The sequence below is a fragment of the Triticum aestivum genome, chromosome 3B, assembly GCF_018294505.1.
Source record: "Triticum aestivum cultivar Chinese Spring chromosome 3B, IWGSC CS RefSeq v2.1, whole genome shotgun sequence".
NCBI classification, from domain to species: Eukaryota; Viridiplantae; Streptophyta; class Magnoliopsida; order Poales; family Poaceae; genus Triticum; species Triticum aestivum.
Genome location: NC_057801.1, coordinates 402,254,388 through 402,326,476, shown reverse-complemented (window position 1 = coordinate 402,326,476; position 72,089 = coordinate 402,254,388). Strand labels below are relative to the sequence as shown.

General features: G+C 44.4%; 1 protein-coding gene and 2 long non-coding RNA genes across 3 annotated transcripts; 2 read left to right on the top strand and 1 right to left on the bottom strand.

Moving 5' to 3' along the window:
• Positions 1–21,591: 21,591 nt before the first annotated feature.
• LOC123070067 (uncharacterized) lies at positions 21,592–25,786 on the bottom strand. Its single transcript, XR_006433341.1, has 3 exons — positions 25,292–25,786; positions 22,937–22,981; positions 21,592–22,220 (listed from the first exon to the last, which is right to left on the bottom strand). It is a non-coding gene; the product is annotated as an uncharacterized lncRNA (long non-coding RNA).
• Positions 25,787–35,041: 9,255 nt separating this feature from the next.
• LOC123070066 (uncharacterized) lies at positions 35,042–38,298 on the top strand. Its single transcript, XR_006433340.1, has 8 exons — positions 35,042–35,241; positions 35,334–35,396; positions 35,475–35,553; positions 35,646–36,450; positions 36,570–36,668; positions 36,766–36,850; positions 37,235–37,684; positions 37,795–38,298. It is a non-coding gene; the product is annotated as an uncharacterized lncRNA (long non-coding RNA).
• Positions 38,299–69,755: 31,457 nt separating this feature from the next.
• On the top strand, positions 69,756–70,765 carry LOC123065428 (probable calcium-binding protein CML14). Its single transcript, XM_044488706.1, has one exon. It carries the CDS (start codon positions 69,760–69,762, stop codon positions 70,525–70,527), a length of 768 nt encoding a protein of 255 aa, XP_044344641.1. The 5' UTR covers positions 69,756–69,759; the 3' UTR covers positions 70,528–70,765.
• Positions 70,766–72,089: the final 1,324 nt, after the last annotated feature.

The following is a 72,089-nucleotide window of genomic DNA, read 5'->3' as shown; positions in this document are numbered from 1 at the left end:
GGAAACATCGATTGCGCCAGTAAGTCGATTTTGCTTACTACCCCAGAAGGGAGAAGGATGAGGTATGTATCAAGACATGAGCCGAAGAGGATGCACGTAAATTCCTTATCAGGAGTTGTGCAGGAGGAAGTACCAGTAGTGAAGGATTTTCCTTATGTATTTCTAGAAGAGTTGCCAGGCATGCCACCGGATAGAGACATTGAGTTTTTGATTGAGCTTTTGCCACGCACAGGACCAATATCCAAGAGACCATACAGGATGCTGGCAAAAGATTTGGAGGAGATTAAGAATCAGATTAAGGATTTACTGGATAAAGGTTATATTCGCCCAAGTTCTTCGCCTTGGGGATCGCCAATACTTCTAGTGGAGAAGAAGGACGGGTCATTGAGGATGGTTGTTGACTATCGAGGATTGAATGCAGTAAAAATCAAGAACAAGTACCAACTGCCAATGATCAATGACCTGTTTGACCAATTGCAAGGAGCAAAGGTATTTTCCAAGATCGATTTGCGATCATGATACCATCAGTTGAAGATTCAAGAGCAGGATATACCTAAGACGGCTTTTACCACCAGGTATGGGTTGTACGAGTATACTATTATGTCATTTGGTCTGACTAACGCACTTGCCTATTTCATGAACATGATGAACAAGGTGTTTATGGAGTTTCTGGATAAGTTCGTCGTGGTGTTCATTGATGATATTTTGGTCTACTCAAAGAATGAAGAAGAGCACAAGGAGCATTTGCATTTGGTATTGGAGAAACTCAGAGAACACCAGTTATACGCCAAGTTCGGCAAGTGTGAATTTTGGTTGAAGGAAGTTGGATTCCTCGGACATGTTACATCCAAAGAAGGAATAGCAGTAGACCCCACAAAGGTTGTCACCATGACAAATTGGGTAGCACCAACGACAGTTGGAGAGATTAGAAGTTTTCTGGGACTGGCAGGATACTACCGGAGATTCATTGAGAATTTCTCTAAGATTGTGAAGCCCATGACGGAATTGTTAAAGAAGGATACCAAGTTCATTTGGACTGAGGAATGTGAGGCCAGTTTCCAGGAGTTGAAGGAACGTCTAGTTACCTCGCCAGTGTTGATTCTGCTAGATCAGAGCAAGGATTACGAGGTGTATTGCGACGCTTCACGTTGAGGACTTGGAGCAGTACTTATGCAGGAGGGAAGAGTTGTTTCGTATGCTTCACGACAGCTTAAATCTCATGAGTTGAATTATGCCACGCATGATTTGGAGTCAGCAGCCGTAGTGCATGCGTTGAAGACTTGGAGACATTTCCTTATCGGAAATCATTGTGAGGTGTACACGGATCACAAGAGTTTGAAGTACATTTTCACGCAGAAGGAGTTGAATCTCAGGCAAAGGAGATGGTTGGAGCTCATCAAATATTATGATATGAGGTTGCAGTATCACCCCGGAAAGGCTAACGTAGTAGCCGATGCGTTGAGCCGTAAGAGCCATGTCAATACACTCATGACCGCAGGGTTGCCAAAGGAGTTAGCCGAGGATCTTTGCGAACTATGTTTAGAGATAGTTCCAAGAGGCTATGTAGCAGCATTGGAGATTCAGTCGACTTTGATGGATAAGATCAGAGAAGCCCAGAAGACCGAAAAGGAAATTGCCGAGATAAAGGAGAAGATGAGCAAAGGTAAAGCTAAAGGTTTTCGAGAGGATGAGCACGATACCTTATGGTTTGAAGACCGTGTTTATGTGCCTAATCACCCGGAGATCAGGAATTTGATTCTACAAGAGGCCCATGATTCATCGTACTCGATTCACCCAGGAAATACCAAGATGTATTTGGATTTGAAGGGCACTTTCTGGTGGACCGGAATGAAGAAGGATATTGCGGAGTATGTAGCAGTTTGTGATGTATGTCAGAGAGTAGAGGCAGAGCATCAGAAGCCAGCAGGATTGTTACAACCAATGATGATACCCGAATGGAAGTGGGATAAACTAAGCATGGATTTTATCACAAGATTGCCCAGGACTCATTCAGGCTATGACTCGATTTGGGTTGTAGTCGATCGTTTGACGAAGGTAGCTCATTTCATCCCAGTGAAGACCACTTACACCAGTGCTAAGTTGGCCAAGATATACATGACCAGGATCGTATGTCTGCATGGAGTTCCGAGGAGCACCGTATCAGATAGAGGAACCCAGTTTACCTCAAAGTTTTGGAATCAGTTGCACGAAACTTTGGGTACCAGGCTAGAGTTCAGTACAACTTTTCATCCACAGACAGATGGACAGACTGAAAGAGTCAATCAGATTTTGGAAGATACACTGAGAGCTTGTGCGCTAGATTACGGATCTAGTTGGGATGACAATTTGCCATATGCAGAGTTCTCTTACAACAACAGTTATCAATCCAGTTTGAAGATGGCCCCTTTTGAAGCCCTATACGGAAGGAGGTGCAGGACCCTGTTATCGTGGGATGAATTTGGAGACCGCCAGTTGTTTGGACCGGATTTGATTAAGGAGTCTGAATAGAAGGTGAAGTTGATTCGCGACAGGCTCAAGGTAGCCCAGTCCAGGCAGAAAAGCTATGCAGATTCAAAATGCAAGGAGACAGTCTACGAAGTCGGAGATAGAGTCTATCTTCGTGTATCACCACTTCGAGGAGATAAGCGTTTTGGAGTTAAGGGAATGTTAGCACCACGTTTTGTGGGACCATACAAAGTTTTGGAGCGTATGGGAGAAGTTGCCTACAAGTTGGAATTGCCTGAGGGATTGTCAGGAGTTCATGATGTGTTCCACGTTTCTCAGTTGAAGAAGTGCCACGCAGAGATGGCTGATATACCGCTAAGAGATACCATGTCGCTAGAGGCAATTCAGTTGGACAGCGATTTGACCTATGAGGAGAAACCAGTTAAGATTCTTGAGTATGCCAGCCGAGTCACCCGCAGCAAGGTTATCAAGTTTTGCAAAGTTCAGTGGAGCCACCACACCGAGGATGAAGCCACCTAGGAGAGAGAGGAAGATCTGCTGAAGGACCACCCTCACCTATTTTCTAGCCAACCCGAATCTCGAGGGCGAGATTCATCTTAAGGGGGGTAGGTTTGTAACATCCCAAATTTTCAATTTGGAATGTTATACAAATAGATCATTATTGCATATCATATTTATTGCATTTTGCCTCGATCCTAGAAATTTTACGCAACTCAAGGACCCATGGAGAGAGTTGGGGATTTTGAAAATTTCATATTTGAGTTTTCTCAAATTTTGGAAATAGGATCATTTGATTTTATTTATTTTATCTTCAATTATTTCAAATTATAAATTATGAGAGAGGGAATAAAATGACTTCCCCAAAATAAAGAAATATTGAGGATTTAATAAAAAAATCAAATAAAATTTATTTTGGATTTTATTGCTATTTTATTTGAATTTAGGAAAAATGCGTGTTTTTCAAAATTGCATTTAGGCTCAAATAAATGTTCATCTAAACCGGCTTGATTTTAAAAGCCAGGGAAATTTTATTTCAGGATTTTTGGAGTCCGTTTAGTATTTCTTTCGTTTGATTTTCTGCACGAAAATTATTTTAAAAAAAGTCAGAACCGACCTTGGGTGGTAACCAGCCAGGACTCCGCCTGGCTGTGGTCTTTTTATACCGCGCCCGGGCCGACCCCAGCCCAAGCCGCGCCCCGCCCCCAGCCCAAGTCGCCGTTGCCGCCAACCCTAACCCTAGCCCGCCGCCGCCCGCCGCCGCCCGCCGTCGCCGCCGGACACGCACCCCAAGGTTGACCCGAGCCACCGCCTTTTTTTAGAAAAATCGTTCGGTTTTTCCGTCGGTTTTTCGTCGGGTTTTTTTAGATCATTTTTATTAGATCATTTTTTCGGTTTAGTTTAATTAGTGAGCGTTCGCTCGTTCATTCATTTTAACAAACGCGTTTATCATTTAGATCCAGATAATGAACGTTCGTTCGTTAATCTGTTCGTCGTTTTTCTTTTTTCTCGGATTTATTCCGCGATTTTTCTGATCGCGGTATCTGATCCGATTTTCGTTTTAGTATAACTTTTCGCTCGTTTATCGGAATCAGGCGATTCAAGCACCTAGAGTTTCGTCTCGAAACCCTCTTTCCGAATAATCTACTCAAACAAGTTTTTGCTTCCGTAAAATTTGACTTAGGTCCAGATTAGTAAGCGAAGCTTGTTTCTTTTGCCATTTGAGTTTTGTTGTTTTGTTCGATTTGATTCTTTTTGCAAACCAGAGTTCTTAAGTTAAACTTTCTGGTTAGATCTCTTATTTGAGTTTTACCTATGCATTATATGAGTACTTAATGTTTGCTTGTTTGTTTGTTCGCGATAGAGTACCCGGATTGCACCGCTTGCTACTTCGAATCCGTAGGTTTCGTGGATCATCAGCAAGGCAAGTAACACTTTGATCATACTTATCTATTACCCAGTTTTATGCATTAGATCAATCCTCAAACAATTGCATGATTAGGATCTGATTAATATGTGGGTTTTGGGAAGTAGATGAGGTAGTACCTATTACCTGTTTTAATATCAAACCCTTGGGAGTTACTTCTACGTTTGCTTATTATGCCATGCTATGCTAGTAGACGTGGATTGGGTGAGTGTATCCATGACAGATGTGAGATTGTTAATTAATGGTTTATTTAAGGTGGTAACTTTAATACACATCTGGGTGGATTGAGGTACCTGGGTATTCCAGGATTGCCTGTTTGTTTTTGGACCGCCACCTAGGCTCAAAGGGATCATAAGATTATTCATGCTAGAAACTTCCGTGTGCAGCCACATGCTATTAACGGCTCTAGCATAGTTGACTAAGTCGTGCGAACTCTTGCAGTGGTAGACTAGCAGATGTAGGGGAAAGTAGGTGTACAGGTCTACCCATCGTAAGGTGCTAGTGCTTCTGAAAGACTATGTCTCGGTCATCCGTTTCTCAAACACCATGTAGTGCGAGAAAACCAACGGAGGAGATCGAGTCGTGTGGGGAAAAGTGCGCAAACCTCTGCAGAGTGTAAAAACTAATCATGATTATTCGTGTCCCCGGTTATGGACATCTTGAGTATCTAGTACTTGGATTATCCTGTGAATCTCAACATGTTATTTTAATTAATATTGTTGGGTTTGTTTAATGATGATTATTTCTAATTGGGATTGAGAATGTTGTCAACCATTCTCAATGTTTAACAACCACAATGATAGTTAAATAAATTTATTCCTTTGCAGTAGGGAAAAGCTGGCTTTATGCAAAAACTGTAACCATAGAGTTTTCCACCAGCCATATATGGATGTAGAATAGCTTTATTCTTTCATTACCCCCTATGTGTCACATTGCCAGCATATTCCATATGCTGACCCGTTTTCGGGCTGCAACGTTCATGTTGCAGACTTTTCAGACGACAAGTAAGATGCCTTAGGATCGTGGTTCTATACACAGTGATGCCGTTGGAGTTGATGGACTCACTTATCTTCCAAGCCTTCCGCTGTTATCGTTATTAGATGGCCTTAAGCCATATTTATTGTAATAAGCTCTCTTTTGAGACATTCGATGTAATAAGTATCTGATTGCTACTCTGTTATAAATCCTTTGAGTATTGTGCGTGTCAGCATTACTGATCCAGGGATGACACTGATGCACAGAGATCAGACTGTTTGAGGTCTGGTCGCTAGAATTCGGACACCGGAAGGGTTCCGGAATGTATTGGGTACATACTAGAGTACCGGAGGGGTTACCGGAACCCCCCGGGGAAAGATATGGGCCGTAGGAAGGAGGCTAACCATCCCACAAGGGCTGGCGTGCCCCCCACAAGGGACGAGGCCGAATTGGACAAGGGGTGGGGCCGGCGCCCCCCTTTCCTTCTCCTACTCCCTCTCCTTCCCCCTTCCCCCTATGGTAAAACGAAAGGGGGGGCGAATCCAACTAGGAGTCCAAGTGGGACTCCTCCCACTTGGCGCGCCTAGGGTCGGCCTCCTCTCCCTCCCTCCTTTACATATGGGGGGTGTCCCTATGAGACACACCAATTGCTCCAAGCCGTGTGCGGCGCCTCACTCCACAGTTTACGACTCCGGTCATATTCTCGCGGTGCTTAGACGAAGCCCTGCGCGGATCACATCACCATCACCGTCACCACACCGTCGTGCTGACAGAACTCATCTACTTCCTTCGACCATTTGCTGGATCAAGATCGCGAGGGACGTCATCGCGCTGAACGTGTGCAGAACTCGGAGGTGTCGTACATTCGGTACTCAATCGGTCGGAACATGAAGGCGTTCTACTACATCAACCGCGTTAAGCAAACGCTTCCGCTTTCGGTCTACCAAGGTACGTGGACACACTCTCCCCCTCTCGTTGCTATGCATCTCCTAGATAGATCTTGCGTGAGCATAGTAAATTTTTAGAAATTGCATGCTATGTTCCCAACACTGACTTCATCTCCAAGTCTCCTGGTTTGCTTCTGGTCCAAGAAAGATCATTGTGAAAGTTTTATTCCGTTTGGACTCCGTTTGGTATTCCTTTTCTGTGAAACTCAAAAATAGGCAAAAAAACAGAAACTGGCACTGGGCTTAGGTTAATAGGTTAGTCCCAAAAATAATATAAAATAGCATATTAATGCATATACAACATCCAAAACACATCCAAAATAATATAATAGCATGGAACAATCAAAAATTATAGATACGTTGGAGACATATCACGCATCACGGCATCGTCCATCGCGTTGCCGGGGAGCGCCTCGGCCTCAACGGGCCGTGGCGCCTTCTTGTTTTCCTCATCGACGAGGTTGATGGCAAAGGCGCGCTTTGGTGGGTTGGCATGCTTGGAAAAGGAGGATGTGCTACAGGTTGCGCTTGTTGCCTCCGTGCATGGCGCGCCGCCTAGGTTTATGCGCAATATCGCTGGGTGGTGGGAAACAAGTGAGCAAATGGTGGGAAACTGTGGCGTGTTCATAAAATGCCATCAATTAATGGAAACTTAGCATAGAAGGAACATCGAGTTAGCACAAGAAGTATATGATGATCAAATGAACACGGACCACACTAGGGAACCCGTCGGTGATGAATTCATCAATCGCAAATGGTTGTATACTCGCAAGTGTTTGCCCACAACACACACGGCTTATTCCATCACAAACAGCTCTGATGGATCAACTGTATGCCACGTATCGCACATTATCAGAAACTAATGCGGTAGACCTTCTTTAACATGTGTTAAAAAATAAAAAAAATAAAAAACATGGACCTCGAGGTTAATTTAATTGATGGGATGGATCATAGAGGTCATTTAATTTGACCCCTATGACCCATCCCATCAGTTATTTTAACATCAAGACAACTTCCCATCCAGTTACCCATCTGATGGCTGCTCCAGCCTGAGCACACTTAACTTGAGAGTTCTCTTAGATGAGCTATTGGTGGAACAACTAGTCCTTGCTGATATAGGATGCCTCTTCGCATCCTTATGTCATACCCGGATGACCGCCCGTCGCCCAATGGCCAATAGATGTTGTGTAGACAGAGCATATCACATACGTCTTATTAGAGGCAATCGTCTGTGTTATTATCGGTCTTCGCACACATTTCTGATTACAAACTTGTTTATCATGTATCACACACATCTTGTTATATTGAACCATTTCTGTTATCTTGGATCAACGCAAACAGTTCATCCAAGTGAACTATTTCCCCTCTATCGCACACACCTTGATATGGCTGACCGTTTCTTTTGTTCCGCCTAATCAAAAACGGTTCATCTGAGTGAACTGTATGTCATATACCGCACACACCTTCATTTGGCTGCCCGTTTCTGTTCTTCTGCCTCATCACAAACGGTTCATTGAATTGAACCGTATGCCCTGCATTGCACAGGCAACTAAAATCTAAATAGTGTTTGATGCATCCGTCATCGCAAACATTTTGCACCTTTTGTGACGATTTTTTACATTACCGTTTGTGATTATTGCATCGCACACAGTTTCGTCGAAGGGTCTCTGACCGTAGTGTCGCGTTAGCAGCCACCTGCAGTAGCGAGGGGCCAAAGAGCCCATGTAAAAAAATAAAAAGAAAAAAAGAGAAGGAAAAGAGAAGGAAAAATGAGAGAAAAAGAGAGAAGGGTCAATGTTACTATCCTTTTCCACACTTGTGCTTCAAAGTAGCATCATGTTCTTCATGATAGAGAGTCTCCTATTTTGTCACTTTCATATATTACTAGTGGGAATTCTTTCATTATAGAACTTGGCTTGTATATTCCAATGATAGGCTTCCTCAAATGCCCTAGGTCTTCGTGAGCAAGTTGGATGCACACCCACTTAGTTTTCTGTTGAGCTTTCATACATTTATAGCTCTAGTGCATCCATTGCATGGCAATCCCTACTCCTTGCATTGCCATCAGTTGATGGGCATCTCCATAGCCTGTTGATTAGCCTCGTCAATGGGAGACTTTATCCTTTTTTGTCTTCTCCACACAACCTCCACCATGGCTCAAAGTATGAACCAATTGCTTGGCTTCTCATCGGGGTTGTGCATGTTAAAAACTTTGTGTTAAGAAGATAGAGCATGACAAGATTATATGATTTTTAGGGAAACTTTCTTTAGCCATGATATTTTGAGAAGACATGATTGCTTGTTAGTATGCTTGAAATATTATTGTTTTTATGTCAATATTAAACTTTTTTTAATCTTATGGATTTGAATCATGCCACATAAATAATTATTACAAGATAAACATTTTAGGTAGCATCCCGCATAAAAATTCTGTTTTTATCATTTACCTACTCGACGACAAGCAGGAATTAAGCTTGGGGATGCTTGATACGTCTCCAACGTATCTATAATTTTTTTATTGTTCCATGCTATTATATTATCCATCTTGGATGTTTTATATGCATTATTATGTTATTTTATATCATTTTTTGGGACTAACCTATTAACCTAGTGCCAAGTGACAGTTGCTGTTTTTTCCTTGTTTTTGTCTTCTACAGAAAATTAATACCAAACCGAGTCCAAATGGAACAAAACTTTTTGAGGATTTTTCTTGGACTAGAAGACACCCAGGAACCTTCGGGAGGGGATAAGAGGGGCCACTAGTTGGCGACAAGCTCAGGAGGCGCCCTAGGCTTGTGGGGCCCCTGATGCCTCTCCAAGCCTAATATCAACTCCATAAATACCCAAATATTCCCCGTATACCATATGGCACACCAAAAAATACTTTTTTGCCACCGCAAGTTTCCGTCCTTGTGAGATCCGATCTAGAGACCTGTTCCGGTACTCTTCCGGAGGGGGGTTCGATCAAGGAGGGCCTCTACATCAACCTTGTTTCCCTTTTCGATGATGTGTGAGTAGTTTACCATAGATGTATGGGTCCATAGCTAGTAGCTAGACGGCTTCTTCTCTCTCTTTGATCTTCAATACAATATTCCCCTCGATGTTCTTGGAGATCTATTCGACGTAATCTTCTTTTGCGTTGCGTTTGTTGAGATCCAATGAATTATGGGTTTATGATCAGATTGTCTATGAATATTATTTGAACTCTTTTATGCATGATTAAGATAGCTTTGTATTTCTGATCGATCTATTGATTTGGTTTGGCCAACTAGATTGATTTTCCTTGCAATGGGAGAGGTGTTTTGTATTGGGTTCAATCTTGCAGTGCTCAATCCTAATGAAAGAAAGGGACATGACAAGTATAGTATTATTACCATTAAGGATAAAAAGGTGGGGTTTATTCATATTGATTGGATCTATCCTTGCTTAAGGCGTTACTCTGTTCTTGTTAACTTAACACACTAGATGCATGCTGGATAGCGGTCGATGTGTGGAGTAATAGTAGTAGATGCAGGCGGGAGTGAGTCTACTTCTCATGGACGTGATACCTATATTCTGATCATTGCCTTAGATATCGTCATAATTATTCACTTTTCTACCAATTGCTCAACAGTAATTTGTTCACCCACTATATGCGTTCTTTCAAGAGACAAGTTATGGCCCGCGGGTCTTTTTCTTATCATAGTATTTTCAGATCTATAAAACCAAAAACCAAATACCTTGCTGCAATTTATTTACCTTCATTTTATTTTTCACTCTTACTTATCTTCTATACCTATCTCTATCAGATTCATCCTTGCAAGTAACCGTGAAGGAATTGACAACACCTTTATCGCGTTGGGTGCAAGTGTTCGTTTGTTTGTGCAAGTGCTACGATTGGAGACGTGTGTGTTCCTCCTACTGGATTGATACCTTGGTTCTTAACTGAGGGAAATACTTATCTCTACTTTCCTGCACCACCCTTTCCCTTTCAAGGGAAATACCAACGCAAGCTCAAGAAGTAGCAGCTTTGTTGATCAAATTTGGATGCTTGCGGACGGTTACAATGCTGGACCAAGAGATCATTCCTACGTGCCCCTGCTGCACACTTTGAACAAGACTAACATTGACGACGGAATCATGGTTAGAATTGTATCTACTCTCAATATCTTCGGATAGTCCAAGTACTTATGTAGATTGCTTAAAGTGTTCAAATTGTGTTATTCCACCAGATCTTCCGCAATGTGTTGTGACTAAGGAGATGGGTGCAAATGGAGATCTGACCATTGTTCTCCATCCCAGAGTGAACATCAGTTCCACTTCATACTCGACTTTAGGACAAAGAGATGGAAGCATCGTCCTTAATGGGTGGCGCAAAGTAGTCGACGTGTACAACATGGACATAGGAGACAAGATGATCTTCGTGCTACACCATGGACGTGCAGGGACATTTTTCTTCCTCTGCTTCATTGCTATTGAACCAGATGAGGAGTAGTTTTGACTCTCTATCATGTTGCCTCAGTGATCGTCCATCTATGTATGTCATGTTTTATGCTACTATTGGTACTGATGTCATGATGATGAACATGTATGTTCTGTGAAGAAATATTCAATGGATTTCGATATGTGCATCTCAACTCTAAACACTAAAAATTTGATTCTGATATGCTATAAACTCTACCATGGTAGAATTTATAAGGTACTATGATCTGAACACAAACAAGCCATTTTGTTATCAATTTTTCTAAACCCGACCAACATTGTTGGTGACACGAAACATTTTCTGTGACACTACAAATCGTCCAGGAAAATTGACATGTCTAGTGATGCCCAAAAGTGTCGCACAATTGCAGGCCAGAATGTCGCTGATGTCTACTACACAACGTTCTCCTTGTAGACATTGTTGGGCCTCCAAGTATAGAGGTTTGTAGGACAGTAGCAAATTTCCCTCAAGTGGATGACCTAATGTAACGCCCCGGAATCCGATGCGCCAGGTGTCTTCCAGTTATTCGCCGTCGTTGCCATGTCATTTCCTTGCATGTTGCATTTTGCCACGTCATCGTCTGCATTTCATCTGCATGTTTTTCAAAACTTGCATCCGTTCGGGTTCCCCCGGTTCTCTCCGTTGTCCGTTCTGAGCCCAACCACACTCGCGCGCGCCCGTCGCCGCTCTCAGACCTTGTTTCGTGAGCGGGATAAAAAAGTTCTCGGAATGGTCCGAGATTTGCCGAGTGGCCTTGGTATATCACCGGTAGACCGCCCGTCAAATTTCGTTTCATTTGGAGGTCGTTTGATGCCCCAATGGTTAACCGAGTTAACCGAAAACCACTTCTCTTTGCAGCCCAGCACCTCTTCACAAAGCCCACCTAGCCCATCTAACTCCCCTCCATCCTCTCCGCCGTTCGATCATGATTGTGTGGGCGAAAACTGCTCCTCATTTGGACACACCTAGCTCTCTCTACCTATAAATAAACACCCCCACCCCTCAAAAAATCTCGCAGTCCAAACCCTAGCCTTCCTCTTCCTCGCGCCGCCGGACGTGTCCACTCGCGCCGGACATGTCCACCGCCCCGTAGCCATGTAGCTCCGGCCAATCCTGTGGCGCCACATCGTCGCCGCCGCCGCCCTCCACCACTCCCACGCCGCCACGTCGCCGCCGCCGCCCTTCACCACTCCCGCGCCGTCATGTCGCCGCCGCCAGTGCCTCACTTCGCCGCACCACCCGGGGCCCAGATCCGGCCCGCCCCGGGCCGAACCGGGCCGCGCCGGGCCCGTCCTCCGCCGCCGCTCGCCCGCGCTGGCTCCTGGCCGCGCCACCGCCCGCCATCGTGCCTCGCCGCCTTCGCCGCCCCTCCGCTCCCGCACCGCCGCTCGCCGCCTCGCCGGCGAGCGCCACCGCCCCGACGCCCGGCGAGATCCACGCCCCACGCCGACGCCCCTCCGTCGTCCGCCGCCGCCTCGGACCGCCTCCGGTCACCGCCCTGCCGCCCGTTGCCGTTCGCCGTGCTGCCCGAGCACCCCGCGCCTCCGGTCGCCGCCCCACCACCCGTCGCTGTTCGTCGCCGGAGTCCGGCACCCTGCCGCCTCGAGCTCCGCCGGATCCGACGAGATCCGAGAGAAGGCCGGCCGCCGCGCCAGATCCGCTCCGCTGCGCCCGATCCGCTACTCCAACCCGATCCGCGGCCCTGACCCGGTCCACTCCGCGAGGTGGTTATTTTTTCTCCATGTCCCTAGAAAATCAAATCATGTGCATATGTTTGACCTGCCATAATTTCTTGCCTTTTGCTCCTTTTGCATGCATGATATGTCAAAATGTTCATTGTGAGATGCTCTTTATTTCATTTCACTGTGCCATGCTTGTTTGAGTTCATCTTGATGCCTTAATCATTGTTGCAAGAGTGTTATATAATGTTAATCTGCTGAGACTGTTATAACTTGCTTTTTTGTCATTTTCGTTGCATTTTGTGTGTGCATCCTTTGGGCATGATGTCTACATGTTTTAGGAGAATATTCATGCCATCTTTACAGTGGTGCAATCCATGTATTTTTGTATGCCTTGTGGTGAGTGCATCAAGCTTGTGAAGTGGGCTACTTGCTGTTACTGTTTTACTAGGCTGAATATGTTATATCATGAGGCTGAATCTGTTTTATTCTACATGTTATGCTCTATCCATCCATGCCCTTGGTTGCAATTATGGCCTGCTGTAGCTTGCTGTTATCATGCTCCAAACTTGATAAATAATATTTCTGTCAGCCTGTTAACATGAAGTTCAGTTTTGCCATGTGTCTTGCTAGTGATCCCTGCACCCTATGACTATTCTCTTGCCAAGTTTAGCTCTATAAATATGCCTTATTACTGTTGGTCACCTTGTGATGCCATGTATTGCTCTGTGATGAGTTGTACAAGCTCACCAGCATGCCTACTTATCGTTGTTCCTACCATGTCTGAATCTGTCATATCATTTGCCATGTTTGCATGGATTCTACCATCTTTTATGTTGATCTTTGGAATAAGTTCAGTAAGGGAGTTTTGTTAATTGCTTTTAGTAATAGCATGCAATGCCTTTGTTTGCCATTATAAGTTCCTGTAGCATGTTATTTGATAGCTCTAAACATTGCAACCTGATGTTATTTCTGACATGTCCAGTGATTTCTGCCGTCTGTGAAACTGTTATTATTTGCAATTTTGCCATGACCTTTTGAGCATGTTCTAGTGATTTCTGGAGATATCTCAGTGTTCATGTTTTGTAATGCTTTACATGTACATCATGTCCATGCCTTTTGTTTTCATGTTGAGGTGCTGTAGTATATTGTTCTGATGCTTGCTAGATGCCTAGTTGCTATTTTCGACAGCTTGTCCTTTATACTTGTTTCATGTGTATGTGTTGAACCGTTGCTCCGTTTTGAGTGTGCTCTATATGTAACTTGCTTAATTTTGCATATAGTTTCATGTTACTTTGTTGCATCCATGTTTTGAATGTGTTTGCTTGATGTTGTATGCATTTTGCATCAATGCCATGTTTAACTTGTTTTGCTCATATCTTCTAGGTCGTTGCTCCGAATTAAATGAACTTTATATGTAACTTGACTAGAATTTCGTGTAGATCATCTTGGTGCATTTTAACTTTCTATTTAACAACTTGAACCTAAGGTTTATTCAGATCTGGACCAATTCCAAAATTTGCATATGAGGACTTACCGGATTTGTTATATGTTGTTTCCGGCCTCATTTAAACTTGCTTTGATATGTTGCTCTTGTATGCATCATCGCTTGCCATGAGTAGCATCATATAGCCTTTGTCATGCATCATACTTGGTTGAGCATCATGTCTTGTCTATGTGTTGTGTGTTTACCTTGTTGTTTGCTTCTTTCCGGATGTGCTCCTTCTTGTTAGTTCCTATTTCGTTGCGATCGTGAGGATCCGTTCGTCTACGCTTGGCTCGTCTTCGTGGCTTCATCCTCTTCATGGACGCGTTCTTCTTCCTAGCGGGATTTCAGGCAAGATGACTATTACCCTGGATCTCACTACTATCATTGCTATGCTGGTTGCTTCGTTCTATCGCTATGCCGCGCTACCTATCACTTGCTCTTCAAGCCTCCTGTTGAGGATATAACTATCGAGTGTAAACCACCCAGGAGGGGCCGGTTCACGTTCATCCATATTGAAGCCCATGAAGATAAAGAAGATGGCGCTCTACTAATAAAGCTTAGAGGCCCAGAGCCTAAAGGCAGACTAGGGCCCGTAGTTGTAAACCGCCATAGTTATCTAACTTGTATCGTAAGACAGGGAAAGGAAGAGACCGAGCCGGACACTTGTATGAGCCGGCCTCAAGACTCTGCAAACCGGCCGGGCATCAACCTGTGTATATAAAGGGATGACCCGGCGGCCAAGAGTCATCGCGGCAAGCTCTACATCGATGATGCAGGCTGGGGCCCCGAGGCCGGCTCAATCGAGTACGGGTATCGGGTCCCCTTTGGCGGAATTCATGTATTCATCGGCAAGATCGGCGAACCGGGCCCTGAGCCGGACATCTCCACCGACCTCGTCGAGACGGCTCAGCATGCAAGTCCTGCCTGGGTTCAGCCTGCCATGAAGCGTGCGTTTGTAGGGTTCATCCATGGTGCGGAATCTGAACCGGTGTCTGACGGTGAGACGGCCATCTACTCCGATGGTGAATCATCCACTGGCGAAACCGACTCGCTGTACCAGTTGCAAGATGGCCGGATTGGGGGATATTCCGATGGCGACGGTATTTCGGGCCCCTTCGAACCGCCAAACCGGGTTGCAATCTTCATGGCCGGTACGCAGCCCACCGTGCAATCTTCATCCACAGCAGCAATGATTTCCGGATCGGCAGCTGCGGCAGGAGGCCCGGCGCGTCGGCCGGCTCAAGCTCTTGCCGGTTTGCTGGACGCCTTGACGGCATTGTTGACCACAGTGGTAACCCCGGAGACTCAAGTTCAGCATAATGCGGATGTTACGAAGCTAAAGGATCAGATAGCTCAGGCCAAGGCAGACTTGACGGCTGAGGAGGCCAGGATGGATGAAGAGCGGGCCGCTTTAGATGCCCAATCACAACAGATTCAGGCGCAGAACTACCGGCTTATGTTGGATCAGAATGCGTCAAACGACATGATGAGGAGGAAGTATCGATCTCGTCTGCCGCAGATTTATGAGGGTATGAACCTCTTCAGCACGCTAGGAGCCGGACCTAGTAATCCGGTAGCAGTGAACCGGACCGAGGCACCTGGGGCGGCGCCGGATCAGCCACGGGTGGTGGACCCGCCTCGACGGACGGACAAACCGCCGCAATATGTAACAACGCCACCAGGTCACTTCTCTAGCCCTTTGGATAACATGATCGCTGCAGCATCGTGTTTGGCAGTTATTCCGATGGAGGGTGACTCACTAGCGGCGATTGAGACACGACGGGCCAGGGATCTTCTTCAAACCGCTGTTGTGCAGCAGCAGGCTTATTCCTACAGCCGGGACAGAATACATTCAACCCCTCGTCCGAGCAAGAGTTATAGCAGGCACATGGATGAACCGACCGTGTCAAGCAGTGCGCGGCGTCGTGATGCCCCTCGAGGGCCTAATCCGGCGAACGACGGTTTGAATGCTCAGGATGTGGTGAACAATGGCAGAGCACGGCACGAGGTAGAGTTAGCAGCCCAGTTGGCTGCGCAGTACCAGAATCAACCCGCTCCGGTTCAGCCAGCGGCATCAGTTGAGCGTGGTTTGGCTTTTAGCTCTTGGGGAGTACCGTGCCTCACCCCAGCTCTGCGTAATGTGCGGCTGCCCAAAGATTTCAAGGGTCCGCGTAAAGTACCTAATTATACCGCTGATCAGCCCCCTGAGGCGTGGGTTGAAAGTTATGAGATGGCAATGGAGATGTTAGATATGGATGAAGCGGCATGTGCAAAATACTTCACCATGATGTTAGAAGGAACAGCTCGTACCTGGTTGAAGAGTCTGCTTGTTAACTCGATCAGTTCATGGGATGAGTTGAAGGCCAAGTTTAATGCAAACTTAAAGGATACGTGCAAGCAACCCATGTCCATTGTGGATCTGGCGGCTTGTGTCCAAGGAGAGAATGAATCGACAACCCATTGGGTGCGCCGGGTTTCAGAAATTTTGCATTCGTCGGGCCGCATCAATCCGGACACGGCAATTGTGACCTTGGAAGGTAATTGCCGGTTTAAGTCACTGAAGATGAAGTTGGGGCGGCTTAAGCGTCACTGCAATGATATGGTAACACTCATGGCGGCTCTAGTTAAGTATGTTGATTCTGATAACACCAAGGACCCTGATTCTGACGAAGAAAAGCAGGAGAAGGGAAAGAAGAATGCCGGTTCAAAAGGACAGCATAACCAGGCGAGCCACGGGAACAATGGTAAGCGTAAAGCGGACAATTCAGATTTTGTGGCTAACACCAGTATGCAGGGCAATATGCAGCATCGTAAGGGTAAACCGCCCCAACGTGGTGGAGGCATGAATCTAGAACGCTTGTTAAACCAGCCCTGCCCGAAGCACGGGACGAAGGAGGTTCCGGCCACACACCTCTGGAAAGATTGCCACATCATGAGGGAATTCAAAAACTCTGATCTCTTCCAGTATGATCAGGGTCCATCCGGTGGTTCCGGTCTAGGATTTCATGGGCCGGGTTACGGTGGTGGCGGTTCAAACTCAGGATTTCAGAATAATCAGGGCAATCAGAACAATCAAGGTGGTAACAGTCAACAGGGTAATCAGGGGAATCAACAGCAGTCGGGTTATCAGAGCAACCCGAAGCAGTTAAACGATGGACAGTATCATGTCTTCACTACTAGATTGTGCAAGCGCGATCAGAAGCTCCATAAAAGGGCGGTAAACTCTGTTGAACCGGCGGTGCCCCGTTATCTACGCTGGTCTGAACAACCTATTGTCTGGAGCAGGGAGGATCATCCGCCCCGGGTTGACAATCCGGGCCACCTAGCTTTGGTGGTTGCACCGCAGGTTGGAGGTTATAAGTTCACCAAGGTGCTCATGGATGGAGGGAGCAGTATCAATATCTTGTATTATGAAACCTTCCGGCGTATGGGGTTGACAGATAAGAACCTTAGACCGTCAAACACCGTTTTTCACGGTGTGGTGCCTGGTAAATCGGCTTACCCAGTTGGTAAGATAGCTTTGGAGGTGGTTTTTGGAGATGATCATGATTCAAGATCCGAGACGCTGACCTTCGAAGTGGTCAAGATCAGAAGTCCGTACCATGCTTTGTTTGGACGGCCAGTTTATGCTAAATTCATGGCAAGGCCGTGTTATGTTTATCTGCAGCAAAAGATGCCGGGTCATAAAGGGACCATCACGGTTCATGGTAGTCGTAAGATTGCTCTGGAATGCGAGGAAGGTAATGCGGCATATGCTGAATCGGTTTGTGCAACTGAAGAGTTGAAGTTTTATAAGGACAATGTTGATCCGGCAGACATGACCTCTCTAAAGAAGCCCACTATGGAGCATGATCCGGCTTTGAAGTTTAAATCGGTGGATGAGACTAAATTGGTTGATTTTGTTCCTGCGATTCATCCCAGCAGTTCAATATCAGTGTCAACTTGGATCCGAAATAGGAAAGCACGCTCATCGAGTTCATCCATGGGAACCGGGACATCTTTGCATGAAAGCCTTCTGACATGCCAGGTGTACCGAGGGAACTCGCTGAGCACACTCTTAATATTGATCCGAAATTCAAACCGGTCAAACAGTTTCTTCGCCACTTTAATGAGGAGCGGCGCAAGGCCATTGGTGAAGAGGTAGCCCGCCTATTGGCAGCAGGGTTTATTTTGGAAGTGTTTCACCCATAGTGGTTGGCTAATCCGGTGCTGGTACTTAAGAAAAACGGCACTTGGCGTATGTGTGTGGATTACACAGATTTGAACAAAGCTTGCCCAGCTGATCCCTTTGCCCTCCCTCATATTGATCAAATCATTGATGCCACGGCGGGTTGTGAGCGTTTGAGCTTCTTGGATGCTTATTCTGGTTATCATCAGATCAAGATCGCGGTTAAGGACCAGGAGAAGACATCTTTCATCACTCCCTTTGGAGCCTTCTATTATGTGTCTATGCCCTTTGGGCTCAAGAGTGCCCAGGCAACTTATCAACGCTGTGTGCAGAATTGTCTTCATACTCAGATTGGACGCATATGCCTATGTGGATGATATTGTGGTCAAATCCAGGAAGGCAGAGACACTCATAACTGATTTGCAAGAAACCTTTGATAATCTGAGAGTTTATAAAGTGATGCTCAATCCGGCTAAATGTGTATTTGCTGTACCGGCTGGCAAGCTCTTGGGATTCTTGGTGTCCAACCGGGACATTGAGGCTAATCCGGAAAAGATCAAGGCTATCACATCCCTGGCTAAACCAGCATGTATCAATGATGTTCAATGTTTGGCGGGTCGCATTGCGGCTTTGAGCCAGTTTATCAGCGGGTTGGGAGAAAAGGCGATCCCTTTGTATCAGATGTTGAAGAAGACAGCCAGCTTTGTCTGGAGCGATGCTGCTGATGCGGCGTTTGAGGACTTGAAGAAGCAGTTAGCTGAACCGCCGGTTCTTGCTGCTCCAGTTGATAAGGAGCCGCTGCTGTTATATGTGGCTGCTAATGCCCGGGCTGTCAGTGTAGCTATTGTGGTGGAGCGCAAGGAGGCTGGGAAGGAGTACCCGGTTCAAAGGCCGGTTTATTATATCAGCGAAGTGCTCATTGAGTCAAAGCAAAGATATCTACATTGGCAGAAGCTGGTGTATGGAGTTTTTATGGCAAGTCGGAAGCTTAAGCAGTACTTTCAAGGTCATCCCATCAGAGTGGTCAGTTCTGCTCCTTTGGGGGATATAATCCAGAACAGGGAGGCAACTGGTCGGGTTGCTAAGTGGGCTATTGAGCTTGGACCACACGGTTTGAGGTATATGCCTCGAACATCAATCAAATCCCAGGCCCTTGTGGATTTCATCAATGATTGGACAGAGTTGCAGATACCGGAGGACAAACCGGACAGCACATACTGGACTATCCACTTTGAGGATCTAGGCAATTGGAGGGCTCGGGGGCTGGAGTTGTCCTTACTTCCCCTCGAGGTGATAAAATTCATTATGTTCTTCGCTTAATGTTCCCTTGTACTAACAATACAGCTGAGTATGAAGCCTTACTCCATGGTCTTCGAGTGGCTAAGGAAATGAACTTAAGCCGAGTACGATGCTTTGGAGACTCGGATCTGGTAGCCCAGCAAGTTTCCGGTACTTGGGATTCCAAGGATCCACTCATGGCGGCTTACCGGCGAGAGGTGGATACTGTTGCTGGTCACTTCAAGGGTTATCAAGTGGAGCACATTGATCGGCGCAAAAATGAGGCAATTGATGCTTTAAGCCGGCTGGGATCTCAGCGTAAACCGGTGCCACCCAATACCTTTCTGGATGTCTTGCACAACCCGTCGGTCCAGTTGCCTACAGAGGAGGACCTCGCTATTCCTGATCCGAAGGCACAGTTGGTGGCCGCTTTACATATCATTCTGGATTGGACGGTTCCATACTTGGCATATATGAACCGGCGTGAGTTGCCAGAAGATGAAGTTTTGGCCAGGCAGATAGTCCGGCGATCCAAGTCCATGGTTGTTTACAACAGCAAGTTACACCGTTGCAGTGTTTCTGGTGCGTTCCAACGTTGTGTTTCTCCTGAAGAAGGTCGTGAGATTCTACGAGAGATCCACGAAGGAGACTGTGGTCATCACGCCGGTTCAAAATCCTTAGTTGCTAAAGCATTTCGTCATGGCTTCTATTGGCTGACGGCTCATGCTGATGCTGAGGACTTGGTAAGACGGTGCGACAGTTGTCAGAAATTTTCACGACGAGCTCATGTTCCGGCTCAGGAGATACGGATGATTCCCATCACCTGGCCGTTTGCTACTTGGGGGCTTGACACGGTAGGGCCTTTCAAGCGATCCAAAGATAAGAAGACCCACCTGTTGGTGGCGGTTGACAAGTTTACTAAATGGGTTGAAGCGGAGCCAGTAAGCAAGTGTGACGCAGCCACGGCGGTTTAATTCATCAAAAAGGTGATCTTTCGTTTCGGTTTTCCATACAGCATCATCACAGATAATGGCATGAACCTCTCCAAAGGCGAGATGGAGGACTTTTGTCAACGAGAGCACATCCGTCTTGACGTGGCGTCTGTGGCTCACCCCCAATCTAATGGTCAAGCTGAGAGAGTCAATCAGGAAATCTTGAAGGGCATCAAGCCCCGGCTTATGATTCCTTTAAAGAGGACGTCGGGTTGTTGGGTGGAGGAATTACCATCTGTGTTATGGAGTATAAACACCACCCCAAACCGGTCTATAGGTTATACACCTTTCTTCATGGTTTACGGGGCAGAGGCAGTACTCCAAAGGTGATATTCATCATGCCTCGTCCCGGGTTGCCAATTATGTTGAAGCGGACAACGAGCAAGCACGTCAAGAAGCATTGGACCTGTTAGATGAAAAACGGGACATGGCGTTGGCTCGTTCGACGGTTTACCAGCAAGACCTGCGCGTTATCGCAGCCGCCGGGTTAGAACAAGAACCTTTCAAGAAGGTGACTTAGTGCTCCGGCTCATCCAGGATCAAACCGATATGCACAAGTTATCCCCACCTTGGGAAGGGCCCTTTATGGTCAGCAAGAATCTGCACAACGGATCATACTACCTCATCGACGTTCGCGAGCACAAGGACTCAAGGAAATCGGAGGAGGAGACCCGTCGGCCGTGGAATATCGCTCTTCTACGGCCTTACTACACCTGAGCCATAGGCTCTCACTATGTACATATTTTAACAAGGTATATATTATGATTAATATAATAAACCGGCATCCTTGCTACAAGCAGGGCCTCTGCCGTTCTTCCAATATTTATTGGTTACAAGGGGGCTTCTGCTTACAAAGCGACGTCCTGTTTTGTCCATTAAACCGGCTATCATGCCACAATACAGCTTAGGAGCTTCACACCCAAGGGGCCAAAGAGAGTATCTATCTATTTATATTAAAAAGTATTTGATGGGGTTACCAGAATAAAGATAATTAGCTTAGAAAATCTCACAATAATTAGAAATATCTGACCTTTAATTCGGTGTGCGTATACCAAGTCAATAAAGTACAACCGTTAGATCTTCATAAACCAGGTGGGACCATACCATGAGATAAGGACTTCACGTTCAGTTTCACGAACCCAGGCAAGACCACCCCATGAGGGATCAGATTTCACAATCCCAGGTTGGACGTTCAACAAAAAAACATACAATGTTAAAGAAACGCATACAAGTTGGGTCATCCCACACGAACATGATTTTTGCATCTCCCACACGTACAGATTGTACCATACCATGAGCGATGAGACAATTCCCAAAAAACTAACGCATGCAGCATGCAGATACAATATCCCCAAACAAATCCAAACTATCATCAATAATGTACAAAGATTCAATCTCTGCAAACAGAATATCTCTCTTTCCATCGTGCAAACTTGGTAAACTCAGACATCCCTAGACTACCTCCCCATGCAATGCTTCCACGGCGTCAGAGGTTCATTGTCCTCTAGGTTTTAGGGTACAATTTCTACATCATCTTCCTCCGGCGAACAACACTTTGAGGTCAACTTTTCCCAACCAGTGGCACTTCAGAATTGTCTTCCTCCAGCGGGCACAAGCAAGCTCCATCGAGCAATCAGACCATATCAAGTAAGTACAATCTGCAAAGCCTCAGAGGTTCATTGTCCTCTAGGTTTTAGGGTACAATTTCTACATTATCTTCCTCTAACGAACAACACTTCGATGTCCACTTCCAACAACCAGTGGCACTTCAGAATTGTCTTCCTCCAGCGGGCACAAGCTAGCTCCGTCGAGCAATCAGACCATACCAAGTAAGTACAATCTGTAAAAAAAATAGATGAGGCATGTTAATGGATCAATTATAGTTCAATAATGCTCAAGCAACGCTCATCTAAAAAGATTTCACATGTTACCTCAGAAGGTTGATTATGTAGAATTCTATATGTGTGGGTTCCTATCTTAATGGTGTAGCGTTCATGCTTTTTACTCATCTAGAGAAGGCTGATGTCATGAATGGTGCATCCAGTGTATTCACGTTAAGGTTGTACACTATAAATTAGAATTATACTACAACTATAACAGAAACAAGTGGGATTGCTTGCTGCGACATAGAGTAACATATATGGTACATCAGATGGTTTTCATATTATAGATCAGACCTCTTAAGGGATCAATAATACTTCAATTATACTGTTGGCAGTGCTAATCTTAAAAGATTAGACATGTTACCTCACAAGGTTTGTTATGTAGAAACAAAAGAAATTATGAAGTGTATTCTACATTAAGTAATGCAATTCTATAGGTATGGGTTCCTATCTTAATGGTTGCACGTTCATATCTTAATGGTTGCAACTTGCACGTTCATACTTTTATTCATCTACAGAAAGTTGATGCCATGGATGTTGGTTCTAGTGTATTCATGTTAAAGATAATATACTCTAGAAGACTAGATCCATACTACATCTATAACAGAAACGAATGGGGTTGCTTGCTGCAATATAGAGAAACATATATAGATAGTTTTCATATTTGACCAACCTCAAATTCGATAGTGGGTTCCTGTCGTAATGCCAGCAGCTTCATCTGAAACAAAAATTTCAGACCAGCTGTTAATAAAATTGTATTTATTAATCTACTATGATTTCATATATCTATTCCAGTCTAAAAAATCTTCAATCTTTTTTGTTGTCACACAATCACTGGAGGCAGTTGCAACAATATTTTTTGGATTTATAAAGCTTGCATGGCATAACTTACTTTACTAATCAACATTTTGTTCTTATTTTTTAGGGCCTCAAAGAATATGGCACCTACACCATTGAATGCATTGACTACACGAAACGAGACATGGACAATCAAAGTTTTAAGACTTTGGGACACAATTAACTTATTGACTAATGAACTCATTAGCACAGATTGATTTTTATGTATAAGGTGCAAGTATTACATATATAATGTCTCTTAAGTTTTCCTTTACCAAAGTTTGCTAATGTTTTCTCTCTATGTAGGGCAATGTGATCCATGCTTCCATTGGGAGCAAACTGGTCAATAAATTTAAAGCAAAAATTAAAGAGGACTCCATCTACATAGCTAAGACCTTCAAAGTCTGGAAGTATGAAAAATACCGACCATTGAAGGACAATCTTAAAATCAGTTTCTTTTGTATACAACAGTGAAGGAAGTGGATGGAGAAAAATCCAAGTTTTTAGACTACCACTTCGAATTTGCTGATAGTGATACCTTGTAGAGTAGGGTGAATATAGATAAACAGTGCTTAGGTATGAACCAATGTATCAAATAGCGGGCTATGCCAAATAGCAGCAATCCTTCACATCAGCTATAGTGGGGCTATAGTTGGCTATTTCATATTAAAGGAATCTACAAGAGTGCATGGAATATTTTAAAGCGAGCTTCACTTTTGAAAATGACAACAAACTTGAGATGGAATATTCAAATGAAATAGTTGAAGAGGTATGCACATGCACATTTTAGTATTTTAAATGGTTTATGAACTTATAAAGTCAATACGTTCTTTATAGGGCATACTGGAAAGGCAAGATACACAGGGTTCTTCAAATTCTATTACACAGAAGTCATATAATGAGGTATTGCCACTAATTAATGGTTTAGCTGTCACAAGTGTGCACATTTTTCTTTAAAATATTAAAAAATAATTTTACTTTTATCGGGCAACCACTCTTCCAAGACTACGACAAAAGATGAGAACAAGGATATGTGCAGAAAGGTAACTTCTAAATCATCTAAAAAAACAACAACAATGGAGGACAAAGAGACAGAAGTCTAGCAAAAATATGAAAAAGATGTGTCAATGTTTTCTTCCGGTAATAGCAGAAAACTAATTGTTAAAACTGAAGCTCCTGATGACAAGGTAACAAATTGAAAACATTTTCACCCTGTATATGCATTAATAGTTTTTACGGCGTATTTATTTATGACATCACAAACCACACAGGCAGAGCCAAAAACTGTTTCGCAGAAGATAAAACGAGAGACAAAATGTAAGAGATGTAAACAGGATTTGAAAAGAAAGGCTTCGTGAAATAACAAAAAGTTCTTATAGAGAAAAATCTGTTCGATAGGTATTCGTTCAAATTATTTTCCCTCTTCTGTATATATTAATACTACTATTATTTCATGATACCGCCTATGTTTTTAAGGCGGTAAGGCGATCTAAGGCGTTGGGGGGGCGCCTTATCGCCTAGGCGACGCCTAAGCGCCTAAGGCGGACGCCTAAGCGCCTAAGGCGGGCATATTTGTAAGGCGCTGGCGGGGCGCCTTATCGCCTAAGCGTCGCCTAAGCGTCCAAGGCGGGACGCCTTAAAAACAGAGAAACCGCCGACAAAAAACTGGAAAATCTATTTGACAAGGAGGTACGGAACATTTGAGCTGCAGGTTCAGATATAATTACCAAAGAGGATGATTCAGATAAAGATCGCGAACAAAACTATACACATGTCAAAAGGCCCTACCAACAAGAAACCATGAAGAGTTGTGAAAAGAAACAAATCTAGCAGTGAGGTCAAAAGTACATACTTTCTTGTATTGTTTTTAAGATAAACACAAAGTTCCATTCCGTGTTCTAATTTGGATCAGTATAAATTAATATATCGATATAGTACTAATTTTGATTGGTATGTCTGCTCATACATGCAAGTAAATTTTAAAATTTTCATGAACTTATTACTAGCTACTATGTACTACTACCTTATTCAACAGTTATAGAGCACTTACAAAAAAACATATGTTTTTCCGAGATTAGAAAGAAAAATTATGAAATGTTTACCACTAAAAGTCATTTCGTTGATTACATTATACTGAAAAAAGATAAGAAAAAGGGGATAAATTACAGAGTCGGAAAAGGAAAATAGGGACCTTCAGGTCGAACTTTGAAGAATGTTACCGCTGTGAAGGATGAGGATGATGTGCCGGGCTACCTCGAGCAGAAATTGAAACGATGTGTCTGCTTTGCGCACTTGTGAAAGAAAACGTAGCCAGCAATCTCATACTCAAGATAGATTCAAGAGGGCTGCAGGTCCGCAGGAGATGAAATCAACGACCAAAGAAACTGCACGGACGCCGCCGCCGCCCTTTACAAGCCTAGGCGACCGAAGAGGCGTAGGAGGACAAAGACAAGCCGCCGTCCATGCTGAACATGTGCCATAACCAGCTGCGGGGGTGGCTCCAGGTGAGGAAGATAAACCTCCATGAAGCGAATCAGCAAAGAAAGCTGATGGGAGATATCCAGCAGCAGTAATTTTAGAGTGAGAAGCAAGATTTAGGTAAAGAGAAAGGGGATCGGAGGAGATGGATTGGGAAAACAGGAACGGAGAAGTCAAGAAGTCTATAGAATAGGAAAGTGGAGAATAATAATGGTGGGACCAATTAAACTAATGACGTTTTGAAGGAGTAAGTACACACACCTACCTATTGTGAGTGCACGTGTCTCATATTAAGACAAAGGGCAAGACAAAATATATCAAGGTTCTTTGGTAATAAGAATAATGGATTGGTTATAGATAGCCAAAATATAAAGGGTGGCTTATATTTTAACGATATATTATTTGCTCTCCCAGAGTCCTCACTTCGTATTTTTTTAACACAGTACGCTCACCCGTGGTATTGTTGTGCACACCCAAAGAGGGGACATACGGGATAGTTTTCCTACCCTAGCCGCCGCCACGCCAGGCGACTAGGGAGGCGATTTTCTTCCTCCGATCTCAGCCGACCAGGGCGTTGGTCCCCTCTTCCTCCGGCCGCTCCGGCGGCGGGAGGGAGGGGGGACCCCGTTCCTCCGTTCTGTAGTTAGGTTTTGGATTTGTAGGTCATGGTGCGTCGTTGGGGTGATGGGAGCGGCGTCCGAACGAATAAATTTGCCTCAGCTTCACTCCCACACCGGCAGTGCCGTTGATGGCGGCGTCTCGGAGTTGATGGCATCGTGTGATTGCCGATCCTTCAGATCGGCCGTGTTAGGGTTCATGGGTGATGTTGGCGAGGCGGCGACGGCGAATTCATCAGGTGTGTCTCTCCTTCTGCTCTGTCCCCGTTGCTGTGGCGTTGTCTCCGACGTCATGGTGGAGCAGGGAGGTTTTGTCATCCAGGAGTGCGTGCAGACGGTTGTTTGCGCAAGTGACAGCTGGAAGATGGTGCATCCCGTGCTGGGTTTGTGGTTGGTGGCTGACAGTTCTGGTTTTTTCCTTCGACGACATTGTCGTGCGGGGGTGTCAGATCTAGAGTTCGATGGCGTATCCGGGAACAATGTTGCCCCGGTCTGATTCTTTCAACGGCAATGGTTTTGCTTCTGGCAAACTACTTTCGAGGTCCGTAAAGCTGCTGATCAGCGATGGAGCCGCGTCGAGCTCGGGTGAAGAGGTGATCTGTTTTCTTTTCCTTTGGTGGTCGCTTCGGTGGTGTCGGAGGAGAGGAACGGGCGCTGGTATTATGCATAGGATTATCCTATCTTTTCAGTATTGTAATGTCGGTGCTTACGTGCCATGTAACTGGATCTTTATTTTATAAATGAGACACGTATTACCATGCAAAAAAAACAAATACATATGGATATCAAGACTATAAAAAATCTAAATCAATTTCAGTAAAAGAATTTAAAAAATCTACCAATCTTGGGTACCGTTAGCAATTAACTTATGACTACATTAAAACGAAAGCAACAAGGACTACTCCCTCTGTTCCAATTTAGTTGTTGATGTGTACTAAATCAGCGATAACTATTATGTAATAAAGAAGATAATAAATTTCTATTTATAAAAAACTAAAACATGATAAAAATGTTAGCAAAAATATATAGATATAAGTTGAAGAATGTAGTCGATCTCAAGACTAGAACATACAAATATAATTACAAAAATGCACTCGGTTATAAAACTATAGTTAGTATGGAAAATGAGAATGGACAACACATATACTTATATACCAATAAAAAACCAAACATACGAAAGAAAAAAGTTCACAAAATTCTAATACTTGATAATATCATCACATTTGGTTTAAATTTTCTATGGACAAATTACATAATATTTTCTCAAAAATTAACTTCAAAATCCTAGCCCGCGCATCGAGCGGGCCACTTTGCTAGTTGTTGCTAAAAGCACAACTCAAAAATAGGCACCCATTGAGCACAGCTCACAAAGTTACTTGGGGGCTCTTTGTGTAAAGTAACAAAGAGTTTGAAAGGACCCTTGTAATTGGGTATCGACCCACGGCTTGGAAGTCTGGTGTATTCACCTAAAACCCCGGGTTAACCTGCCTTCATCAAGTAAGCCACTCATATCCAGATAATCCTGACATGACCCGTCGAACGTTTGAAAGTTACTCTCATAGAGACCCTGAACTTGTCAAAGTTAAAACGACGATTGGTTAGTTGGAGGCCCATCTTAAAAAGCTTTGTCAAATGGTTTAACTCGGCGGCCTGGCAGCCCACGAAAAGCCTCGAATTTGGGCCTGGCAGCCCTCAAAAAGCCTCGAGTACAAGTTTTATTTGGTTTTGTTTTTTGCAAGTTTTATCTTTATTTGATAAGGTTCTAAGGTAAACCGGCTTCTCTTGACCCGGCCAGGCTATATGTCTTCATCTCAACCCGGTGTTTTTTAACCCTGTGTGGCTTACAGTTATCAGCTGTTAGCACATAATCAATTATGAACCGGCATCTCTCAATCTGGTCTGGCATTGACTATAAGTCGCCAGGATGACCATCCGGTGTTTCTCAAATACCCGGTATGGCTTGTTACGCACCAGCATAATGCGGTGGGTATTTTCCAATACTCAAAGTTTGGGTTATCACCCTTACTAAACAAGATGGTGAACCAACAAAAGTGATTTAAAATCACAGGTATGATATATTTCATATTTCATTACTTTATAACCTTGGTTATGAGGATTTTGGTTCTATATTGGGTATCATCACCCGTCCGACGGTAAACCGCCAGGACACGTTTAAGTGTTTAAATGCAGAAAGCAGGATTTCATACAAAATACCAAGGCAAATAAAGCAAGCACAAAGCAATCATGCCGGATTACAGTATCAGGTGGCAGTGCACGATGGCAGAAGAGAAGTATTTCAACTAGCCTATTACAAGGCGCTTTCATGCCGAAAAGAATAATTGTGTGTTGCCTGCAACACGTAAACATCAAACCGACTGGCGGATTATGATTCAGCACCAGGCTGACATGAAGTTGAAGGATCATCTCGCGCCGGTTCAACTTCCTCCTCCTCACCCAGTGGCTGGAAGTCAAGGGTGGTCCAATCAATCCTGGTTAAGGCTTGAAAGACAGCTTCGTTGCTTATAAGGTTGGACGGTTCAATGTCAGGGGCATGGGTGTGCTTACAGATTGGAGGGGTTAAATTCTGAGCTTCCTTCATAGCTGCGTCAACCCGTTTGTCGTCTGCATCATAGCTGGACCGATAGACAAACAGATCAACCTCCTCAGCCAATTGGCTTGCCAGTGGGCGCATCTCTTTTGTCAAGACTTTGAGAGCTTCATTATCAAAGTCTAATCCATCTTCTTGTTGACCGGGATAGCCTTTTGCGATATCTGCCGGATCAAGATCAGCAATCCACGCTTTGGCCCATGTCAGTGCTGTTAAAGCGCCGACTCTTGCAGCAGATCGCTTTACCTCTTCTATTTGAGCCGGGGTCATAGACAATTTGGCCAATGTATCCTTGATCAAGATTGGTGCCGGTTTGTTGAAGGAAGATGCACAGATGACTCGTTGATCACCAGTATACAATTGTTCTATCAACGTATAGGCGACCTTCAACTTCATCTGCATATCTGAGCCTAGATGAGCAATACGGCTACCTGCAAGCGGTTTAAGAATTTGCTGTTAAACCGGCAATTTTAAAAATGTTCAAGGAAGGTGTTGACAAAAGGTATTTACCAAAGATTGCTGAAGTCATGGCATTGACTTGATGTTTCAGCCCAGTTAGCTCCTCTGCCACCGGTTTAAGCGCTGCTTCAGCATCTTCAGCCGGCTTTAAGAGAGCTGCCTTCTTTGTTTCCTAATCCGCCCGCTCACTTTTGAAGCCATCCTTCAATTGTTCCATGGCAGTCAAAGCGCCCTTCAGTTCATCTTTGGCCTTGGAGGTTTCTGCTTGCTGGGACTTAATGTTTTCTTGAAGATCAGCAATCTGGGAATCCTTGATGTTCAAGTCAGCCTACACAAGACAGATGATAAAGAGGTTAATTTTTTTCTCAAAGTCCCAAGCACATAACAAGTTATATACTTGGCACTTGGGGGCTAATGCAGATTGCTTTTTGTTATCATTCAAAGTCCCAAGGCTCAATACAAGTATTAATCTTGGCACTTGGGGGCTAATGCATAATTGATCAGAAAAAACAAAGATCAAGGAATTCAACAAGAACAAGTTTGGAACAGAAAGTCCCGGTTCATCTTGAAGAGATAAACCGGCCCTTGGGGGCTACACAGTTGAAAGTCTATTTTATTTTTAAAGTCCCGGTTCATCTTGAAGAGATAAACCGGCCCTTGGGGGCTACAATGGAGTTGATATATAGTGCAAAGAAAATTTATGAAGTGTTTGGAAGTTACCTCATAACGCTCCTTCATCAAATTAACCAAACCGGCCTCATAGTCAAGACTGGTGTATAGGCGGTTTAGGTATCCAGAATGAAGTTTCTGAGTGGGGAAATGAGCATAACTCGACACCTCAGCCTTCCACTTGCTTTACTCTTCAGCAGCAGATTCCACATTGGCACTGTGCTTTGCCAAAGCGACAGGATTACCAGGAGAAGTATGGCCAATCCCAGTAATCACAACATCATCAGTTGCTACATTTGGGCTCGCAGGTTTGTCTGATGCTTTGGCAGGACTTGGCGGATCAGCAGTCGGACTTGGAGGATTAGCTTGTGGGCTTGGTGGATTGATATAAGGGCTCGCCGGGTTAACTTCGGGCGGATCAACATCAGAGGTCTGGCCTTGCGGCACAGGGTCATCCATGGCGACATCAACATTTCCGCCAGCACCTTCTGAGGTCCTGTCCGGTTCAATCTCATCAGTAGGAGCATTTGTTTTCGCCTTCTTGCTCAATCGGGCTTTGGCACTGCAAAATGGCGCACAGAGGATTAATATGGTAAACCGACGCAAGAAGACAAAGTTAACATTATTTTACTTACCCAGGGACGGTCTTGAGGGAAGGCATTTGTGTGGTTGATGAATCGCCAGAGGACGAGTTGGAAGTGGCCTGATAATTTGAGTCAGACGAATTAAGAGGATATCGAAAGTAACCTGCCAAGGGATAAGACTTGATAGAATTACAAGAGACCTCTGCACGGCGTTTCCGGATTGGAGTATCTGGTAAACCGGAAGAAGTGACTTGCTGGCCACTATGCCGGGTTGTGCGACGAGCTTCAGGATGCTGTGGATGCAAAGGAGTGAAAGGATGTGAACGCTTCACTTTCCGGACTGCGCAACGGATTTTTCTTACTGGCACAAGATTGGAATTGGAGGAAAGGGAGATTACCTCTACATTGTCAGCACGGCTCGCTTCCGCATCATCCTGGTAAGGGTCATTGTCAATAAGATGTATGAAAAATGAGCCAAGGGAGTCAAGTTCTACCTCTAGTTCCGAATCATCAACGTCTCCGGGCGGATCAGAGGACTCAGCTGCTTTCTTCTTGGCTGGTTTCTTGATGGCTTTGCTCTTGGCACGAGCAGTCCTCGCCGGTTAGTCTTGAGTTTTTGGCGGTTTGTCCTGAGTTTTCCTCTTCCAGAAAGGATCTTTGGCCTATAAGAATAAACGAAGGAGTATCAGAACAGTGTTAAAGCGGAGGCGGATCAAAAAGGCAGAAAGACAAAAAAATTACCGCTGGCGGCTTGTTGGAGGCGTTAAAGGGACGCAGCCCAGTTTTGCTGCATTCAGCGATAGGTTCATCCAGCATCTTCTTAACAGCCTTAGTGACTTCATCATCAGTTATCTCTATCTCATGGTGCCGTTGAGGGTCCTGAATATCCCCGGTATACTCATGCATCAACCTGGTGTGGCGGCTTAAAGGCAGGATACCCCACGAAACACAGCAACGAACGAGGTCAATGCCGGTTAAGCCGTTTGCTAGGAAGGCCCGGAGCTTAGCGAGTTGAGGTGCATATGTTTGACGTTCTTTAGCTGTGAGCCGCTGAGGCAGGGGATGTCCATTGCTGAGTCGGTGAGCACGGTAACCCGGCAGAGGGTTTTCTTTAGTAGGAGTAGTGTTCTGACAATAAAACCATATTTGGTTCCAATCTTTGGGGTGGTTGTGATGTTAGGCATGAGGAAAATCAACTTCTTTCCTTTTCTGAATCGACACTCGGCCAAGTTTAGTGTTGGGGCCGTCAGAGAATTCAGTTCGGCGGTTTAAGTGGAAGAAATCCCTAAAGAGCTCAACAGACGGTTCTTCTTGAAGGTAAACTTCACAAAACACTTGGAAATTACAGATGTTGGACACAGAGTTTGGTCCAATGTCTTGAGGATGGAGTTGAAAGTTTGCAAGCACATCCCGGAAAAACTTCGATCCAGGAGGGCTAAATCCCCGGTCTAGATGCTGCATAAATACCACCACTTCTCCATCTTGAGGTTCAGGAGGGCACTCAGGGCTAGGGACTCACCAATGAATGACCTCCTTCTTGGCCAAAGCACCAGTTAGAACATACCCATTGAGTTGTGTCTCTGTGATCCGGGAAGGTACCCAGTTGCAAGAGGCGAATTGCTTGGCCATTTTGAAAGACAAGATGTAAAGGAAGTGCAAAAGCCGGTTCACGGTTTAAGGTTGATGTGCACAAACCGGTGTTAAACCGGGGGATTTAATTCAAACATATATGCACTATAAGCCGGATATTGATGCTCAAGTTAAAGTGGTGGTTTATGAGAGGGCTAATGGTACCTGGCGGGTTGTCATTTTCTAAAACTTAAACCACCTACAGATGGAAGAAGCACATCTGAAATTTTACTAAGTACTGAAGAAACAGGTTTCACAAGATGGCATTGTAATTTTGGACCTACCGCGGCCTAGTAAAGAAAAATTTTCTGAGCCCTAAAAATGGCGACGGCAGGACATTAACAGTCCAGATGGGATCTATTCAGGAACAACGAGATGCTATGACAGGACATATTAAAGCTATGGCTTCGGTCACGAGAAGAAACTATCAGGCCTAGCTAGATTCAGTAAGATGCTAGAGAAAAAGCAGATGAGCACCGATGAACGCTGATGAACACCGAAGAGCTTTGAAACCCTAATGCAGATTTGATAAGTTGAGGAAGGGAGTACTTACCAGGGCCACGTAGCGGCGGAGGAGTGTCGCAAGATTTCTAGTACGAACAGGTTGATGCAGCAGCCTGGTCGGTGCAGGTTCAAGGGTCGACAGCGGCGGCGATGCTTGAGCTCTTCGGGGTCGCGAGGAGGAAGAAGATGCGAAGAGGCAGGGGAGAAAATGGAAGGACCCCCTGGTCTTATTTATAAAGGCAAGGGGATAAGCGGCAGGCGCGAGAATCGAGGAGCCTGAAGCGGCAAAAGGGGGTGCAGCTGTCGCCTCGATTTTCGGGCATTAATTAAATGAAGGGAATCTTTATAATCTTTTTTATAAAGAGATGACATCATGACGATTTACTGCAGTTTCAGAAGATGACGTCAATGGCGGTTCACCAAAGTTTACAGGAAGAAGATATCATGGCGGTTTACGAGGATCATAAAAAGATGTTCAGGGAATTTTCTAAGTATTGAAGATTGACATGAATAGGTTCAAATCAATCTGGGGCCTAATGTTGAGGATATAACTACTGAGTGTAAACCACCCAGGAGGGGCCGGTTCACGCTCATCCATATTGAAGCCCATGAAGATAAAGAAGATGGCGCTCTACTAATACAGCTTAGAGGCCCAGAGCCTAAAGGCGGATTAGGGCCCGTAGTTGTAAACCGCCATAGTTATCTAACTTGTATCGTAAGACAGGGAAAGGAAGAGACCGAGCCGGACACTTGTATGAGCCGGCCTCGGGACTCTGCAAACCGGTCGGGCATCAACTCTGTGTATATAAAGGGACGACCCGACGGTGGTTCAGGGACAAGAAACAACAACTCGAGACTCATGCAAAGCGTATTCGTTCCCTGATTATTGAAACCCCAATAATTCCATCACAACTAGACGTAGGCTTTTACCTTCATCGAAAGGGGCCGAACTAGTATAAAACTCTCGTGTCCCTTTTTCTGGTTTAACCCCTTTAAGCTAATCTCGTTGCGATGGCTCCACGACTAAGTCCTTCTGCTAGGACATCTGACGTGTTAATTCCATGACACATCCCAAATTGCCATGTCAGCCTCTAACCTTTTCATCCTTCCTAGCAAATCATTGCTTGGGTATGTTACCGCTTTGCTCAGCCCTTCTTATAGCGTTGCTAGTTGCAGGTGAAGATGAAGTTTGTTCCATGTTGGAACATGGATATTTTGGGATATCACAATATCTCTTATTTAATTAATGTATCTATATTTAAAACAAAAAAGAGGCTAGCCAACTCGCTCCCAGGGCGCTCCCCCGGATTCATCCTTCGCTAGCCGTTCGATTTGGGTCAACGTGGTCTTTTTCTCGTTCCTGTCCATTGGATGTTCACTGCAAATTGACTTGTGCCTTTTGACCGGGTGGTAGATCTTGGGCGGTGCATGACCTATGGGCTCGTGATGGATTGGATTGGCTGGGTGCCAGTTTGTTGGGTGCGTGGGGCAGCCAAACCTGCCGCGTCGGGTGGACACACTTTGGGTCCTGGGGAAGCCGCGAAGGGTTAGCCGGCGCATGTGCAACTGGCTTTTGCACCGCACTTGTGTTGTTCTAATGACGAGTGGGCCAGTGCTGCTCCCTGTCCCGCTCATCAGCTGCCATGGCTAGGCACATCTCGTGTATTGGGTATTTTCTGATTTCCTCGGTCAACCGCTCCTGGCGGGCCGCTTCTCACGCGCTTCCCGCGTCGTGCGTCGTGGGAGTTACTATGTCCTACGTCAGCTACAGAGGGGGTGGGTTGACACATGTGCACCTGGATTGTGCGCACGCGTTTGTACTAGCGCGATGACAGGTGGGCCGCTCCTGCTCTGGTCCCGCTCGTCGGCTGCTACTCCCGTGTCTAGTGCACGTGTACACCTTTTCTGTGCGTGGTGTTGCGTCTTCTCTGCATTTGGACTTTGGAGAGAGAGGATGGACTGCTGCTTGATGCATGTGCTTGTGGGGGCCGATGCATCATGCGTGCCTCACCTCCATCGATGTCGCGGCAGTTGGAGAGAGAGAGATGGACTGGCGCCTACGACCCGCTAGTCGACGCCACAGCCACCGCCCTCCGTGAGCCCGGGTGCATGGTGGCGCTCACGGACATCCACCGCTGCCTCGACGCCTTCAGCGAGTCCTGCGACCGAGCCAAGGGCCTCGTCCAGGAGGCCGCCACTGGCCTCGGCCCCGCCACCTCCCGCGACAACGAGCTGTGCCGCGCCGTGCGCACGGTCGACAAGGAACTCCGGGCCGCCGCCGGTGGCCGGGAGGAGAACGGATGGAAGAGGAGAAGAATCGCCCTCTGACCACGCCATTGGCAGCCGAGGACAGAAGCACAATCGATCTACCTCGTCTCTTGTTGAGGTGATATTCATCCTTCTTGTTCCTCTTATTTTCTTGGTTGATGTGCTAATCATTTTAGTCATCTAGAAGATGATTGAAAAACTGTGACGAGAAATGAGAGATGGACTCGGATATTTTGCCTCGTCATGTCGCATGGTGGCCGAGATGCGGCAGCCCCATGCTCTGTTCCGGTGGGCCTCCTCTGCTCGATGGTTGCGGCTGGTTGAGGTTCGTCCTTCTCTGGTTCACATGTTCTTCGCCGCTGCTTTGGATTCGTCGTGCTAATTTCGTATGTTTGCCTTCGTTTCGTTCATTCATAGTTTGGTACGGTTTCTTGTTGTCGCTTGCGGTGAGCCTTGTGTCCGTCTCTCCATCTCATTGATGTTAGTCCACTCCTCTTATGCTTGCCTATAGAATGTTTGATGAAATGCATGAGTGCTGACGCTTGTTCTATGGTTCAGACTACTTCTCCTGTCACTGGCGCTTCTTCTTCTCGTCCGTCCTGCTGCTTACCCAATGTGCTTCTGCTTGCTGCCTTGGGTAAATAGGTCGTTCTGTTGCTTCTGTGACCGGCGAGTGTTCATTGCATGCCTGTGTGTCGTTGTGCTCTGACCTTTTTTTGTATTTCGCAGGTTGTATGATCTTTTCTGTCGCCGCATTGTTCGACTCATCAGGGTTTTCTTCTTTTCTTTCTACTACCTGTGTGCATGTTTTACTTTCAGTATCTTATGTGTCTTGCTGTCTGCCTTGGTGATCTTTTAAATATCTATATGTCGTGTTGATCGTTTAAATGTTCTGGATATGGTCAGGTGTTGTGTGTTGTTCGTTCTCGTGCTGCTTATATTTCGTGTATACGTGTGAGAAGGATGTGTACGCTTGTTTCCGTCCATGATGAATCTCTGGTAGGACGATTCCTTCCTTGGTTTCTCCTATTCCAGATTCAATTTCCCAAATTAGGATACTATTTTTTTCGATGTGTCTTTTACAACTTTCAGTTTGATATATGAGAGGGCCTGCAGAAGATGATCAAGCAATGGAGACCTAATTCGTGAACCTTGCCACACACTGGCAGGAAGGGAGAGGCGAGAGAAAGTTAGGCCAGGAACAACCATTCTTGTCTAAATAATTATCGTGTTAGATATCACATCTCCAGAGAAGTATAGGATCCATAGGCTAAATGTGCTTATATACATATGTTTTGCCATTTTAAGTAAAGGATCTGGAGGTTCCCTGTAGGCTAGAGTTGCTTATGTACGTATGTTGTGCCATTGTACATTTGAGCCCTATGGTGATGATCAATGCAAAATTGCGTCTTCCCATGGCTTTGAGTTGACAAGCATTTAAGGGGTTCTTTTACTTGCCAGGATCAGTGTGTTCTCGACTTGTTGTGTCTCTGCATTCTCTCTCAGCGGCCATGTTGGTTCCTGAGCACCATTTGTAAGAATTTGGTTAAATTTTGTGTTCACTTTCTTCACTGCTTCATATCTAAAATTTTCATGTAATTGATTCCATGTCAGTTTTGTGGAAAACTGAAAACTATGATGATTTGCTTGCAGATTCTTTAACATTGAAGAATCAGATTTGGTGCTCAGACCTGAAATTCAGAAAGAAAGAAAGAAGCATTTGCTAGGTTCAACAAACGACGACCTTCACTGGTGAGGATTTATATACCTATAACAGAACACTTCCTCAAGCTAAAGGCTTCTGTAACATGTAACATCTGAACTCTGTTTGTGCTAATAATTTTTTCAGCCATTATAAAAGGCCATGTTGCACAAGTGTTTCGGGTTTCAATTCAGGGAGGTGACACCTTGATGAAATATTTGTTCTACAATAGGTTAGTACAGACTTATTGGATCATATTTTCCAAAAGTATGTGAGTATGTCCACCACAATGAATCATAACCCTGAATTGTTATTAAAAAAACATATCTGTGAAACCTTACATTTGTTACTGTTCCTGGCATACAGTCCGTGCTTTTGTCTTTAGGAACTTTACATCATTATCTTGTTTAAGCATCTAGAATATATATCTTCAGTAACCTATTTAACAATGCTTTTCAGCTTTTTTCCATGTTGTAACATACTTCCTGTGCTGTGTGATAATCTACTGATGGCCAGTTACAGCTCCATTTCACCATGGACATTGCATATGATGTTCTTTATTCTCAGCGAAGAAAACATCTCATTTGTTTCTCATACTATTCTCTACAAAAACTAGGTGTTGCTGAAGCTGGAGTCATGATGGCGTTAGTAACCTTGGAGGTGCTTCTTATACGGCAAACCAACTGCCAGATGTTGCATATAGGAGTATTGTGGAGCTAATAATATTTGAATATGAGCTAGCCTACTATTTCAATTTGAGTTCAAAAATTACAAATGTCAGTGTTTGTTTTCAGTTATCAATCTTCTTCCCTTCTCGTTTTTTGGGTCACTTTTGATAGCTCCATTCATTCTGTACATATTAGCTGCCGCCTCAAGCCTTGGCTATTTTCTAGACTAGGCCTCAATTTGCTGGAAAATGCAGTCTTCATTTACTGAGTTATATTTTTGTCTTGCTTTCTTCCAGATCCCTCATACAGTAGTTTGGAAAAAAATCTATCCAATGGTGATGATGCATGAGGAGCAGCAAGGTCATGATCCATGAAGCCCTATGTTCTTTTCCTCACCGGTGAGTTTACCTTTTTATGGTTGGATGCCAAGTAGCCAAGCAGACACTTTTTCGTAGATTAGTTTGCTTAGTTTCATATGTTGAGTTGCGTTATCGAGTGCGGTGTGTAGGCTCTTTCTAGATTGCTCAGCAGGCGATCAACGCGACACATGTGGAGGCTATGAGAGCTATGAATGGCATCGGTCTTGTCATTCTTATGAGCAGGAGCATGGGCCACATTACTCTTCATGCCACTCTAAGCAGCCAGAGGTGTTGACTGCTGCTTGTATCCTGAGATTGATATCCACGTTGAAGGGAAGGGAGACCTGTTTGAGTTCCTGTATGAAAGGATAAAGAAGAAGGGGCATGCTGTCATGGTTGCTGAAGGCGTTGGTCAGGAGTTGATTACCCGGATTGATGACCAGAGAGCATGATGTTCCTTGATGTTAGCCTTCTTCTATAAAGTTTACATGCAATTCTCCTCCATGGTTAAGAAAAACCAATTTAAATGTTTTGTTTCTTTGATGGTTACTCATTTCTCTTACCGTTGTTGTATCAAAACAATTGTATTTTCGTTGAAGGCCACTTGGGCTCATTTTTGAGGAGAATGAGATGTGCGATAAACTACTCTGAAATGTTTGGTTCGCTTCAAACAATTTATTAGCTAACTAATTTTGGCTGCTGTTGCACATGATATAGTTGTACTCTGTTGTTGCCATCTTGCCTTTTATGTGAGGTTAAGCACACAATCAATTAAACTTTTACTAAGTTTTTACCGTGTTTATTTGCTCAAACACAGTTATTGAAAAAATGCAAATACTTTTAACAGGTACATGGTTTTAAATTGGAGCCATTTGGTGCAACGGGTCATGTTATACAAATATGTTTTTTTGGCACAACGGGTTATACAATTTTTTTCAAACTCCGATTTCATAAGATGATAGAGATATTTTCAATATAGTATGGTTTAACCCATGGGCTTTCTATTACCAGTATCAAATATGTTCTTGCAAAATGAAACTATTTTCATCGACAACATGGCTTTAGCGGGTCTCTGCGCCATTTGGCGCAACGGGTCAACTAGTACTTGGTAAAGGGTGGAAGGCTCGGCCTTATGCCTGGTGTTTTGTTCCACTCTTGCCGCCCTAATTTCCGTCATACCGGTGTTATGTTCCTTAATTTTGCATTCCTTACGCGGTTGGGTGATTTATGGGACCCCCTTGATAGTTCGCTTTGAATAAAACTCCTCCAGCAAGGCCCAACCTTGGTTTTACAATATGCTACCTAAGCCTTTTTTCCTTGGGTTTCCGGAGCCCGAGGGTCATCTTTATTTACTCCCCACCCCCCCCCCCCCCCCCCGCGGGCCAGTGCTCGTTGCGAGTGTTGGTCCAACCTGTCAGCCGCCGGTGGCCACCAGGGGCAACTCTGGGTTGGCCTACCGGAAGTTTGGACAATCCGGTGTGCCATGAGAACGAGATATGTGCAGCTCCTATCAAGATTTGTCGGCACATTCGGGCGGCTTTGCTGGTCTTGTTTTACCATTGCCGAAATGTCTTGTAACCGGGATTCCGGGTCTGATCGGGTCTTCCTAGGAGAAGGAATATCCTTCGTTGACCATGAGAGCTTGTGATGGGCTAAGTTGGGACACCCCTGCAGGGTATTATCTTTCGAAAGCCGTGCTCGCGGTTATGTGGTAGATGGGAATTTGTTAATATCCTGTTGTAGAGAACTTGACACCAGATTCGAATTAAAACGCATCAACCCTGTGTGTAGCCGTGATGGTCTCTTTTCGGCGGATATATGCTTAGTCGCTGCTGCAACCTCACCACTTATCCACTCCTTTACCCATTAAGCTTTGCTAGTCTTGATACCATGGTAATGAGATTGCTGAGTCCTCGTGGCTCACAGATTACTACAACAACAGTTGCAGGTACAGGTTATTCGATTATCATGACACGAGAGCGATGCTTGCTTGTTTTGGAGTTCTTCTTCTGCTTCTTCTTCGATCAGGGGATAGGTTCTGGGTCGGCAGCCTGGGCTAGCAGGGTGGATGTCGTTTGAGTTTCTGTTTGTGTTTCATCTGTAGTCGGGTGTTGCTCATATGTATGATGTTGTTGTATTCATGTGGCATTGTATGCCTCTTGTATGTATCCCCAACTATTATGTAATGGTACGATGTAATGATATACACCTTACAAAAGCGTCTCCAATATGCGCTTCTATCCTTGGTGGGACCTTCGAGTTCCTTTAGGATAGGGTCGCATATTGGACGTGACAAGTTGGTATTAGAGCCTAGACCGACCATAGGAGCCCCCTTGATTGATTGTGTAGTTTGGCCGCTGTCGAGTCTAGAAGAAAACTTTTCAGAGTCTAGTTATATCGGAGAGTAGGAGTTCTTTTTACTCCTCAGTCCCTTCATCGCTCTGGTGAGGAATCTTGACGTAGGTGTTTTGAATTACTTCTCGTCCCCTGATACGTCTCCAACGTATCTATAATTTTTATTGTTCCATGCTATTATATTACCCCTTTTGGATGTTTATGGGCTTTATTTTACACATTTATATCATTTTTGGGACTAACCTACTAACCGGAGGCCCATCCCGTATTTCTGTTTTTTCCCCTATTTTAGTATTTCGAAGAAAAGGAATATCAAACGGAGTCCAAACAGAATGAAACCTTCGGGAGCGTGATTTTTGGAACGAACATGATCCAGAGGACTTGGAATGCAAGTCAAGAAGCAGCCGAGGACTCCACGAGATAGGAGGGCGCCCCCCTATAGGGCGCGCCCCCCTGTCTCATGGGCCCCTCGGGCATCCACCGACGTACTTCTTCCTCCTATATAAGCCTACGTACCCCGAAAACATCCAGGGAGCAGACGAAACACAATTTACACCGCCGTAACCTTCTGTATCCGTGAGATCCCATCTTGGAGCCTTCGTCGCGTTCTGTCGGAGGGGGAATCGACCACGGAGGGCTTCTACATCAACATCCTTGCCCCTCTGATGAGTTGTGAGTAGTTTACCACAGACCTACGGGTCCATAGTTATTAGCTAGATGGCTTCTTCTCTCTTTTTGGATCTCAATACAATGTTCTCCCCCTCTCTTGTGGAGATCTATTCGATGTAAACTCTTTTTGCGGTGTGTTTGTCGAGATCCGATGAATTGTGGGTTTATGATCAAGTTTATCTATGAATAATATTTGAATCTCCTCTGAATTCTTTTATGTATGATTGAGTTATCTTTGCAAGTCTCTTCGAATTATCAGTTTGGTTTGGCCTACTAGATTGATCTTTCTTGCCATGGGAGAAGTGCTTCGCTTTGGGTTCAATCTTGCGGTGTCCTTACCCAGTGACAGAAAGGGTTGCAAGGCACGTATTGTATTGTTGCCATCGAGGATAACATGATGGGGTTTATATCATATTGCTTGAGTTTATCCCTCTACATCATATCATCTTGCTTAATGCGTTACTCTGTTCTTATGAACTTAATACTCTAGATGCAGGCAGGAGTCGGTCGATGTGTGGAGTAATAGTAGTAGATGCAGGCAGGAGTCGGTCTACTTGTTGCGGACGTGATGCCTATATATATGATCATGCCTAGATAATCTCATAATTATTCACTTTTTATCAATTGCTTGACAGTAATTTGTTCACCCAACGTAATACTTATGCTATCTCGAGAGAAGCCACTAGTGAAACCTATGGCCCCCGGGTCTATCTCTTATCATATTTGCTTCCAATCTACTTTTATTTGCATCTTTACTTTTTGCATCTATATTATAAAATACCAAAAATATATTTATCTTATAATACTATCTTTATTAGATCTCACTTTTCGCAAGTGGCCGTGAAGGGATTGACAATCCCTTTATTGTGTTGGTTGCGAGTTCTTTGTGTGTTTGTATAGGTGCGTGGGACTTTTGAGGAGCCTCCTACTGGATTGATACCTTGGTTCTCAAAAACTGAGGGAAATATTTACGCTACTATTGCTGCATCACCCTTTCCTCTTCAAGGAAAACCAACGCAAGCTCAAGACGTAGCAAGAAGGATTTCTGGCGCCGTTGCCAGGGAGGTCTTCGCTCAAGTCAAGACATACCAAGTACCCATCACAAACCCATCTCCCTCGCATTTACTTTATTTGCCATTTGCCTCTCATTTTCCTCTCCCCCACTTCACCCTTGCCGTTTTCGCCCTCTCTTTCCCAATCTTCTCCTCTCTCTTTTGCTTGCCCTTTCGTTTGCTCGTTTCGTTGGAATAGATGCTTATTTATTGCTAAACAGAGAACCTAAGATCTATGGATCCTCATCCGCTTGCTAATATTTTTAAGAGATCCAATTATGTTGAACCAATTACTAGTGAGTTTTGTGCACTAGATTATCTTTATGAAGCTTTGCTTGAAATTTGTGAATCTGAAAATTATGATGAAGAAATTTATGAAGAGATTAGCATGACTTTAGTCAATGTTAATCCCACTATTTTGGAAGAGTGTCAACTTCGCATGCATGTGGATCGTGTTGGAAATATTTTATGTGATAGTTATTTTGTTGAATTTGCTTATGATCCTACATGTAATTATTATGAGAGAGGAAAATATGGTCGTAGAAATTTTCATGTCACTAAATTACCTCTCTTCATGTTGAGATTGCTATCATCGCTTTGTTCTTCCTTGCATATTCTAGTTTTTGCTTGCCTTGATAATTTGTTTGTTTAGAAGATGCCTATGCATAGTAAGTATGCTAGACTTAAGTGTGTTTGTCACATGTTTTATGATTCTCTATTTGTGCTTCAATTCTTGTCTTTCATGTGAGAATCATTGAAATCTCAATGCCTAGCTAAAAAGGCTTTAAAGAAAAGCGCTTGTTGGGAGACAACCCAATATTTTTTCTTGCTGTTATTTAATAAATCTTACATCTACCTTCTGTTTAGATGTGCTTTTATCTTTTAATTAGTTTTTGTGTCAAGTAGAACCTATAGGATAACCTATGATGATAGTTGATTTGATTCTGCTGAAAAACAGAAACTTTGCACGCACAAATTTAGTTTTGTTAAATCACAGAAAAGTGATTTTGCGTTGATTCTTTTTGCTGATGATCAATAAAAAAAATTCACAATACTTCCTATTTTTGTAGTATTTTTAGAGTTCCAGACATTTGCATTAGTTACAGATTGCTACAGACTGTTCTGTTTTGACAGATTCCGTTTTTGTGTGTTGTTTGCTTATTTTGATGCATCTATGGCCAATAGAATAGTTTATAAACCATAGAGAAGTTGGAATACAGTAGGTTTAACACCAAAATAAATAAATAATGAGTTTATTACAGTACCTTATGTGGTGGTTTTGTTTTCTTTCACTAACGGAGCTTATAAGATTTCCTGTTGAGTTTTGTGTTGTGAAGTTTTCAAGTTTTGGGTAAAGCTTTTATGGACTATGGAATAAGGAGTGGCAAGATCCTAAGCTTGGGGATGCCCAAGGCACCCCAAGATATTCAGGAATAGCCAAAAGCCTAAGCTTGGGGATGCCCCGGGAAGGCATCCCCTCTTTCGTCTTCGTTCATTGGTAACTTTACTTGGAGCTATATTTTTATTCGCCACATGATATGTGTTTTGCTTGGAGCGTCGTGTATTATATTAGTCTTTGCTTTTTAGTTTACCACAATCATCCTTGCTGTACACACCTTTTGGGAGAAGCCTATTTGATTAGAATTTGCTAGAATACTCTATGTGCTTCACTTATATCTTTTGAGCTTGATAGTTTTTGCTCTAGTGCTTCACTTATATCTTTTAGAGCACGGTGGTGTCTTAATTTTGTAGAAATTACTAGTCTCTCATGCTTCACTTATATCTTTTTGAGAGTCTTTTAGAACAACATGGTATTTGCTATGGTTATAAAGTTGGTCCTAGAATGATGAACATCCAAGTTGGGTATAATAAAAACTATCATAGAAAAAGAATTGGATGCTATGATCAATATGATGCTTGATAATTGTTTTGACATATGGAGGTAGTGATATTAGAGTCATGCTAGTTGAGGTGATTATGAAAATACTTGTGTTAAGGGTTGTGATTCCCGTAGCATGCACGTATGGTGAACCGCTTTGTGATGAAGTTGGAGCACAATTTTATTTATTGATTGTCTTCCTTATGAGTGGCGGTCGGGGACGAGCGATGGTCTTTTCCTACCAATCTATCCCCCTAGGAGCATGCGCGCAGTGCTTTGGTTTTTGATGACTTCTAGATTTTTGCAACAAGTACATGAGTTCTTTTGACTAATGTTGAGTCCATGGATTATACGCACCTCACCCTTCCACCATTGCTAGCCTCTCTTGTGCCACGCAACTTTCGCCGGTACCATACACCCACCATTTACCTTCCTCAAAACAGCCACCATACCTACCTATTATCGCATTTCCATAGCCATTTCGAGATATATTGCCATGCAACTTTCCACCGTACCATTCATATGACACGCATTACTTTTGTCATATTGCTTTTTGCATGATCATGTAGTTGACATCATATTTGTGGCAAGGCCACTTTCATAATTTTCATACATGTCGCTCTTGATTCATTGCATATCCCGGTACACCGCCGGAGGCATTCATATAGAGTCATATCTTGTTCTAGCTTTGAGTTGTAATTCTTGAGTTGTAAATCCATAAAAGTGTGATGATCTTCATTATTAGAGCATTGTCCTAGTGAGGAAAGGATGATGAAGACTATGATTCTCCCACAAGTCGGGATGAGACTTCGGACTTTACAAAAAAAAAGATAAAGGCCAAAAAGGAAAAAAAAGGCCAAAGAAGAAAAAAAAGAAAAAAAGGGAGAAAAAAAAGAAAAAAAATAAAATGAGAGAAAAAGAGAGAAGGGACAATGCTACTATCTCTTTTTCCACACTTGTGCTTCAAAATAGCACCATGATCTTCATGATAGAGAGTCTCATATGTTGTCACTTTCATATACTAGTGGGAATTTTTCATTATAGAACTTGGCTTGTATATTCCAATGATGGGCTTCCTCAAAATTCCCTAGGTCTTCGTGAGCAAGCGAGTTGGATGCACACCCACTTAGTTTCTTTTGTTGAGCTTTCATATATTTATAGCTCTAGTGCATCTGTTGCATGGCAATCCCTACTCACTCACATTGATATCTATTAATGGGCATCTCCATAGCCCGTTGATATGCCTAGTTGATGTGAGACTATATTCTCCTTTTTTTCTTCTCCACAACCACCATTCTACTCCACATATAGTGCTATGTCCATGGCTCATGCTCATGTATTGCGTGAAAGTTGAAAGAGTTTGAGATTATTAAAGTATGAAACAATTGCTTGGCTTGTCATCAGGGGTATGCATGATTAAATACTTTGTGTGATGAAGATAGAGCAACAGCCAGACTATATGATTTTGTAGGAATAACTTTCTTTGGCCATGTTATTTTGAGAAGACATGATTACTTTGATTAGTATGCTTGAAGTATCACCATTTTCATGTTAATATGAACTTTTATTTTGTATCATTTGATCTGAACATTCATGCCAGAATAAAGAAAATTACATTGAGAATTATGCTAGGTAGCATTCCACAATAAAAATTTCTTTTTTATAATTTACGTACTCGAGGACGAGCAGGAATTAGGCTTGGGGATGCTTGATACGTCTCCAACGTATCTATAATTTTTGATTGTTCCATGCTATTATATTGCCCCTTTTGGATGTTTATGGGCTTTATTTTACACATTTATATCATTTTTGGGACTAAACCTACTAACCGGAGGCCCAGCCCGTATTGCTGTTTTTTTGCCTATTTCAGTATTTCGAAGAAAAGGAATATCAAACGGAGTCCAAACGGAATGAAACCTTCGGGAGCGTGATTTTTGGAATGAACGTGATCCAGAGGACTTGGAGTGCAATCAAGAAGCAGCTGAGGACTCCATGAGATAGGAGGGCGCCCCCCTATAGAGCGCGCCCCCTGTCTCGTGGGCCCCTCGGGCATCCACCGACGTACTTCTTCCTTCTATATAAACCTACGTACCCCAAAAACATCCAGGGAGCAGAAGAAACACAATTTCCACCGCCATAACCTTCTGTATCCGTGAGATCCCATCTTGGAGCCTTCACCGGTGTTCTGCCGGAGGGGGAATCCACCATGGAGGGCTTCTACATCAACATCCTTGCCCCTCTGATGAGTTGTGAGTAGTTTACCACAGACCTACGGGTCCATAGTTATTAGCTAGATGGCTTCTTCTCTCTTTTTGGATCTCAATACAATGTTCTCCCCCTCTCTTGTGGAGATCTATTCGATGTAAACTCTTTTTGCGGTGTGTTTGTCGAGATCCGATGAATTGTGGGTTTATGATCAAGTTTATCTATGAATAATATTTGAATCTCCTCTAAATTCTTTTATGTATGATTGAGTTATCTTTGCAAGTCTCTTCGAATTATCAGTTTGGTTTGGCCTACTAGATTGATCTTTCTTGCCATGGGAGAAGTGCTTAGCTTTGGGTTCAATCTTGCGGTGTCCTTACCCAGTGACAGAAAGGGTTGCAAGGCACGTATTGTATTGTTGCCATCGAGGATAACAAGATGGGGTTTATATCATATTGCTTGAGTTTATCCCTCTACATCATGTCATCTTGCTTAATGTGTTACACTATTCTTATGAGCTTAATACTCTAGATGCAGGTAGGAGTCGATCGATGTGTGGAGTAATAGTAGTAGATGCAGGCAGGAGTCGGTCTACTTGTTGCGGACGTGATGCCTATATACATGATCATTCCTAGATAATATCATAATTATTCGCTTTTCTATCAATTGCTCGATAGTAATTTGTTGACCCGCCGTAATACTTATGCTATCTTGAGAGAAGCCACTAGTGAAACCTATGCCCCCCGGATCTATCTCTTATCATATTTGCTTCCAATCTACTTTTATTTGCATCTTTACTTTTTGCATCTATATTATAAAATACCAAAAATATATTTATCTTATCATACTATCTTTATTAGATCTCACTTTCGCAAGTGGCCGTGAAGGGATTGACAACCCCTTTATTGCGTTGGTTGTGAGTTCTTTGTGTGTTTGTGTAGGTGTGTGGGACTTTTGAGTAGCCTCCTACTAGATTGATACCTTGGTTCTCAAAAACTGAGGGAAATATTTACGCTACTATTGCTGCATCACCCTTTCCTCTTCAAGGAAAACCAACGCAAGCTCAAGACGTAGCATCCCCTTCAAATTTTCTTTAGGATCACGCGATTAGTTTTTTTTTGTTGGTTCTTAGCTCTTTTCATCCGGTGCATTTTCTCGTCAAGTCGATTCGACCTCCTTGTTTTCGCAAGATCAATCCTTAGTTGTTTTCTTTTCCCACCCGCCCACCCCTTTTCTTCTCGGAGTCGGAGTCCGTAATCGAGTATTGATCCTACTCGTGCGAAGCTTTTGGTTTCTTTCAACCGGTGTTTTCTCTTCAAGATATTCGTCGGTTCCCGCTTCCAAGTTACCTTTGTTTTTGCCGCCCTCCCACCCTTTTTCTTCCCGGAGTCCAAGTCTCTTTCGACCATCAATTTCATTCGTGCGGAGCCTCTTTAGTCTTTCGTCAATTGCTTCAACTGGTGAATTCTCGTTTTGTTCGACATTCTCTATCTCTTCTCTGGTGGACTCAATTCGTGTTTTTCGGGTTGATCATATTCTTTTCATTGGATCAAGTGTTCTCCTTGCTCGTTTGCCTCTCACCATTCAATCCTTCCGGAGTGCTCAAGACATCTTAGGAGATTCGTCTGTGTTCCAATTAATTCGAGGTTGTCACCTCATTCAAATATTTCAAGTGTTCTGGTGCATCATCTATCTCTTCAACAATCCTTTTTCGACGGTGTTTTTCTTTTAATGGGCCCTAACCCACAGGTCTTTTCCCAGGATCTTACCTGACTCTTCTAATTCTCCCATAGTTATTTTCAATTTTTTTTCAAGTGTGACGTAAGAATGAATTCCATCAGTCAGATGCCATCTCCAAGATCGCTTTCAAATTCTTTTCATCTTTGGTTCAACCCTTACTCTTTTCATTCTCCCGGAGTATCTCAGTAATTTTGTTGGTGTTTTCCGTCGTCATTTGAAGAACGAAGAAGAGTTTTTCCTCTAAATCACGTCTGTTCTCTCGAAGATTCGCGGTTCTAGCTTCATGTTATCCTCTCGAATTATTCCATTTGTCAGATATTCCTTTTCTTACCCATCCGAAGTATGTCAGAAGTTGTTTTCCCGTTTCTTTTCACCAGAGGCCATCATTCCAGAAGAATTCTTTGTCCTCACATTTCAGCTACCGTTATCCAATTATCTTGGTGCTTCGTTCAAGTGTTCTTTATCAGCTCATGATATCTTTGTTCTTTTGCATCTCCCCTCTAGCATATTGGTTCTTCTAATTCTTCCTGGTGATTCATTTTCTTTCATCAGTCATTTTCGAATTCTTACGGTGGTTCATTCAAGATTCTTTTCCTTGATTATCATTTTAATCCTTTCATTCTTTCGAATCCTAACGGTGGTTCATTGAAGACCTTCCTATATGTGGCGGCATATACTCCTCAATCCTTTTCATGGGGAATAAGTTGCATGCCAAATCCGGTTGACATCAATTAAATTTGATGAGGATAAGCATAACGTAATTCTAACTCTTAGTTCATCATCGTCAAGTAATCCCTTTTCTTCGGAGTTTGTTCTCGATGAATAAATTCTAGTTCCAAGTGTTTTCATCTTTTCTTTTCCGGAGTTCAAATTTCCTCGACCATTTCGTTGGAACCTCCATCTAAATCATCGCAAGGCTTGAATCTTTATTCTTTCATCCTTCATTTCTATATCATCATCCTTTTGTCACCGGAGTTCTTCATGGTGGTTCTTCATGATTTAATTCATTCTTCAAGAGTTCATCAAGATTTTGTTGGAGGAGTTCAAGTATCTTTTCTTCTCGCGTCTCAAAGTGCAATTAATTCTCCGTATTCTTCTTAAGTGGAGTTTTGCATTTTCTTCGTTACGCTCAGCTATTCAGACATTTGGTTGTGGTATAATTTCACCTCAAGTTTTGAGATGTTTTTGATAAGTCCACAACAAGCTTATTCTTTTGTTGTTGATTTTCTCAACAACTCCGTTCAATCCTTCCTTCTAAGTTATTTTCATTCCATTCTTTCAGTTCTTCCGGAGGCACTGCGTTGTTCATCTCATCAAGTGCCATCTCATCTTGTGAAGTTATGTTCTATTCCTTCCATTTTCAGCTGGAGTGCTGCCCAAATTCTTCCATTCTTATTCCTTTCCTATCTTGTTCTAACTGGAGTGGTTTCAGAATCTATCTTTTTCTTGAGCTTTTCATTCTCTTCATATTCACCGTTCATCTTTTCTACCCGAATGCTCTCGACTTTGTTCATCTTTTCTCTTGCGTTCTTACTTCACCTCTTCCTCTTTATCTTCCATCTTGTTCCTAAGATCTCGGGACGAGATCTCTTGTTAGTGGAGGAGAGTTGATACACCCCGGAATCCGATGAGCCAGGTGTCTAACAGTTATTCGTCGTCGTTGCCATGTCATTTGCCCGCGTGTTGTATTTTGCCACGTCATCATCTGCATTTCATCTACATGTTTTTTAAAACTTGCATCCGTTCGGGTTCCCCTGGTTCTCTCCGTTGTTTGTTCTGTGCCCAACAACACTCGCGCGCGCCCGTCGCCCCTCTCAGACCTTGTTTCATGAGTGGGATAAAAACGTTCTCAGAATGGGCCGAGATTTGCCGAGTAGCCTTGGTATATCAACGGTAGACCGCCCGTCAAATTTCGTTCCATTTGAAGGTCGTTTGATGCCCCAATGGTTAACCGAGTTAACCGAAAACCCCTTCTCTTTGCAGCCCAACACCTCTTCACAAAGCCCACCTAGCCCATCTAACTCCCCTCCATGCTCTCCGCCGTTCGATCACAATCATGTGGGCGAAAACCGCTCCTCATTTGGACACTCCTAGCTCCCTCTACCTATAAATAAACACCTCCCCTCCCCCGAAAAATCTCGCAGTCCAAACCCTAGCCTTCCTCTTCCTCGCGCCGCCGAACGTGTCCACTCGCGCTGGACATGTCCACCGTCCCGCAACCACGTCGCTCCGGCCAATCCTGTGGCGCCACATCGTCGTCGCCGCCGCCCTCCACCACTCCCGCACCGCCACGTCGCCGCCGCCAGCGCCCCACTTCGCCGCGCCACCCGGGGCCCAGATCTGGCCAGCCCCGGGCCGAACCGGGCTGCGCCGGGCCCGTCCTCCGCCGCCGCTCGCCCGCTCTGGCTCCCGGCCGCGCCGCCGCCCGCCGCCGTGCCTCGCCGCCTTCGCCGCCCCTCCGCTCCCACGCCGCCACTGGCCGCCTCGCCGGCGAGCGCCGCCGCCCTGACGCCCCGTGAGATCCGCGCCCCGCGCTGGCGCCCCTCCGCCATCCGCCGCTGCCTCCATGCGCCTCCGGTCACCGCCCCGCCGCCCGTCGCCGTTCGCCACGCCGCCCGAGCGCCCCGCGCCTCCGGTCGCTGCCCCGCCGCCCGTCACCGTTCGTCGCCGGAGTCCGACACCCCGCCGTCTCGAGCTCCGCCGGATCCGGCGAGATCCAAGAGAAGGCCGACCGCCGCGCCCGATCCGCTACTCCAACCCGATCCGCGGCCCCAACCCGATCCACTCCGCGAGGTGGTTATTTTTTCTCTGTCCCTGGAAAATCACATCATGTGCATATGTTTGCCCTGCCATATTTTCTTGCTCGTTGCTCCGTTTTTGCGTGCATGATATGTCGAACTGTTCATTTTGAGACGATCTTCATTTCATTCCACTGTGCCATGCTTGTTTGAGTTCATCTTGATGCCTTAATCATCGTTGCAAGAGTGCTATATGATGTTAACCTGCTAAGACTGTTATAACTTGCTGTTTGGTCATTTTCGTTGCGTTTTGTGTGTGCATCCTTTGGGCATGATGTCTACATGTTTTAGGAGCATATTCATGCCATCTTTACAGGGGTGCAATCCATGTATTTTTGTGTGCCTTGTGGTGAGTGCATAAAGCTTGTGAAGTGGGCTACTTGTTGTTACCGTTTTACTAGGCTGAATCTGTTATATCATGATAATATTTAAATCTGCATCTACAAGTAATTCTATGCATAATCTGGAGATGTTCACTAAGGATGTTTTATTCTACATGTTATGCTCTATCCATCCATGACCTTTGTTGCAATTATGGCCTGATTTAGCTTGTTGTTATCATGCTCCGAACTTGCTAAATAATGTTTGTCAGCCTATTAACATGAAGTTCAGTTTTGCCATGTGTCTTGCTAGTGATCCATGCACCCTATGACTATGCTCTTGCCAAGTTTAGCTCCATAAATGTGCCTTCTTACTGTTGGTCACATTGCTATGCCATGTATTGCTGTTTGGTGAGTTGTACAAGCTCACCAACATGCCTACTTATCATTGTTCCTGCCATGTCTGAATCTGTCATATCATTTGCCATGTTTGCATGGATGCTACCATCTTTTCTGTCGATCTTTGGAATAACTTCAGTAAGGGTGTTTTGTTAATTGCTTTTACTAATAGCATTCCATGCCTTTTTTTTGCCATTATAAGTTCCTGTAGCATGTTATTTGATAGCTCTAAACATTGCAACCTGATGTTATTTCTGCCATGTCCAGTGATTTCTGCCAAGTCTGTGAATCTGTTATTATTTGCAATTTTGCCATGACATTTTGAGCATGTTCTAGTGATTTCTGGAGATAGCTCAGTGTTCATGTTTTGTAATGCTTTATCTGTACAGCATGTCCATGCCTTTTGTTTTCATGTTGATGTGCTGTAGTATATTATTTTGGTGCTTTCTAGATGCCTAGTTACTGTTTTGGGCATCTTGTCCTTTATACTTGTTTCATGTGTATGTGTTGAACCGTTGCTCCGTTTTGAGTGTGCTCTATATGAAACTTGCTTAATTTGGCATATAGTTTCATGTTACCTTGTTGCATCCATGTTTTTAATGTGTTTGCTTGATGTTTGTATGCATTTTGCATCAATGTCATGTTTAACTTGTTTTGCTCATATCTTCTAGGCCGTAGCTTCGAATTAAATGAACTTTATATGTAACTTGACTAGAATTTTGTGTAGATCATCTTGGTGCATTTTAACTTGCTGTTTAACAATTTGAACCTAAGGTTTACTCAGATCTGGACCAATTTCGAAATTGCATATGAGGAGTTACCGGATTTGTTATATGTTGTTTCCGGCCTCATTTAAACTTGCTTTGATATGTTGCTCTTGTATGCATCATCTCTTGCCATGAGTAGCATCATATAGCCTTTGTCATGCATCATACTTGGTTGAGCATCATGTCTTGTCTATGTGTTGTGTGTTTACCTTGTTGTTTGCTTCTTTCTGGATGTGCTCCTTCTCGTTAGTTCCTGTTTTGTTGCGATTGTGAGGATCCGTTCGTCTACGCTTGGTTCGTCTTCGTGGCTTCATCCTCTTCATGGTCTCGTTCTTATTCCTACCGGGATTTCAGGCAAGATGACCGTTACCCTGGATCTCACTACTATCATTGATATGCTAGTTGCTTCGTTCTATCGCTATGCCTGCTACCTATCACTTGCTCTTCAGGCCTCCCAAATTGCATGGCAGCCTCTAACCTTTTCATCCTTCCTAGAAACCATTGCTTGGCTATCTTACCGCTTTGCTCTGCCCTTCTTATAGCATTGCTAGTTGCAGGTGAAGATAAAGTTTGTTCCATGTTGGAACATGAATATTTCGGGATATCACAATATATCTTATTTAATTAATGCATCTATATACTTGGTAAAGGGTGGAAGGCTCGGCCTTATGCCTGGTGTTTTGTTCCACTCTTGTCTCCCTAGTTTCCGTCATACCGGTGTTATGTTCCTTGATTTTGCGTTCCTTACGCGGTTGGGTGATTTATGGGACCCCCTTGACAGTTCGCTTTGAATAAAACTCCTCCAGCAAGGCCCAACCTTGGTTTTACCATTTGCCACCTAAGCCTTTTTCCCTTGGGTTTCCGGAGCCCAAGGGTCATCTTTATTTACCCCCCCCCCCCGGGCCAGTGCTCGTCGTGACTATTGGTCCAACCTGTCAGCCGTCGGTGGCCACCAGGGGCAACTCTGGGCTGGCCTACCGGAAGTTTGGACAATCCGGTGTGCCCTAAGAACGAGATATGTGCAGCTCCTATCAGGATTTGTCGGCACATTCGGGCGGCTTTGCTGGTCTTGTTTTACCATTGTCGAAATGTCTTGTAACCGGGATTCCGAGTCTGATCGGGTCTTCCTGGGAGAAGGAATGTCCTTCGTTGACCGTGAGAGCTTGTGATGGGCTAAGTTGGGACACCCCTGCAGGGTATTATCTTTTGAAAGCCATGCCCGCAGTTATGTGATAGATGGGAATTTGTTAATATCCGGTTGTAGAGAACTTGACACCAGATTCGAATTAAAACGCATCAACCATGTGTGTAGCTGTGATGGTCTCTTTTCGGTAGAGTCAGGGAAGTGAACACGGTTTGGGTTATGTCTGAACGTAAGTAGTTTCAGGATCACTTCTTGATCATTGCTAGCTTCACGACCGTTCCGCTGCTTCTCTTCTCGCTCTTATTTGCGTATGTTAGCCACCATATATGCTTAGTCGCTGCTGCAACCTCACCACTTATCCACTCCTTTACCCATTAAGCTTTGCTAGTCTTGATACCCATGGTAATGGGATTGCTGAGTCCTCGTGGCTCACAGATTACTACAACAACAGTTGCAGGTACAGGTTATGCGATGATCATGACACGAGAGCGATGCTTGTTTGTTTTGGAGTTCTTCTTCTACTTCTTCTTTGATCAGGGGATAGGTTCCGGGTCGGCAGCCTGGGCTAGCAGGGTGGATGTGGTTTGAGTTTCTGTTTGTGTTTCATCCGTAGTCGGGTGTTGCTCATATGTATGATGTTGTTGTATTAATGTGGCATTGTATGCCTCTTGTATGTATCCCCAACTATTATGTAATGGTACGATGTAATGATATCCACCTTGCAAAAGCGTCTCCAATATGTGCTTCTATCCTTGGTGGGATCTTCGAGTTCCTTTAGGATAGGGTCGCATATTGGGCGTGACACCTAAGGTGTATCAATCTGTGGGAGGTGTAGGATGAAGATGGTCTCTCTCAAACAACCCTGCAACCAAATAACAAAGAGTCTCTTGTGTCCCCAACAAACCCAATACAATGGAAAATTGTATAGGTGCACTAGTTCGGCGAAGAGATGGTGATTCAAGTGCAATATGGATGGTAGATATGAGTATTTGTAATCTGAAAATATATAAACAGCAAGGTAACAAGTGGTAAAAGTGAGCGTAAACGGTATTGCAATGCTAGGAAACAAGGCCTAAGGTTCATACTTTCACTAGTGCAAGTTCTCTCAACAATAATAACATAATTGGATCATATAACTATCCCTCAACATGCAACAAAGAGTCACTACAAAGTCACTAATAGAAGAGAACAAACGAAGAGATTATTGTAGGGTATGAAACCACTTCAAAGTTATCCTTTCTGATCGATCTATTCAAGAGTCCGTAGTAAAATAACATGAAGCTATTATTTCTGTTTGATCTATCATAGAGTTCGTACTAGAATAACACCTTAAGACACAAATCAACCAAAACCCTAATGTCACCTAGATACTCCAGTGTCACCTCAAGTATCCGTGGGCATGATTATATGATATGCATCACACAATCTCAGATTCGTCTATTCAACCAACACAGAGTACTTCAAAGAGTGCCCCAAAGTTTCTACCGAAGAGTCGAGACGAAAACGTGTGCCGACCCCTATGCATAAGTTCACAAGGTCACTGAACCCGCAAGTTTATCACCAAAACGTACATCAAGTAGATCATGTGAATATCCCATTGTCACCATAGATAAGTGCATGCAAGACATACATCAAGTGTTCTCAAATCCTTAAAGACTCAATCCAATAAGATAACTTCAAAGGGAAAACTCAATCCATTACAAGAGAGTAGAGGGGGAGAAACATCATAAGATCCAACTATAATAGCAAAGCTCGCGGTACATCAAGATCGTGCCAAATCAAGAACACGAGAGAGAGAGAGAGAGAGATTAAACACGTAGCTACTAGTACATACCCTCAGCCCCGAGGGTGAACTACTCCCTCCTTGTCATGGAGGGTGCCAGGATGATGAAGATGGCCACAGGTGAGGGGTCCCCCCTCCGGCAGGGTGCCGGAACAGGGTCTTGATTGGTTTTTGGTGGCTACAGAGGCTTGCGGCGGCGGAACTCCCGATCTATTGTGCCCTCGGATGTGTTTGGGGTATATGGATATATATATATAGGCGAAAGAAGTCGGTCAGGGGAGCAATGAGGGGCCCACGAGGGTGGGGGGCGCGCCCTGGACCCTCGTGGCTTCCTCGAAGCTTCCCTCACGTCTACTCCAAGTCTCCTGGATTGCGTCTATTCCAAAAGTAACTCTCCCGAAGATTTCATTCCGTTTGGACTCTGTTTGGTATTCCTTTTCTTCGAAACACTGAAATAGGCAAGAAAACAGCAATTTGGGCTAGGCCTCCGGTTAATAGGTTAGTCCCAAAAATAATATAGAAGTGTATAATAAAGCCCATTAAACATCCAAAACAGGTAATATAATAGCATGGAACAATCAAAAATTATAGATACGTAGGAGACGTATCAGTCGCCGGAGTTAGCTAGGGTGCTGCCCCGTGAGGAAAACACGTCGTGACAATGGACCATCAGGGGAAATGATTTTAGGCGATGATTCCTATTTCGTCACCAGGGTTTTGGTTACTAAATAGATGAAATTTTGTTTTGTCTCCCCAAGAAGCCACTAGGGCAACCATATTCTCCTCACACCCTCGCAAATGTAAGATGTCATGATTCTACTAGTGGTGCCCTTGAAGGCGGCGACCGAACCTTTACAAACAAGGTTGGGTTTCTCTCCACAACTTAACTGGAGGCTACCAACACCACCATGAAGCTTCACCACAATGGATTGTGGCTCTGAGGTGACCTTTTCCGTCTAGGGTGCACAAATACCCAAGATTAATAATATATGCAAGGGATTAGTGGGGGATTCAAATATCTCTTGGTGGAAGTGTAGATTGAGACTCCAAACCCTAGAACAACAAGTTTTGTTGGCTAGGGAGAGAGATCGGGCAAAAATGGAGCGTAGGGCAACAATGGAGCTTGGGGGGATAAGACGTAAGTCTTCTTAGGGAAGAAGACCCCCTTTATATAGGTGGGACAAATCCAGTCGTTATCTTCCCACAAGTCGCACACAAGCAGTACTACCGCTTAGGGGATCAGGGGCCTCATCTACTGCGGATCCCCTGTGGCCACCGTGATCACAGCCACGCCGCTGGCAATGGTGGCTGGCGTGCTATTGTCACCAGAGGCCCCCTGTTCGGAGGCTGGACGTCAGTCAGCGGGTAAGTGTTATCCCCGGGCTCTTTATACCTTCAATGGGTACCATAGATGATGAAGATCATCCCACGATCATCCCCATGGACGCATCTACATCTCCTACAACACCACTTGGACCAATGACAAGAGCACGCGCAAGAGCTCTCGAAACCGAGGTGACATCATTCCTCTCACAACTCCATTTCGAATCACATGAGACATGGCTACTACCTCAAACGGAGACGCTTTGCATACTCAGGTACCAAGGAGTTAGCAATGAAGAAGCTAGGAACCAAGGAGAATCAGAAGCGGAAGACATTTGCGAAGACGGAGAGGAAAACAGCCAAGTCCCAGGCTGGCCGGACGATTCGGCCGAGGGCCCGGACGATCCGGACCCCGGTCCGGACGATCCGGATAACTCGTGCAAAGACACCCAAAGCTGGACCCTCAACTCGGATCATCCGGACGAGCACCCAGATCATCCAGACAACAGCCGGACATCCAGACCCCACCCGGACATCAGGGCCAACGCGCCACCGCCTGCGTCATCAACTCATCTGGGCCGTCACCCGGATCATCCGGACAGATCCCGGATCATCCGGCTCCCCACCCGGATCATCCGGACCCCGCGTGCATGCGCATGTTGGGCTAAGGCCCATGTGCCCCTTTGCCCCCTTAGCCTATATATAGGACTCCTCCACCTCTCTTCTAGACTCAGCATTGTGATAGCTCATATTTTGATATAGAGCCTTGCTCATCCATCCGGATCTACTCCATCGTGAGCGACCGACACCTCTTCGGAGAAGATCCTTGTTGGATTCAAGACCCCCTCTCGGAGAAGACCCTCTTCAAGACCTCCTCTCGGAGAAGAACCGGTTACCCTATGTATCGTCCTTTGTTGGATTTGGATCTTGTATCACTTTGTGTCTCGATGATCTAGCGCATGTGTGAATATATTCTTGTTGGTTGAGTGTTTTCTCGTGTTTTCCCCTCGTTCTCCTTCTCGTGTTCTTCGTGTTCTTGGTAGGATTCCCCTCCAAACGTGAAAGATCAGCCTCTAGGGTTCTACCCTACATCATCTTGGTATCAGAGCCACGTTGATCTCATTTTTGGAGCCCCACCCTTTGTTTTCTAGCTTGATTATGTTGATTTCGTCCTAAATCCAAAAACCCCCACCAAAAATAGCCCCAATTTTTTTTGTGATTTGTTGGTTTTGATGATGTTTTGTTGATTTTGATCCGTGGATTCGTTCTGTAACTCGTGGATCTTGCCTTTTCCCACCATCTCACCCTCGAAATCCATCCAAAATCCATGAAATCTTCGAATTTATCCCCATTTTTCAGTTCATCCCGAGGAAATCTCGTGCGCAGTTGACATGCCCGGATCATCCGGATCCTGACCCGGATCATCCGGACCCGCCCGGAGCATCCGATTCCTCGCCCGGGTTATCCGGCTTCCTCTGCCGAAACTGCATTTTCTGCAGTTTTTGCCCACCGCCGCCTACACCTCCGCACACCCCACTTCGACCACCACCACCTTAACTCCGCCAACCCCACGACATACCACACCGTACCACCATTCGATTTTGGGTTCGAGAATTTTAGTTGTGGCTTCCGTGTCCTATTGTGTTTCTGCTATATAGGTACGGCGCGACTTCAACATCACCACCGCTCATCTTTGTCGACTATTCATCATCGCTACAGACGGTAACCTCGACGACATCTTTGTCTACACCTTGCCATTGCATTGATAACCACCATAGCCTTACTTTTGTGTTGCTTACCCATCGAGACTAGCCTCTGAGTATTGCCGGCAACGTGACTTGTGCACATTAGTGATCATACTCTCCATAAGCATATACCATATCATCGTGGTACATATCTTGATATCATCTCTTGTGTCACAAAGTTGTCATCGCATACACAATTGCTATCTTGGTTCGTGAAGTTTTTCATGAGAAAAGAGCTCAAAAGTTAAAGAGCCAAACAAGCCTTTAAGCAAAAGAGAAAGATAAGCAAAGAGCTTATAAGCAAGAACCATAGCATCATACTACTTTAAGATTGTCATATCCGATCATCTTGGATCATATCATCGAAATACCATACATATAGCATACTTGGGATGGAGGTCGTTGCATTTTTGCTTAGTAGGTTGTGCACAAGTTCCATATCCGCCTATTGTGCAATCGTGCTAGCGTCTCTCTAGTGTTGTGCAACAAGAGCATTTTCGTGGACTCCACATTTTGGCTCATTTTTTGTTTGCACAACCCCACTTATCTATTTTGCGTGTGTGTTTTCGTGTACCACTACTTGCTTGGTCTAATTGTTGCATTTGCGAATTTGCAAATCCTTTTCGAAATCTTTGAGTCTAACTAACAATTGCATCAAATTTTGTGCCCCCATCCTAACCGAGCTCCACCATAAGCTTTTACTTGTGTAGGTGTGAGAACCGACAAGAATCGGTACCAATTGTGTTATTTCATTGTCCACATTTGAGTGATCTTTGATCCATCTTAAATATCGGTCAAGGTACATTTGGTATAAGTTCTTCTCTTTCTCCCACTCACATTTTTGCTTGGAATGACAGATAGGCCGAGTTTTTCTACCAACCCACTCTTCATCGAGCAAGACGATGACATGCCATCATACGTCACCAAGAGCCACCTCTTTGGTGCACAACGAGCGTTGCATCAAGAGCAACAAGCAATGAGCGACCACATTGACAATCTCGCCACCGACTTGCAACTCTCCGAGCAACGAATAAGAGACTACCCTGACAACAAGCTCGACGCTCACAAGCAAGAGAACGATGCAAGAATGGACGAGATCCGTGCCTTGTTGGTGAACCGACATTCTTCCACTTCTTCATCCTCAAGACAGAGCCGTTCGAGTCGACACACCGACGACACCTTCTCCGGCTCAAGTACACCGACATCGAACACTCTACGACGAGCCGCGCATCAAGACCGTCATGCATCTTGCAATCCTCTACACGACAATAATTCGCAAGAGCAAGTCGACGAGCAAGCACATCGTTATCAACCAAACCAAGTTCCTCTTGCACAAGCTCAAGAACAACAACGTCAATGTCACCAAGAGGAAGAGCGAGCGCGACAACATCAAGATGAACAAGATGCTGAGGCTCAACGTCTTCAACAACAACAACGTGAAACACAAGCTCTTGAGGCGCAACGTGCCCTTCAAGAATCAAGTCGAACCATTGCCAAACGGAACTACGATAGGCGCAATCAAGAGGAAGCACTTCGCGAAGAAATCCAAGAGCGGAACTACCAACCAAGAGTGCAATGTCAAGTTCCTCAACCTCCTCCACAAGCTCGACAAGCTCCTCCACAACCTAAAGTTCAACAAGAGCAAGACGACTATGGATATCCTCCGCACCAAGAGCAACATGAGATTGATAATCATCCACGTCAAGGGCGTCATCATCACCCTCGAGCCCAACACAATAAAGAGCAATGCTACGGCAAGCTAAAGTTCACCATGCCCAAGTTCAATGGAAGCAATGATCCCGAAGAGTACCTATCATGGGCATTGAAGGTTGACAAAATCTTTCATTTGCACAACTATGAGGAAGAGAAGAAGATCTCTATGGCATCACTTGAGTTCCAAGACTATGTGCTCATATGGTGGGGACAAGTCCTTGAGCACCGAGAAGCAAGAGGTGAACCACCAATCACCACTTGGGCTCGAATGAAAGATGTCATGCGAGCACGTTTTGTGCCCACCTACTACAACCGCGATCTCTTCAAGAAGTTCCAACTACTCAAGCAAGGAACAAAGGGTGTTGAAGAATAATATAAGGAAATGTAGATAGCCATGATAAGAGCCAATGTCACGGAAGATGATGAGCAAACTATGGCACGCTTCTTGAATGGCCTCAATCATCCCATCAAGAAGATTGCCGACTTCCAACCCTACTCCAACCTCATTGAGCTCGTGCATCAAGCTACCAATGCTGAACGTCAAGGGCAAGATGACTTCAAGTATGCCAAGTACTCATCCAAGACCTATGACTTCTCCAACAACCAAGCTTCAACGACTCCAACAACTTGTACCTCATCCAAGCCATCTACAAGAAACGACGACAAGTCGAGTTAGAAGAAAACTTCGACAACCTCAAGTTGTCCTCCTCCTACTACAAGCAACTCCAAGCCGCGCGCTTCATCATCAACTCCAACCGATGAGACCGTCAAGACAAGCTCCTTCAAGTGTTTCACTTGCGGTGACCAAGGCCACAAGTCCTTTCAGTGTACCAACAAGCGCACCATGATCCTCAATGATGATGGAACCTATGACTCCATGAGTGAAGAGGAAATGGAAGCCCTTGAGCAATTGTCCATGCACCAGAGCGTGAATGAAGATGAAGATGATCAAGTCTTTTGTGATGAGGTTTCGAACCCCGCTCTTGTTGTCTCCAAAGTCTTGACTCTTCAACATCAACAAGACGAAGACCAAAGATGCCACATCTTCCACACAAAGGCCGGCATCAATGGAAGGTCCGTCAAGGTCATCATCGATGGAGGTAGTTGTCACAACTTGGCAAGTGAAGAACTACGCTCCAAGCTCCAATTTGTCAAGATGAAGCACCCGCACCCATACAACGTCCAATGGCTAAGCGATTTTGGCACTATACAAGTTGAGCATACGGTCCAAGTCTCCTTCAAAATTGGAGCATATGAAGACACTTTGGAGTGTGATTTCATCCCGATGTCCATTTTCCACCTCCTTCTTGGTCGGCCATGGCAATTTGACGATAGCGTCATCCACAACGGGCGTACCAATCACTATAGCTTCAAGGTGAAAGGGAAGGAATATGTGGTACGACCTATGTCTCCTAGTCAAGTGATCGCGGACAAGCAAGCCACCCTTCGTGAAGAAAATAGTGAGAGAGTGATCCACCCAAAAGAGAGTGAGAGCCACAAGCCAAAACTGAGTAATTGCATGATGAGCGACAAGAAAAACTTCGTCCTATTTGCCACCAAAAGTGAGATGAGAGAAGTGTGTGAGAACCCATCTAGTGCTATGCACTTTGTCCTTGTGTGCAAATATGAGTCACCAAAAACTAACACCTCTCACGATCTACCTTTAGTGTTGTCTTCTCTTTTGCAGGAATTCCAAGATGTTTTCCCCAATGAGCTACCTCCGGGTCTACCTCCACTACGAGGCATTGAGCACCGAATCGACCTCATCCCCGGAGCACCTCTACCTAACAAAGCTCCCTACCGCATCAACCCCGAGGAAACTAAGGAGATCCAATGACAAGTGCAACAACTAATCGACAACGGTCAAGTACGTGAAAGTTTGAGCCCTTGTGCTGTTCCGGTCATACTAGTTCCAAAGAAATACGGTACTTATAGAATGGTTTCCGATTGCCGTCCCATAAATGCTATCACCATTAGATATCGCTATCCTATCCCACGCATAGATGATATGCTTGATGAGCTTAGCGGAGCCGCCATTTTCTCTAAGATTGATCTTAAGAGTGGCTACTATCAAATACGCATCCAAGAAGGTGATGAACGGAAAACCGCATTTAAGACCAAATTTGGCTTATATGAATGGCTAGTTATGCCAATGGGTTTATCCGAAGCACCCGGTACTTTCATGCGAGTCATGCACTTTGTTCTTCGTCCCTATATTAGTGTATTTGTCATGGTCTATTTTGATGATATCCTTGTATTTAGCAAATTCCTCAAAGAGCATGTCACCCATCTTAGAACCGTGTTGCAAACCCTTAGGAAAGAGCGCCTTTATGCTAATGTGGAAAATTGCCTTTTTGGTGTTGATAAGCTTGTCTTCTTGGGTTTTGTTGTGTCCTCTAAGGGTGTTCATGTAGACGAATCTAAGATAAATGCTATTAAAACTTGGCCCCAACCAACCAACTTGCAACAAGTGCGTAGTTTTCTTGGTTTAGCCGGTTTCTATCGTCACTTTGTGAAGGATTTTAGCACCATTGCTACTCCTTTACATTCTTTGAGTAAGAAAAATGCACCTTTTGTTTGGGGACCATCCCAAAATACCGCATTTAATGAGCTTAAGAATTTACTTACTCATGCTCCCGTGCTTGCTTTACCCAACTTCGACAAACCCTTTGAGATTCACTGTAATGCTAGCGGTAACGGCATAGGAGGTGTGTTAACGCAAGAGAAGCGTCCCATAGCATACTTTAGTGAAAAACTTTTCGGAGCGCAACTCAATTACCCCATCTATGACAAAGAGCTATATGCTTTAGTGCGAGTTTTGCGTGAATGGGAACATTATCTTCACCCTCATGAATTCATCATTCATACCGATCATGGAACGCTTAAGTACTTAAAAGGACAAACTAAGTTGAACAAGCGTCATGCAAAATGGAGTGAATTCATCGAGTCATTTCCTTATGTCATCAAGTACATCAAGGGTAAGGAAAACATAGTGGAGAATGCCCTTTCCCGCATATGCACGCTTGTCACTAAACTTGAATTGAATGTTATTCGCTTTGAGAACATAAAATACTTGTATGCGAATGATCCTACCTTTGCTATTCCTTATGCTAAGTGTTTGGCGCATACATCTTGGGAACGATATTACATCAAGGATGATTATATTATGAGAGCTAACAAACTTTGCATTCCCGAGTCTTCTCTTCGTTTGCTCCTTTTGCAAAGGCTCATGGAGGTGGACTCATGGGACACTTTGGATGTGACAAGACATTTGCCACGCTCTCCAAGAACTACTTTTGGCTCAAGATGTTCCACGACGTCTCACGCTTCACCAACCGATGCTCTACATGTCGCAAAGCTAAGTCAGAAGCTCAATCCCAAGGTATTTACATGCCTCTTCCTATTCCTTATCAACCTTGGGAAGACATTAGCATGGACTTTGTACTTGGTTTGCCTGGGACTCAAAATGGAAAGGATTCCGTGTTTGTTGTTGTGGACCGATTCTCTAAAATGGCTCATTTTATACCATGCAACAAGATAGACGATGCTTCACATATTGCCAATATCTTTTGCAGGGAAATCTTGCGTCTACATGGAGTGACCAAGATGATCATCTCAGACCGCGACGTCGAGTTCTTGAGTTACTTTTGGAAAACTCTATGCGCCAAGCTCGGAATCAAGCTCTTGTTCTCCTTGTTATACCATCCCCAAAACGACGGCCAAACGGAGGTGACGAACCGTAAACTCTCCACTCTACTTCGCGTGTTGATCAAGAGGAACATCAAGGAGTGGGAGGATTGTCTACCCATCACCGAGTACGCCTACAACCGCGCAAGACATTCGACTACCGGCAAGTCCCCCTTCGAGATCATACACGGCTTCAATCCATTGTCCCCTTTGGACATTCTACCTCTTTCACTACAAGAGCGCACCAACATGGACGCGAGTGCACGAGCAAGCTACCTCAAGAAGATGCATGAAGATATAAGGCACACCATCGAGCGCCAAGTATAATGACTCGTGACCAAGCTCAACATCAACAAGCAACCATGATATTCAACATTGGAGATCTCGTGTGGCTACACCTTCGCAAGGACCGCTTCCCTAAAGAACGCAAGTCCAAACTTCTACCACGAGCCGATGGACCCTTCAAGGTGCTAGCACGCTGTAGGATCAAAAGTATGTCTAGAGGGGGGTGATTAGACTACTTGACCAATTAAAAATCTAGCCTTTCCCAATTTTAGTTCTTGGCAGATTTTAGCAACTTAGCACAAGTCAAGCAATCTCAATACAATTCAAGCAAGCATCCAAAGAGTATATGAGAAGCGGAAAGTAAAGCATGCAACTTACAAGAAAGTAAAGGGATGAGATTGGAGTGTGCAAACGCAATTGGAGACACGGATGTTTTTGGTGTGGTTCTGATAGGTGGTGCTATCGTACACCCACGTTGATGGAGACTTCAACCCACGAAGGGTAACGGTTGCGCGAGTCCACGGAGGGCTCCACCCACGAAGGGTCCACGAAGAAGCAACCTTGTCTATCCCACCATGGCCATCGCTCACGAAGGACTTGCCTCACTAGGGTAGATCTTCACGAAGTAGCCGATCTCCTTGCCCTTACAAACTCCTTGGTTCAACTCCACAATCTTGACGGAGGCTCCCAAGTGATACTAACCAATCTAGGAGACACCACTCTCCAAAAGGTAATAGATGGTGTGTTGTTGATGAACTCCTTGCTCTTGTGCTTCAAATGATAGTCTCCTCAACACTCAACTCTCTCTCATAGGATTGGATTTGGTAGAAAGAAGATTTGGGTGGAAAGTAACTTGGGGAACGCTAGAGATCAAGATTCATATGGTTGGATTGGAATATCTTGGTCTCAACACATGAGTAGGTGGTTCTCTCTCAGAAAATGAATGCTGGAAGTATAGGCACGTTCTGATGGCTTTCCTAACGAATGAGGAGAGGGTGGAGGGGTATATATAGCCTCCACACAAAATCTAACCATTACACACAATTCACCAAACTCGGTGGGACCGAATCAGAAAACTTGGTCGGACCGATTTAGTTCATAATGTGACCGTTAGGCATTTCGATGGGACCGACACGTCAACTCGGTGGGACCGATATCATTAGGGTTAGAGCATAACCTAATCTCGGTTTGACCGATTACACAAACTCGGTGGGACCAACTTTGGTAATGAGCAAACCAGGGAGTTGGTCAGGCAAACTCGATGGGACCGATTCGCTCATCTCGGTGGGACTGAAACATTACAAAAAGGAAATAGGGAGTTTGCATTGCAAACTTGGTGGGACCGATCGCTCATCTCGATTAGACCAAAACGTTACGAAGGGAAACAGGGAGTTTGCAATCCACTCTCGGTGAGATCGAGATCCCTATCAGTTAGACCGAAGTGAATAGGGTTTCTGGCAGTGGCTATGTCAAGTGAAATCGGTGGGGCCGAGTTTGACTTTTGGTTTGGGACATATGTGGATATAAGAAAGTGGTTGTGGGATTTTGAAGCATATCACTAAGCATTTTGAGCAAGCAAGCCATTTAGCAACACCTCATCCCCTTTTAATAGTATTGGCTTTCCTATGGACTCAATGTGATCTTGGATCACTGAAATAGAAAATCTAGAGTCTTGAACTTTAGAGCTTGAGCCAATCCTTTGTCCTTAGCATTTTGAGGGGTCCACATTCCTAATCCATGTCATGCCAATCATTGAACTTTCCTGAAATATTTATCTTGAAATAGCATTAGTTGAATGAGCTATATATTGTTAATCATTACCAAAATCACCCAGGGATAGTTGCACTTTCACACGCTACAACAACAACAGCTTACAAGATTGACCTCCCGAGCGACAAGTACAACGTGAGCGACATCTTCAATGTCAAAGACCTCTCGCCATACCATGGTGATGAAGATTTCGATCCGAGGTCGGATCTTTCCCAAGTGGGGGGGGGGGAGATGATGTGGAGCATCCCACGATCATCCCCATGGATGCATCTACATCTCCTACAACACCAATTGGACCAATGACAAGAGCATGTGCAAGAGCTCTCGAAACCAAGGTGACATCACTCCTATCAAAACTCCCTTTCAAATCACACGAGACATGGCTACTACCTCAAACGGAGATGCTTTGCATACTTAGGTACCAAGGAGTTATCCATGGAGAAGCTAGGAAGCAAGGAGAATTGGAAGCGGAAGACATATGCGAAGACGGAGAGGAAAATAGCCAAGTCCCAGGCTGGCCGGACAATCCAGACGAGGGCCCAGACGATCTGAACAGAGCCTGGACGATCCGAACCCCGGTCCGGACGATCCGGATAACTCGCACAAAGACACTCGAAGCTGGATCCTCAAGCCGGATCATCCGTACGAGCACCCGGATCATCCAGACAACAGCCTGACATCCGGACCCCCACCCGGACATCCGGGCCAACGCCGCCAACGCCTGCATCATCAACTCATCTGGGTTGTCACCCTGATCATCCGAACAGAGCCCGGATCATCCGGCTCCCCACCCGGATCATCCGAACCCCGCTTGCGTGCGCGTGTTGGGCTGAGGCCCACGTACCCCTTCGCCCCCTTAGCCTATATAAAAGACTCCACCTCTCTTCTAGACTCAACATTGTGATAGCTCATATTTTGAGATAGAGCCTTGCTCATCCATTCGGATCTACTCCATCGCGAGGGACTGACACCTCTTCGGAGAAGATCCTTGTTGGATTCAAGACCTCCTCTCGGAGAAGACCCTCTTCAAGACCTCCTCTCAGAGAAGAACCGGTTACCCTATGTATCGTCCTTTGTTGGATTCGGATCTTGTATCACTTTGTGTCTCGATGATCTAGCGCATGTGTGACTATATTCTTGTTGGTTGAGTGTTTTCTCGTGTTTTCCCCTCGTTCCCCCTCTCGTGTTCTTCGTGTTCTTGGTAGGATTCCCCTCCAAACGTGAAAGATCGGCCTCTAGGGTTCTACCCTACATCAATAGAGCTTTATAGAAATTCATCCTTTTCTAAGAGGTCCCATCATGGAGCAAGTAGAGGCTGTCGAAGTTGAGGGCGAGGCCATGACAAATTGTCCACATTTTTGCTATGAATTTTTTCAGACCATGGCATAGTGCTATTCACTTTTTAGAGATATTTTGCCATGTGTTTTCTCTAATTTTTACCATATATTACAAACCTCTAATTAGAGATCATAGGGAATTCTTTTTATTTTTGCAACAATGGCAAAAAATCACTTTACCATGGGACCATGGAAATTTAAGTTCATGGAGCATGGGAAATGTAGTTCATGGGTCTTGACCTTTCCTACTATATGAATACATACATGGAAAATTTACCTTTATTAATATGGCTAATTTACTTATACCTCCTTGGAAAATTAATTTACTTTTTTATTGCCATGGCAAATTCTATTTTTTATTTACCATGCCAAATTTACTTTTCATTACCATGGCAAATTTTATTTTTTATTTACCATGCAAATATACTTTTACATAGATGTTAACTTTACGCGCTCATGGCAATCTTTTCTTGTCATGACAATTTAACTTTTGTGTAAACATAAAATTGAAAGAATAAAATTTGAATATGCATTTATCATGGCAATTTTGGTAATTTTTGGTGTTATTTCAAATATACGGCAATTTTATTACATGAAAAATGGAAATTTTGATTAAAAAAATGCCATGGAAAATTTGAATACGCATTTGGCATGGCAATTTTTTATCATTTTTTTACTTCACATACATGGCAAATTTCTTATATAAAAGCATGGCAATTTCGATATAAACACCATGGCAAATTTGAATATGCATTTGCCATGGAAATTTTGATAATTTTTCTGTGTTATTTTCACTTATTTCCATGAAATTTTGCTTTGATTTTTCTATGCTAATTTTTACTTTTTTCACCATGGCAAATTAACTTTTTTTATTGCCATGGCAGATTTTCCTTTTCTTGCACGACAATTTTAGTTTAACATACATGGGAAATTTACTTTTGTCGCTCATGACATATTTACTTTTATGGAGCATGGGAAGTTTAATTTTTATTTTGCCATGGCAAAAATACTTTTCATCCATGGTAATCTTTGCCTTTTCCACCGTTCATGGGATTTCTTTTGCGTTTACTTTGCAAAAAACATGACAATTAGTACTAAATAAGAAATGGCAAGTTTTGCCTTTTGTTTTTCCACATGATGGCAAATTTTAACCCACATTTTTCTTTTTAATGTATATAGTAAAAATATCATACGAATTTGTTTAATCCACAATTTCTTGCCACCATGTATAGATGAAAATTTGCCATGAACTTTCTCTTTAGTGACTTTTTCACAAAAAAATATCCTTTTGACCATGGAAAATTTTGCTTATAAAGACGAAGCCTTTTGGTTTGAACCATTGGGATTTAGTAGTAGCTTGTTTGTCACTCCATCTCTAACGAAAAATTCATCTTTCAGTTTATTTTTTTGGACATTTGCAAAAAATTATAGCATGGCAAATCTAGGCATTATTAGTCACAACCAAAACCGGGATTTCTAGTCACACTAAAAACTGGGCCAAACTAGGCCTTATTTAGTCACAGCCAAAAAATACCTATATGGGAGCTATACGAGGGTGTTCGCGCTGGGGCGGTCATGGCAGACTTTGGCGGCGGCGGACCGGACGATGTCCAAGTGTGGCAGCAAGCCCCAGCATGGGCGTGGAGGAGCGCCGGCAGATTCATCCTCCGGCGATGAAGATCGGATGGTGGCGAACGAGGGAGCTCTGAGGGCAGCTACAATTGGGGCGCTAGGCACAAAACCCTGTCCGTTACACCAAAGATCCCACCCATTTTCTTCCTATTACCAGTCAAACCCAGGATTCATGCTTGCATCGACGCAACCTCTTGCCTCGGGCGCTAGACCTTTTTTCCTTCTGTGCCATGACTCAGACTCGGCCGTATAAGCGCCTCTATCTTGTCATTAGCGTTGGACGACAAGATGCTAACAGCTGCTGCTACAAGATTATCTTTATTTTTATTTTCTTATCCGCCCATGCAAGCACGATGCATTGGACATGCCCTGACGAGCTGCGCACGAGAGGGCTCAGATGATGGCGGCAGTGGTGGGCTGTGTGCTCGATTGGATTCGACGCATGAGAGAGAGAAAGAAAAGGCGAAGGAAGGACACGTCATGCAAGTCAATGATGTCTGGTCCTTAGACATGGCTTCCCAAAAATTCTTGTCCATGAAACTCTACAAGTCAATGATGGGGGAGGGCACATCACACAACATCTTCATGATGATATGGAAATCTGCCAGCCGTCTCAGGCACAAAATCTTCTTCTGGCTACTACTGCATGACAGAATTAGCACAAGGAATATGATTAAACGAAGAAACATGCATATGAAAGACTACAAATGTGCACTATGCGCTGATGCAACACAGGAAACAATATCACATCTTTTCTGGAGCTGCCCATTCACTTGGTTCTGCTGGAGCTCGATCATCTCCCACAGAAGCAAAGGCATCTCCACTTTTGATGAAGTGCACCTCTTAAAGGACAGATTACCAGAAAACATTGCGATGGATGATCAGAAATGATAAAATCTTCAGGAGAGCACCACCTCAAGTGAGACTCATGGAAATTCTACCTCAAAGGACTCTAGACTACTAAGATTAGAGCTAAGCAGGCTAAGGCAGAATAGATCAATTCTTGGATAGAACAATACTTGTAATTTAATTTTTCATGTTTGATTGAACTGGTATTGGGTGATCCTTGTTGGACTAGGTTTGTACATATTTTATATTAATGAAAATACCGTAGAACTATTTTTCTTCGGTTCCGGCTAAAAAAAAGTGATGCAAGCACGGGCCTGGCTTCGAGATACGCCCGATTCCTGGGTATCCGCGAGCCTGGCTCGGAGGCCTCTTTTGCATCTGTCGGGCCAGGCTGACAAGGCCACCCATGCCACCAAACACGCTCGATTCTGCATGTCGGGTGCGAGCCAAGAAATCAAACACGCCTCTAGGAGCTATGTACGCGATGGATGAAGACTTACCTTACGTTCGTGTGTATGCTGTCTCCTACGGCCAGTCGATAGGGCACCAGAACGTGCACATAAGGATAAGGACCTCAGGTTTCGAACTTGCATCTTGCATGCACCCATATATAGAGATAATAAGAGTCTAAAATTAGTGCAGCGAGACAGCAAAGGTGAAAAATGAAACGGCCTCGTCATCAGAAGTTGAAAACGAGATCCCGACGGAAAGAATGGTCAGATCTCGTGGCCAAGCCACGCAACATGCAGAGCCACCGCCCCGCCCCCGAAGACCACGTCCGAGAAGAAAGCAGAAGCGCACGAGCCCAACCAACCACCAGGGCGCGCACGGCGGCGACGAGGACAACCGCCAGCCCTGCGAGACGCTCGGCATTCATGTCCGTCCCCTCCGACTCCGGCCAGGAGACACCGCCCTTGGCGACCGAGGGCGGTCGGGCGCGCCTCCAGGACGAGCAGCTGGGGCAGCTCCGGGAGCTCTTCCTCCGCTTCGACCTCGACGGCGACGGCAGTCTCACCAAGCTCGAGATAGCCGCGCTTCTCCGCTCGCTCGGTCTCCGCCCCGCCGCGGGGGACGAGATCCACACCCTCATCGCCTCCATGGACGTCGACGGCAACGGCACCGTGGAGTTCGACGAGCTAACCTCTTCCCTCTCGCAGCTGCTCCTCGGGCCCGGCCGCTCCTCCGTCGCCGTTGACCACGAGCAGCTCGCCGAGGCCTTCCGCGCCTTCGACCGCGACGGCAACGGATACATCTCCGCCGCCGAGCTCGCGCGCTCCATGGCGCAAATGGGGCACCCCATCTGCTACGCGGAGCTCACCGACATGATGCGCGAGGCCGACACCGACGGCGACGGCTCCATTAGCTTTGAGGAGTTCACCGCCATCATGGCCAAGTCCGCCGTCGAATTTCTCGGCCTCGCCGCGTTGTGAGCGAGGATGAAGGGATTCCTCCGCTCCCTCCGGTTAGAGCCTCGTGGGCTTGTCCTCTGTTTGTAAATTAGTCCATTCGCCTTTCTTTTTATCATTTCTGCAAATATAATACATACACATTTAAATCGCGTTGTATTGAATGTGTCACTGTAAATAGATCTAACGTTTTTTTTAGAACGGAGGCACCTGCCTGGCCTTAGAAAGGTCCTTGCAGTTAAGGAGGTGACCGACAAGCAGTACTCCCTCCGTCCAGAGTAATTGTGTCGACTTTATACTAATTTTAGAAAAAGTTGTACTAAGAACTTTATACTAACTTTAATATAAAATTGTACTAAGCTTAAGACATTTATTTTGAAACGGAAAAAATACTAAATAAACAACAAGATAAAGATATTGGGGTACAAGGCCGCAGCCCAAAGACGCGGGGCAGCGCAAAGCCCAGACTAGACACCAAAGATGGCTGATGGCCTAGCCTAGAATAGATCTAATGTTGCTATAGTGAATATTTGATTTGAAATTCGCATCTAGAAAATAAGAATGCAATTGCTGAGAAAATAGGAACATGAATTGCCCACATTGCTGTGTAGAAACTTTGATTTTGGAACAAGAATTGTTGTGTCTTCAGTAGTAAAATGGTCCCTTTAGGGGTGGATCAATCAATCAGCTGCTCGCTCGTTAAGGTTAAGGAGCAAAAAAGGTCATTTTGCTAGTTTAAAACTTGTTAAGCTTGTAAGCGCCTCGTTAAGAGAGTACGATGTGTTACAGCATGTGGAGTGAGAGTGCGGGTGTAAATTTTATGTGGGAATATAATGACTATAAAAGAGGTGCGCTAGTTTGCTCCCTTCTGTGGGTTGGGTGAGTCGGTTAGATTGATTAGATGGTTTGAGATGCCACAAAATATTATCATCAAAGATAAGAAAATATCGGACGTGATGTACTAACAAGCTTAACGAACTGCTCATGAAACTTGTTAGTTTGTTCATTAATACATAAGTTTAATGAACTAAAATCAATGATTGACTCTATATATTACAACATGAGCTACAAGCTTAACGACCTGAGCTATCGAGCGCTCATTGAGCTCGCAAGCTACGAGCTTTTGGTCTCTTCAATAATATAAAGAATTATATGAACTTGATTTTTTTTCTCAAAGATATATAGTAGCAACACGAATATTTTTGCTTCAGTCACAAGTCTATGCAAAACATTTGCATACTTACATGAAATAAATCTCTTAAAATAGTACTCCGTCTTTCACAAATATAAGATGTTTTGAGTATTTTAGTATGGACTACATACAAACGGAGTGAACAAACACATTAAAGCGTGCCTATATACGGACACGAACTAAAAGCACTCGGCGACGACGCTCATCGAAATCTCACCACTGCTCTGCTGTCTAGGGATCAGTGCATAATTGAATGAAATGAATAGCTATGGTTGAATACACCACTCCATCGTAATTGTCACACTGCCTACTAGTTTGCCAGCATTAAATGCACGAAAGAACTGACAAGGCAGTACGTAAATCGCGAGCATGTGCGGCCATGGCACCGAGACAT

Bases quoted from the DNA above. Each gene is read 5' to 3' on its own strand.
- LOC123065428 (XM_044488706.1), top strand. From the start codon at position 69,760: ATGAAACGGCCTCGTCATCAGAAGTTGAAAACGAGATCCCGACGGAAA.